This window comes from Chiloscyllium punctatum, chromosome 20 (assembly GCF_047496795.1).
Source record: "Chiloscyllium punctatum isolate Juve2018m chromosome 20, sChiPun1.3, whole genome shotgun sequence".
In the NCBI taxonomy this organism is placed as follows: Eukaryota; Metazoa; Chordata; class Chondrichthyes; order Orectolobiformes; family Hemiscylliidae; genus Chiloscyllium; species Chiloscyllium punctatum.
The window spans coordinates 33,595,605-33,652,094 of record NC_092758.1 but is presented as its reverse complement, the minus strand read 5'-3'; the positions used below and the strand labels follow the sequence as shown (position 1 = coordinate 33,652,094).

The window sequence follows — 56,490 nt, the reverse complement described above, 5'->3', positions numbered from 1 at the left end:
CATGTAAAATGTCCCATCTGTTTATGCTCCCAAATAATGTGCCTTAAATTACATACAGTAGCCCATGAATATAGGTGATCCAAGGGGTGGCATGGCAACATTGACGGGATCATGGTTTTTTTGCTATGATTGGACTTAAGCTTGTTATTGCTGAGAGGTGGGAAACCTTGAGACCTAATCTTTTACTTTCTTCACTGTTTTTGATGCAGGGCTCAAGGGAGATTACTGTCTCCATTCGTCAGACTATGCTGAAGTATTTTGCTGTTGCTGACCCCTCTGAATCAAAATATGTAAACCATTGCTCCTAAAGGATGAACTGTGTACAAAACAGAGGAGAAATGGTGCTCCTGGTGTTGACATTTACAAATGGTGTCACTGTGGAAAAGGGCTTACTTGTCGGTTTCTGAGATGTCCGAGAGTAACCAAGAAAACATGACTCATAGAGTAAATTTTCTTTGTAGTCTTCCTTCACAAAGCTCTGCTGTGCATGATTTTGGTTAGGTATTTAATCAATGTAACTATACTTACAACAAATAGCAAGTAGCTGAATTACTGTTTTCAAATCCGGGGTAAGTATGTGCACGTTTGTTAGCTGGATGTATGCAGATGGAAACTGCCCACTGAATAAGGGGGGGCAGATGGGGTGGTGGGTGGGGTTCATACAAATAATTAGGTGAGAGCTGGGATGGGTAGAGGAGGAAGAACTAGAGGGAAATGAAGTGAAACCAAGGGAGTGGAAGGTGCAAGGCAAAGAGGAGACATCAATGGAGGAGTGTACAGTTCAAATCACAAAGGATGTTGCATTTGCCTGTTACAGGGACTGACAACACCGAATCTGAAAGAACATCTAACGCAGACCTGAAATTTGCAAAGTGGGGTTATTCCAGGCTCCTGATTAGGCTTTTGATACAACATTCATGTTTGAATTTAAGCACTTTTCCATGTTTCATCAAATGTTACCTAGTAAAAAAATGGAAAATGTTCAACTTTGAAGATAAATATCAGTTTCAGAGCTGGTTTGTGGAATAAATGTGATCCTTCCTGAACATACACACTCCAATTGATCTGGAGTTTTATTGCTGGCATCCAAAGAGTTCTGGGAGAATATCACATTCTGACTGACTGAGACCATTTGTCTAAAACAATTTGTTCAAAGGTAGTGGAAAAAGACATCATATGTTATGGTTCTCTTTCATTTTTAATTCTTCTAAAAAATGAAAACAAAATATATAATGATACAAGGAAGGATTTTGATCAACAATAAATTAACTGTACCTTGTGGGTACAGCACAAGCTGTCTGTTCTTCCTTCTATACATCAACGCTCCCTTAACGTTTAAAGGGTGCCATCCCCTTGGGCTTTGTTGGATTATTTTCCTCAAATTATCTCAATTTCCTGTGTTGCCGTAAGATTTGTCAGCTCGCTGTGGCTTGTTGAGATATACTTTTCATTGACAATTCCTTTCAGCAAGGAATGGGTAAATTATATGTGGGTATATGAGATAGCCAGCAGTTAACAGGATTTGTATTAAATCTTATGAACAATTCCATAAGCAAACAATTAATTTTATAAAGATGGAGAGATGCCTAACAATTTTAATTGAATTAAACAAAAGAAAACAGCCAGGGCAACTCCAGAAATAGAAATGGATGACAAATAGACAGCATAAACAAGCAATTTTATTCTTAACGCCTTCTGGATGTGTGAATGTAGTAATTAACCATAAGACAATAAGATATTGGAGGAGAATTAGATTATTCGGCCTATTGAATCTCTTCCAAAAATCAATCGTGGCTGACATGTTTCTCAAACCCATTGTCCTACCTCTTCCCTGTAATCCTTGATCACCTTACTAATCAAGAATCTATCTATCTCTGTCTTAAAGAAACTCAATGACTTGGCCTACACAGACGTCCGCAGCAATGAATTGCACAGATTCACCAGCCTCTGGCTGAAACATTTCCTCCTCACCTCAGTCCCTTCACTGAGGCTCTGTCCTCGGATCCTACTGTCTCCTAATAATGGAAGCTTCTTCTCCACATCCACTATACTCAGACAGAGTCACAGAGATGTACAGCATGGAAACAAACCCTTCGATCCAACTCCTGTTTGTATATTTCTTCTTTCTTGGGATGAATTTCTGCTCTGCTTCCCGACTTACCCTAGTAACGCCTGCCTTCACTGCTCCATCATCTTTCCTGCAAGGTTCCCCTTTCTATCAACTCTGGTCAGCTCCGCCCTCATGTCTTTCTAGTTACCTTTACTCAATTGTAATACCATTACAGTCAAAAGGTGTGACGCTAGAAAAGCACAGCCAGTCAGGCAGCATCCGAGCAGGTGGGTTGACATTTCAAGCATAAGCTCTTCATCGGCTGTTCCTGATGAAGAACTTATGCTCGAAACGTTGACTCTCCCGCTCCTCGGATACTACCTGACTGGCTGTGCTTTTCCGTGCCACACCTTTTGACTCTGATCTCCAGCATCTATAGTCCTGACTTTCTCCTGCAACACATTTTCAGCTTTGATCTCCAGCATCTGCAGTCCTCACTTTCTCCTGTAATATCATTACATCTGATTCCAGCTTCTCCCTGTCAAACTGCAGGTTGAATTCTATCATTTTGTGGTCACTGTGGGGTGCCTACACCTTAAGCCCCCTAATCAAATCTGCCTCATTACAAATCATCAAATCCAGAATTGCCTGTTCCTTAGTAGGCGCTATGACAAGCTACTCCAAAATAAATCTTGTAAGCATTTCATGAATCCCTTTTCTTGGGATCCACTACCAACTGATTTTCCCAATCCCCTGCACATTGAAGCCCTAGGTGATATTGGAATAGTGTCTCTCTTACATGCATTTTCTATCTCCTGATTTATTTTCTGCCCACATCCTGATTATTGTTAGGGCACCTGTCCAGATGTCCCATCGAGGTATTCTTTCCTTTGCAGTTCTTCACCTCTACCCACACAGATTCTATGCTTGCTGATCCTTTATTGCTGAGTCATAGAGTTGTACAGCACTGAAGCATACCCTTTGGTCCAACACATCCATGCTGACCAGGATGTCCTAAATTAACCTAGTCCCATTTACCAGCATTTGACTCATATCCCCCCAAACATTTCCTGTTCATGTACCCCTGTAGATGCCTTTTAAATATCATTGTACCAGCCTTCACCACTTCCTCTGGCAACTCATTCCATACAGGCATCACTCTCTGTGTGAAAAGGTTGCTCCTTAGGTTCCTTTTATATCTTTCCCCTCTCACCTGAAACCTAGGCCTCTAGTTTTGGACTCCCTTACACTGGGAAAAAGATCTTGGCAATTTACTCTATCCATGCACCTCATGATTTTATAAACTTCCACAACATAATCCCTCAGCCTGCGAAGCTCCAGGGATAATAGCTCAAATCCTCCAGTCTTGGCAACAGCGTTGCAAACCTTTACTGCACCTTTTCAATTTTAACAACATCTTTCCTACAGCAGGGAGACCAGAACTGAAAACAGCTTTCTAAAAGTCGCCTAACCAATATCCTGTACAGTCACAACATGACATTCTAAATCCTATACTCAATGCACTGACCAATAAAGATAAGTGTACCAAACGCCTTCCTCACTACTCTGTCTACCCTACTCCACTTTCAAGGAATTATGAACCTGTACCCCAAAGTCTCTTTGTTTGGCAACACTCCCCAGAACTCTACCATTAAATGTATAATTCTTACCTTGAATTGCCTTATCAAAAGACAACAGCTCACATTTATCTAAATTAAACTCCATTTGCCACTCCATGGCTCATCAGTCCACCTGATTAAGGTCCCATTGTACTCTGAGTTAATCTTGTTCACTGTCCACAAAACCTCCAATTTTGGTGTCATCTGCAAATTTACTAACCAGTCCTGCTATACTTAAATTAAAATCATTTATTAAAATTATGAAAAGCATGGATTCTTGAAGCGCATCGTTGGTCACAGGCCTCCAGTCCAAAAAGCAACCCTCCACTACCACCCTTTGTCTCTTGCCTTCAAGCTAATTTTGTGTCTGTGTGGCTAGCTCTCCTTAGATTCCATGTGATCTAACCTTGCTAACCAGTCTAATATCTGGGACTTTATTTAAAGCCTTGCTGAAGTCCTTACTTGACAATTTCCACTACTCTGCCTTAACCAATCTTCTTTGTCACTTCATCAAAAAACTCAATTAAGTTAGTGAGACACAATTTGTCATGCACAAAGCCATGTTGCCTGTCCCTAATCAGTCCTTGCTTTCCAAATGCTATACGTGTGGTTCCTGTCCCTCAGAATCCCCTCCAGCAACTAATCCACTACTTGACATCAGGTTCACTGTTCTTTTGTTCCATGGGTTTTCCTTACCACCTTTCCTAAATAATGGTATTACGTTAGCCACCCTTCAGTCTCCCGGCACCTTACCCATCACTATTGATGATAAATATATCTCAGTAAGAGACCCAGCAATCACTTCCCTAGCTTCTGGGATACATCTGATCAGCTCCCAGGGATTTATCCACTTTTATGCATTTTAAGACGTCCAGCACCTCCTCCTCTGTATTATAAATACTTTTTAAGATATCACTGTTTATTTCTCCAAGTTCTCTAGCTTCCAAATCTCCATCGTAAACACTGACACAAAATACTCATTTAGTATCTCACACATCTCCTGTGGTTTCACACAAAGACAGTCAAATTGATCTTTAAGAGGCTCTATTATCTCACGAGTTACTCTTTTGCCCTTAATGTACTAACAAAGTCTCTTTGGATTCTCCTTAACCCTATTTGCAAAAGCTATCAAATGCTCCCTTTTTACCCTTCTGATTTCCCTCTTGACTATACAATTATTGCCCTTATAGTCCTCAATGGATTCAGTCGATTCCAGCCCTCTATAGATGCCGATATGCCTCCTTCTTTATCGTAACCAGAGCCTCAGTTTAGAACATAGAACATAGAAGAATACAGCGCAGTACAGGCCCTTCGGCCCTCGATGTTGCGCCGATCAAAGCCCACCTAACCTACACTAACCCACTATCCTCCATGCCCGCTTAAATACCCATAAAGAGGGAGAGTCCACCACTGCTACTGGCAGGGCATTCCATGAACTTACGACTCGCTGAGTGAAGAACCTACCCCTAACATCAGTCCTATATCTACCCCCCCTTAATTTAAAGCTATGCCCCCTTGTAATAGCTGACTCCATACGTGGAAAAAGGTTCTCACTGTCAACCCTATCTAACCCCCTAATCATCTTGTACACCTCTATCAAGTCACCCCTAAACCTTCTTTTCTCCAATGAAAACAACCCCAAGTGCCTCAGCCTTTCCTCATAGGATCTTCCTACCATACCAGGCAACATCCTGGTAAACCTCCTCTGCACCCGTTCCAGTGCCTCCACATCCTTCCTATAGTATAGCGACCAAAACTGCACACAATATTCCAGATGCGGCCGCACCAGAGTCTTATACAACTGCAGCATGACCTCAGGACTCCGGAACTCAATTCCTCTACCAATAAAAGCCAGTACGCCATATGCCTTCTTCACTGCACTATTTACCTGGGTGGCAACTTTCAGAGTTCTGTGTACATGGACACCAAGATCCCTCTGCTCTTCCACACTACCAAGTATCTGACCATTAGCCCAGTACCCCATCTTTTTGTTACTCTTACCAAAGTGAATCACCTCACACTTAGCTACATTGAACTCCATTTGCCACCTTTCTGCCCAGCTCTGCAGCTTCTCTATATCCCGCTGTAACCTGCCACATCCTTCCTCACTGTCTACAACTCCTCCGACTTTCGTATCATCCGCAAACTTGCTCACCCAACCTTCTAACCCTTCCTCCAGGTCATTTATAAAAATGACAAACAGCAATGGTCCCAAAACAGATCCTTGCGGAACACCGCTAGTGACGGCACTCCAAGATGAACCTTTGCCATCAACTACTGCTCTCTATCTTCTTCCAGCTAGCTAATTCCTAATCCAAACCTCCAACTCACCCTCAATGCCATATCTCTGTATTTTCTGCAGTAGCCTACCATGGGGGACCTTATCAAACGCCTTACTAAAATCCATATATACCACATCTACCGCTTTCCCCTCATCCACCTCCATAGTCACCTTCTCAAAGAATTCAATAAGGTTTGTGAGGCACGACCTGCCCTTCACAAAACCATGCTGACTATCCTTGATCACATTATTCTTATCCAGATGTGCATAAATCCTATCCCTTACAATTCTCTCTAAGACTTTGCCCACAACAGAAGTGAGACTCACTGGCCTATAGTTACTAGGATTATCCCTACTCCCCTTCTTGAACAAGGGAACCACGTTTGCTAGCCTCCAGTCCTCTGGCACTACTCCTGTAGACAAAGAGGACACAAAAATCAAGGCCAATGGCTCTGCAATCTCCTCCCTTGCTTCCCAGAGAATCCTAGGATAAATGCCATCAGGCCCAGGGGACTTATCTATTTTCACCCTTGCCAGAATTTCCAACACCTCTTCTCTACATATCTCAAAGCCATCCATTCTACTTATTCGTGCCTCAGTATTCATATCGACAACAATGTCCTGTTCCTGAGTGAATACTGACGAAAAGTATTCATTCAGTGCCTCCCCAATCTCTTCAGCCTCCACACGCAACTTCCCATTACTATCCTTGATTGGACCTATTCCTACCCTAGTCATTCTTTTATTCCTAACATACCTATAGAAAGCCTTAGGGTTTTCCCTAATCCTACCAACTAAGGACCTTTCATGTCCCCTCCTTCCTGCTCTTAGCTCTCTCTTCAGGTCCTTCCGGGCTACCTTATAACTCTCAATCGCCCCTATTGAACCTTCACGCCTCATCTTTACAAAGGCCGCCCTCTTCCATTTAACAAGGGATTCCAATTCCTTATTAAACCACGGCTCCCTCACACGACCCTTTCCTCCCTGCCTGATAGGTACGTACTTATCAAGGACACTCAATAGTTGCTCCTTGAACAAGTTCCACATATCAATTACGCTCTTGCCTTGGAATCTACTTTTCCAATCCACACATCCTAAGTCATGCCTCACCGCATCATAATTTCCCTGCCCCCAGCTATAACTCTTGCCCTGTAGTACACACTTATCCCTCTCCATCACTAGAGTAAAAATCACCGAATTGTGGTCACTGTCCCCAAAGTGCTCACCTACCTCTAGTTCTAATACCTGGCCTGGTTCGTTACCCAGAACCAAATCCAGTATGGCCTCACCTCTTGTTGGCTTATCTACATATTGTGTCAGGAAACTCTCCTGCACACATTGGACAAACACTGACCCATCTAACAAACTTGAGCTATAGCTTCCCCAATCAATATCAGGAAAGTTAAAGTCCCCCCATAACAACCACCCTATTACTGTCACTCTTCTCCTGAATCATCTTCGCAATCCTTTCTTCAACAATTCTAGGACTATTAGGAGGCCTGTAAAAGACTCCTAACAGGGTGACTTCACCTCTCCTATTCCTAACCTCAACCCAAACTACCTCAGATGGCAATTCTTCGTCCATCTTCCTTTCCACCGCTGTAATACTATCTTTGACAAGCAAAGCCACACCCCTCCCCCCTCTTTTATCCCCACCTCTGACCCTACTAAAACATTTAAACCCTGGAACCTGCAACAGCCAATCCTGTCCCTGATCTAGCCATGGCTCCGTAATAGCCACAACATCGAAGTCCCAGGTACCAACCCACGCTGCAAGTTCACCTACCTTATTTCGTATACTTCTGGCATTAAAGTATACACACTTCAAGCCACTCTTCTGTTTACAAGCACCCTCCTTTAAGATTGATGCCATATTCCTAACCTCCCTACACTCCAGGTCCTGCACCCTAAAGCTACAGTCTGGGTTCCCATGCCCCTGCAGAGTTAGTTTAAACCCCCCCCCCCAAGAGCACTAGCAAACCTCCCCCCAAGGATACTGGTGCCCCTCAGGTTCAGGTGCAGACCATCCTGTTTATAGAGGTCCCACCTTCCCCAGGAAGAACCCCAGTTATCCAAGTACCGAAATCCCTCCCTCCTGCACCATCCCTGTAGCCACGCATTTAACTGTTCTCTCTCCCTATTCCTCGACTCTCTATCACGTGGCATGGGTAACAAACCAGAGACAACAACTCTGTTCGTTCTAACTCTGAGCTTCCAACCTAGCTCCCTAAAAGCCTGTCTAACATCCACAGCCCTCCTCCTACCTATGTCATTGGTGCCAATATGGACCACGACTTCAGGCTGCTCCCCCTCCCCCTTAAGGACCTGGAAAACACGATCAGAGACATCACGTACCCTTGCACCTGGGAGGCAACATACCAAACGTGAGTCTCTCTTGTTCCCATAAAACCGCCTATCTGTGCCCCGACCTATCGAGTCCCCAATTATTATTGCTCTGCTCTTCTCTACCCTTCCCTTCTGAGTAGCGGGGACAGGCTCCGTGCCAGAGGCCTGAGCCCCGTCAATTACCCCTGGTAAGTCGTCCCCCCCACAAGTATCCAAAACGGTATACTTGTTCTTGAGGGGAACGGCCGCAGGGGGTCCCTGCACTGGCTGCTTCCTCCCAGTCCCCCTCACTGTCACCCATCTATCTGTCATCTTTGGAATTACTACTTCCCTATAGCTCCGATCTATGACCCCCTCTGCCTCCCGAATGATCCGAAGTTCATCCAACTCCAGCTCCAGTTCCCTAACACGGTCTTGGAGGAGCTGGAGATGGGTGCACTTCCTGCAAGTGTAATCAGCAGGGACGTCCATGGCATCCCTCACCTCATACATGTTGCAGGAGGAACATTGCACTGCCTTCACTGCCATCCCTCTAAAGCTAACCTTTATTTTAAAACAAAACTGGGTCTAAAGAATACAACAAGCAAAATTCAGCACTTACCTACTTACCACAACGGATCTTATTATTAGGTTAGAGGAGGAGGGCGGGTGGGAGGCACTACCTCCGTAGTGCCTCGGTTTCTCTAGTTGTCCAGCATTACCTACACCTACCAGCCTTACCTTTCATACTAATAGGAACATACTGCCTGTGGACACTCATTATCTCATTTTTGAAGGCCTCCCACTTTCCAACCATCCCTTTACCTGTGAGTAGCCTCTCCCAATCAACTTTTGAAAGTTCTTACCTGATACTGTCAAAATTAGCCTTACTCTAATTTAGAATTTTGACTTTTAGATCAGGCCTGGCCTTTTCCATAACTATTTTAAACTAATAGAATGATGATCACTGGCCTCAGAGTGCTCCCCCACTGACACCTCAGTCACTTGTCCTGCCTTATTTTCCAAGAGAAGGTCGAGGTTTGCTATTACATGATGAAAATGTACTGTCAATCCCTCTAAAAAGCCTACAAAAACCAAGGGCATAGTTGATAAAAAGCTTTTGTCCTTGTGCAGTGTCATCCCAAATTTGTATGAGTGAAATATGCTCTTTGCACAGTACCAATTGTTCGAGGTTATTGCACTGAGATACAGATCAGCTTCTAATGGCATTGTGTGTATAAAGCTTGCGGGCATAGTCTCTGCAACTCCTATCAATGGAATGGTCATAAGATTTAATAGCTTCTTGAATTGCAGGGTCAGTTCAGAGATTAAATATTTCATCTACTGAACTGGAAAATAATAAATTTAACTAATTGTACAAAGGAATTCACTTCTCAGTCACCAATAAAAAGCTTACACTTCAGTCCCGAACAGATTGTCTTTCCAATTGTTACTTCATCCATGCTGGCAACAGTTGTTTATAATACCATATCAGTTAATGTGCTACATTGTGTGATTATAATGTGATGAACATTTCTTCAGTCCCATTTTTTGGCCTCAATTAAGCATCTTGTAGGGAGCACAGAGTCTAACTGGCATGTCCAAAGCTTGTACAAAATTGATTGTTGTTATGACACATTTATGTTTGTAAAAGCAAATGCAATGGGTCCACTTTCTACTCCAGTGAGATCAATACTCATCAGTGGTGAAAATGGCAAAAACACCCTCTTCTGTGTCACTAATTGCATGGAAAGATGTCTGCATATCTTATAGAAATAATTGGATTAACATTTGACTGATACAAATGGGCTTTACCTGGGAGAAAAATTCAGTGAGGATTTCCATTTTTGAACTCAGTGATTCCTTCAACTCCACTGAAAGGTGACCATGAGCAGACAACAGAAAAGAAAATTAACAGTTTTGAAGTGTTGCTCTTGCAAACAGTTTGATTGATATTCACTTAGATCACACTTGAAGACTGATAATTTGAGCAACAGGCAGAAAAGTTATATTGTCCATAAATACCATAAGACCATAAGAAATAGGAGTGGAAGTAAGGCCATTTGGCCCATCAGGTCCACTGTGCCATTCAATCATGGTGATGGGCATTTCAACTCCACTTACCCGCACTCTTCACGTATCCCTTAATTCTTTGCGAGATTAAGAATTTATCAATCTCTGCCTTGAAGATTTCTAGTTTAAAATAGTTATGGAAAAAGACAGGCCTGATCTAAAAGTTAAAGTTCTAAATTGTCTAGAAAACCACACCCTGGCATTAATTATTACGTTCAATAAAGTCACCATAGTCCCAGCGGATCCGCAGGACTGCTCTTTTATTACAGAGAGATAAATAGAGTAAAATTGGACTCAACAGGACATTCACTGATAAAAAAAATACAATTCAAAGGTTCTTAACTGATAATGGAAATTGACTACAATAATTTATTGCTTTTTCTCTTTTATTATATTTCTTGTTAAGTCTGAAGTTGGGTATATTAAACTAACTGGATCAACTATAAGCAGTTTTGTAGAATCACAGAAACTTAAACGTACAAAGACATCATTCAACCCATTGGGTTTCAGCTTGGGAACCCTGCAGCCTGCAGGACACAATATCGAGTTCAATAAGCAGAACACCTTATTCCATGTCCTTCACACACCACCGCACCCCAGGTCCTGTCATGACAGGCTGCTTTCAGCATAGCCAACCCACTTTCATGGGTTATGGTCCCCATTATCAGCTTTTGTTTTTCCCAGGCAGACTTTCATCCATCCCTTTGTCTGCCTAACTCTTGGTCGCTCTCTCTCTCTCTCTCTCAGCTCCATCTCCTCCGGTCACTCCTTCCCTCCACCATCTGTCTTCAGTATATATACTACCTTAACCTAGCTGCTATCAGTTTCAAAGAAGGGTCACTAGACTCGAAACATTAACTCTGCTTTCTCTCCACAGATCTTGCCAGACCTGCTGAGTTTCTCCAGCAATTTCTGTTTTTGTTTCTGATTTCCAGTTGCTGCATTCAACTTATTGTGTCTGTTCAATTCTGTTAACTCTTTCAGATCAACAGTTTAATACATGATCAGTAAAAATACATTTCATTTTATAGGTTTCCATTCAGGTTTTAAAAAAGGAAGAGTGCAAGCAGAAATATATGTTTTGGAATTGACTGAAAATCACATTCTGTTTGTGGAACAGAGATGAAGACCCAAAATCTTTAGTGCAAGATCCATCAAGTTTGCACTACTGTATACAATAAAGTAAGATAGAGGTATAAGCCATCAATGTTAAATAACAACCAATAGTATGAAAGATATCAGCAATAATCCTGGTGTGTATTACTATTACCAGTCAGTCTGCTATGGATCCCCTTGTGGTTAGATTTGAATCTTGCAAACAGATTGAGCTGTTAATATCAGCTATTTGTTTTTGTTGACATTTATATTAATAAATAAGGAGAATATTATTTAAAGGCATTTACTTAAGCAGTTGAAGATTGATGGATTTGTTCAACAGTATATGTCAAAATATGTCAGTTTCTCTTGTCCTATTCTGCTCTAACTATGAAGAAGTGGGAATCCCATTTGCCAACCTCTAGCTCCTCTAGCTCCATGCCTATCCATTCAACTTTTGTAACATTTGCAATAGTTACACCTGCCATTTACGATTGCACTGGGATGCTAACCTGTGGGTTGGTTGTGGTGGTGGAAGTTTTATTTTATATGACTGGAAACTCTTGGCAGATGTTAACATGACAAAGAACCGGAATGTCTGCTCCCACTCCAGATTCATCTCTGCCTATTGAATTGTGTTTTCATGCAATTTTCATGCAAGAAAATGCAAGGTTCCAGGATAGCTGTCAGATGTTCCAACTATTAAAATTATATCAGTTTTTACCCATCAGTACTATATACATGTAAGTATATTCTAAGTGGTTTGTGTGAAAAGTATTTTGAAAACAATCATAAGTGAACCTTTTGTTTGACCCTGTACTTCTACGTCTTAATTACTTAGTTTGAACAATTTTCTGAATGAAACTTTTTAACTGATGAGTTTCAGTTGTGTCCTTTCAAAGCCAAACCATTTCTCCAACCTTCCTTCTCTGTTGCCTTTTTAACTCTTCCCAAAACTAAGTTCCTCCCTTGTGCCTCAGTGACCAATGTTAGGCATAGCAAGCAAAGTGTTGTTTGACCATTCTACAACCAGACTCCTCTGACTTCTACTTTCCTGTTTTACCTATACAGCTCAGATTCCATTTGTTTCTTTATATGTTCTGTTGTTTTGTAAAGGAATTTGAATTTGATACTAAACACTGTTTGCAAATGAAACAGTTTTTTGTGTCCAATTAAGTCTTGCCTCATCCAAAGGACTGAATTTTAAATTTGTAGTGTATTGGTGTCTCTGGTGGCAGTGGAAATCCTTGAAATATGTTTGTGAGAAACATTTTAAACAAGCCACTGCAGCACCATATAATTTCTGGTTCCCCTACTTATTATTTATTGATTCATGGGATGTGAGTGACCCTGTGACAAAGCTACCATTTGTTGCCCATCCCTAATTGACATTGAGGATATGGTGGTTTGCTGCCTTCTTGAGGTCTTGAAGTTCGTGTAGTGTATGTACTCCCAACAGTGCTGTTTGGGACAGAATTCCAGAATTTTGATCTGGTGACAATGAAAGTACAGCAATATTGTTTCAAGTCAAAATGGTGTATGACTTGGAGAGAAAAGTGCAACTAGACCAGTTAGATTTCTGGTTAACTACTGCTTCTATACTTCTGCCTTTTAGTCCTATCTCCCTAAAAAATGACAATTTTGCTTACCTATTACTTCTGGTGATATGTGAATATGTACTCCTGGATTTCTTTGCTATTGTACCCCATTTAGACTCTTATTATATGAGGACACTTAACTATATTGAAATTAATTTGGCAATTGTACACCCAACTGCAAGCTTATTAATGCCCTCTCATATATTCGATATTTTATTGTTTTATTCATTTATGGGATATGGTGTCACTGGCTGAGCCAATATTTATTGCCCATCTCAAATCTTTTTTAACGACTCCATCCAAATTGGTGCAATCTGCATGATATCTAGATGATCTTTCCAAAGTAAGCAATAACTTGCAGAAGGATATATTTGAAGAGGGATTTTGTTATATAACACTTGAAGCAAGATGATCGGATATCTGCTACCTGAACTCATGCCTTCTTACCTGCAAATTGTATTGATCTGTGTCGATCAGATCTTCCAGGCAGAATGCTAAAGTCATTAAGTCATAAACAAAATCACAATAATGTATCATATTGGCCGAGATTATGTTCTGAATAAGAGTCATTAGACCTGAAAAATTAACTCTGCTTTCTCTCCACAGATGCTGCCAGACTTGCTGATTTTCTTCGGCGTTTTCTGTTTTTGTGTTGACAGAAGATGCCTGGCAGAACACTAAAAATATTAAGCCACAAACAAAATCAAGATTGAAAACTGTTGGAGCTGTTAATGTGACAAGAACCGTGCAAGTATCAGTTTGGGTTTGGAGCTGAAGATCTGCAGACTGTCCAAATACATAGATCCCTCAAAGTTACCACCCAGGTTGATAGGGCTGTTAAGAAGGCATACAGTGTGTTAGCTTTTATTAGTCGAGGAATTGAGTTTCGGAATCATGAGGTCATACTGCAGCTGTACAAAATTCTGGTGTGACTGCACTTGGAGTATTGCGTACGGCTCTGGTCACCACATTCTAGGAAGGATGTGGAAGCTTTGGAAAGGGTTCAGAGGAGATTTATAAAGATGTTGCCTGGTATGGAGGGAAGGTCTTGTGAGGAAAGACTGAGGGACTTGAGGCTGTTTTTGTTAGAGAGGAGGAGGTTGAGAGGTGACTTAATTGAGACATATAAGATAATTAGAGGGTTAGATCAGGTGGACAGTGAAAGCCTTTTTCCGAGGATGGTGATGGGCTAGCACGAGGAGACATAGCTTTAAATTGAGGGGTCATAGATATAGGACAGATGTCAGAGGTAGTTTCTTTACTCAGAATAGTAGGGATATGGAAAGCATTGCCTGAAACAGTGGACAATCCGCCAACTTTAAGGGCATTTAAATGGTCATTGGATAGACATATGGACGAAAATGGAATAGAATAATTTAATGGGCTTCAGATTGGTTTCACAGGTCGGTGCAACATCGAGGGCCAAAGGGCCTGTACTGCGCTGTAATGTTCTATATTCTACTGACACAGGAGATGATTGAAGCCTCAGACCGACATCGCCGATGGACTAACTACTTGGGAGTTGTAGTAAGTATACATTCTAGCAACAAGAAAGGACAACTACTTCGAAACAGAGGCTCACAAAAAGATTTTATAGGTGACTGTGAGTTTTGAATCAATGTTTAATAAATACTACTGTGAGTTAACTAGAGCAAGTATGTTGAGAAGTTCCTTGTTTTGCTCTCATAGATATGACTATAATTGTAAGCTCATGGATGTGGGACAGTGAGAACAGAAAAACCACCTGATGAAGGAGCGGCACACTGAAAGCTACTGTGCTTCCAATTAAACCTGTTGGACTATAACCTGGTGTTGTGTGATTTTTAACTCAGAAAAATAAAGGCAGTAAATCTCCCAACACATTTCAAGTCAGGCTACTACTTAGGAATAATTTACTTTAGATTCTACAAATGGCAAAATGATATTGAGCAAGGTTAATAGTATTCTTCAAGTTTATATTGTCCTACACCACGTAGCAATAACCTTCTATCTTGAGCATAAGGTCTGCACACGATTATTTAGCAATAAGTAAATTAAACTGTTTAGAGAAATGCAACTGTAATCTTAATGTACTATCTATCTTTCCTAACTGTAAACTAATGAGACAGCATAATAGAAAGGTGTTAAAGGGGTGGGGAGTTATATTACTGATTAAAGAGAATGTCATAGTTGCAGTAAGAGAGGATATCTTGGAAGGCTCATCCAGCAAGGCCAAATGTAGAACAAAGCAATAAGAAAGGTGCAGTCACTATGATGGGGTTATATTATAGGCCTCCCGATAGTTAGCAGAAGACATGAGGAATAGACATGTAAGAGATCATAGAAAGATGTAAAAACAACAGGGATATTATCATGGGTGATTTTAATTTCCTCGATATTGACTGGAAATCCCTCAATGCTAGAGACTTAGATGTGGCAGAATTTATAAGGTGCATCCAGGAGGGCTTCTTGAAACAATATATAGATAACCGAGTTGGGGAAGGTACCGTGTCAGACATTGTATTGGAGAATATGCATGGCCAGGTGATCAAAGTTTCAGAAGGGGAGCATTTTAGGAACAGTGGTTATAATTCAGTAAACTGTAAGATAGTTATGGATAAGGATAAGACTGGTCCCAGGGTCTGATGGGACCTAACCCAGGATATTGATGGAGGCAAGGGACTTTAAACAGATCTTTGTATTCTCTTTAGCCACAGGTGAGTTTCCAGAAGACTGAAGAATAACCAATGTTCTTCCTTTGATTAAAAAGGGCAACATGGATAATCCATGAATTTATATGCCAACTACATCAATGGTAGGGAAATTATTTTTGGAGATGATTCTTCGGAACAGGATTTACTCACATTTGGAAAATGAAATTGACTTCTTCGGGATAACCAGCACGGCTTTGTGCAGGGAAGGTCCTGTCTCGCAAATTTGATTGAATTTTTAGAGGAAATAATGAAGATGATGATAGTGGCAGGGCAGTGGATGTTGTCTATGTGGACTTTGCTAAGGTATTTGACAAGATAGGCTTGCCTGGATAATTACGTTTTATGGGATCTGTGATGATTTGGCAAGTTGGATACGAAATTGGCCTGGTCATGGAAGAGAAAGGGTAGTTGAGGAGGGGTGTTCTTCTGACTAACAGTGGTGTTCCACAGGATCAGTGGTAGGACCTTTGCTGTTTGCAAATATACAAACGAATTGGATGAAAATATAGGTGGTCTGATTAGTAAGTCGGCAGACAACATGAAAATTGGTGGAGTTTGGATAGTGAAGAAGGCTGTCAAGGGATACAGGAGGATATGGATTAGTTGGAAAGTTGGGTGGAGAAATGGGCGATACAGTTTAATCCTGAAAAACATGTGGTGATGCATTTTGATGCAAGAGGCATACAGTAAATAGCAGGACCATTAAGAATATTGATATCTGGAGAGATTTTGGGCGTAAGTCCACAGCTCTCTGAAAGTGGCAATGCAGGTGGATAAAGTGGTAAAGAAGGCATATGGCATGTTTGTCCTCATCAGTCAGGGAATGGAGTAAAGAAGTTGACAAGTCATGTTGCAGCTTTATAAAACTTTAGTTCGGCCCCATTTGGAGTGTTGTGTGTAGTTATGGTTACCAGATCATAGGAAGAAAGTGGAGACTTCGGACAAAGTGCAAAAGAGGTTTGCTAGGATGTTGTCTGGGTTGGAATGTATTAGCTATAAGGAGAGGTTGGACAAACTTGGATTATTTTCACTAGAGCATCTGAGGCTGAGGGGCAACCAGATAGAAGTATATAAAATTATGAGAGGCATAGGTAAAGTGGATAGGCAGAGTCTTTTTCCCAGGGTGGAAATGTCAAACACAAGGTGAGGTTTCAGGTGAGGGGAGGAAAGTTTAAAGGAGATACATGAGACGGGGTTTTGTGCACAAAGTTGTAGGTGCCTAGAATAAGATGCCTGGGGAGGTGATAGTAGAAGATACAATAGCAATATTTAATAGGCATTTGAACAGACTCATGAACAGGCAGGGAGTAAAGGGATATGGATCATATGCAGGCAGATGGGTTTAGTTCAGAATGCCATTATGATTTGCATAGACATGTTGGACCAAAGGGTCTGTTCCTGTGCTGAACTGTTCTATTTTCTAAATCCTAACACTAAATGTCCCAGAAGAGATTTGATCAGTGTTTTGCAGACCAGAAAGCCAAAAACTTTGAACAGATCCTAAAAACAAGCACAAATGTGTTTTTTACATGTGTTGGATGTCTTCCCAATGAATATTATCTCAAAGTAGATGAGGGTGGGGACCAACCCAGCAGCTGCCATGATGAGTTCCAACTTGAAAAACAAGATAGACTAGTATAGGAGACAACAATCAAGAAAGTGACAACTCAGACAGATTGGATGAGTAATACGATAAAATTGAAAAAGGATCTCAGTAAAGCCTTGACGTGATTCACTACACTATGCCAGCCAAAGAAACATTGCTACAACTTATCAAGACAAAAACACTCACCACTTTTGATACTAATGTTGGTTACGAACAAGTGAAGCTGGGTGAAAACAAGTTTTCTAATCATACTCTGGATACCATTTGGGAGATACATTTATTTGCATATGCTATTAGGCATTTCCATTGCCCTAAAAGAGTATCAATGATAATGGCATGAAATTACCAGTGGCCTTCCTGAAGTGCAAGTGATATTTGGTGATATTGTGGAAACAGAACGGAAGAAGGAATCGTAGATCATGATCAATATCTGGTGTAATTGCTAGTGTGCTCACCAGATGTACCTGAAGCTGATGCAGAAGATGCAATTGAAGATGCCTGAATTCAAGTACTGTACTGACAGTAAATGCACTTTGCCTGGATCCTGACAAAGTGAGAGCTGCTTGGGAAAGGCAAGCTGACAGTGGAGTCTGACTGCAAGAGCTCTTCCTCAAACTACTTCTATTTGCCACAAAGAATGTCACTTAGTTTGCAAAGATATAACGTAGATGTAAAATATAAGCAAAAGAAACTGATACACTGCCAATGTGATGTTGAGAGCAGCACTGTCAATGAAGAAACTTGAGGATGCTAATACAGAGTTGTGAAATCTTCCAGCTTCAATATGGAGCAACTGTTTGAGTAATCCTCAACCCAGAAGAGGCAATGAATCTGAACCACAAGGGTCTTATTCAAACCAGGTGAACTATACACTAGATGCAACTCTCCAAGTGCTGCAGGAAGCAACGATGAAAAGATGACCTGGAACCATCAAGGTACAGATGTAGCTCTAAGAATATTGGGTACACAGAGACAAAAAAAGGGCATCTGGTATGAAGGAAATACAGTCACTATCCTTCAGGAAGTAAGAAGAAATATGTCAAAGCACATCCATGAAAAATCTAGTCTGAGAAAGGCAAGAGAAGTGTCCCCCTGACCAAATATGAGCAATAAGATTATGAACCAAAACCAGCACAGTGTTTGCTTTCAATACCAAGGTCAGAAAGTTAAGGAGACAATAAACACACATGACATCCCAGACAGACTATGGGTGAAGCCTGAAGTAGACCTTTTCACTGTCACTGTGACTGATTAACTTGTTATCATTGATTACTATTCTGACTACTGGAAGTTTGACTAGCTGGTGTTGATGGCAATCAATGTGATTGCTGAATGCCTGAACGGACTTCAGTCTTTAGAGCATTCAAGATATTGCCATGAGTGGCAATGATCCTCAGTTCACAAATGAAGAATTCAATTGTTTCATAAAGAATTGGAAAATTCAAAATCATCCATTTTCACACTATCCTGAGTCATATAGAAAAATTGAATCTGCAGTTCAAAGCGCCAAAGGGATCATAAAGAAACTGAGAAAATTCAGTACATCATTGTACAAGGCAATGCTTCAATGAAGAAATACACCGACTGAAGGTACGAAAGGTCACCCAATCCAAAGACTATCATTATGCACAAAGAAAAGGTGAAATGGCAGAAAACCAAATTTGACCACACCAGTTAAAACTGCCGAGCCACGGCCAGAGCTGAGCATTGGAGAACAGGTCAGAATGCAAACATTCCGTGCTTTCAAAACAAATCAGCTTAAGCAGTAAGTTGGGATCTGCGTAGAGCAGTTATCACCTCAAATTGTACGCGGTGACATGAATGACTAGATGTTGCAGCCACATATATGTACAACTAAGACATTGTGCGTTCATTGGAGGCAGTACATCAGGAAGAATCGATTTCACTACCTATAGAGTACAGAATGATCATCAGTCCTTGAAAGCCACTGTTACCCAGTAACAGAAAGGGATTCTCAACAAGAGGGACAAAGGCAACAGCATCACCACAGGAATGGAACTCCCTGGAAAAGAAGCACCAACATCGGAACGAGCAGATATCACAGGAACAGCCAGAAATATACACACATAATAATAAAACCAGCAAAATTTAATGAGTGTGCATTGCATATATAGAGGCCGAACGAAGTGACTAGACTGATTAGTTTATTTCTCACTACGTTTATTGCGTAACTTTAACTGCAATGACAATGCAATTTTTGTTTGTAAAAAGGGCATGTTTGGAGAAATGCAATTGTAACCTGAGTGTACCGGCTAGCTTGCCATTCTGTCAGTGTCTGTGTGCGGAGTCTGTGGGAAACATTAAACATACCCTACTTGAAACAAAAAAAATCCAATAAATTTATCCCCCATTTGCTCACTGCTTTAGCACTGTCTGACTACTCTGCTGACGGTCCACACAAGCATCATCTCAACCCATTTACGAATATTTCATCAAGATCAGGAACTTCACACTGTGCCATTCCAAAACCAACAAACGATTTATTCGCAAGCCCATGTATCTCGGGGCTGGGTATAGAAACAGGCCGGTTGAAAACGTTCTACTTCATTCATTCATTCATTCCTCAGATCCGCACCCCCACCTCCTTCCACAGCCGCCCCTCACTGCGCACGCGCCACTCTCCCTCTCTCTCCCCCCACCCTCACGAACCGGGTCGTCCCGCGCATGTGCAGTAGCCCTTTCGCTCTCTCGGTCACTGGCTGCTCCTGTGTCGTTCGGTTGGAAATTGGGAAGCCTCCCTCCCTCCCGGTCGGTGTGTGTGTGTGTGTGAGAGAGCGCGCTCTTCAGAGGTACGTCTGGGCCTATCACACTGGAGAGAAGTGGAAACATCAGGTAGCCTGTGTTCGGGAAGGGTGAGGGTTGTGAAAACTCTGGAGGTTGCTCGAAGGGGTTTTGTTTGTTTTAAATGTAAAGGCCGGGGCCAGGAGTGGGCGGATGGCATCATTTTTTGCCTGTTGTTCTCCAGGGGTTACGGTCCATAATCTTTCCGCCTGCCACGAGGTTGGGTCCTTGGAGAGGCAGGGCTAGTTAAAGGCGTTAGCTCTGTATTTCTGGAATAGGATCCATGCTTTCGGCTCGGTGGAGCCTGTTGGATGGCGGGTAGAGTGTGACCTTTAACAGCATACAAGGTTGGAGCACTGACAGCTATTGCATATCCTTTGGGCAAAGACTTTTTAAAACTATTTTTAAACAATGCCGCATTTGCAAGCGGTCTCCTTTCTGGTTTGTAATAAAAAGTCTGCCATGTCAGGTTTAACACGTATTTTACTTTTGTTTGGAACTGTACTTAAAACTATCCGTTTACACCCAATGTACTGAATGGATTTTGCTAAAGAAAAGTCATTCCAATTTGGAATGGGCAGTAGCTCCCCACAGGTGCCAGGGCTAGGATGACACATGAAAATGTCCATGTCTGAATCTTAGATTGAAACTTTGAGGTGAAGATATTGTGCGAATGGTGTCAAAATTCTCTTTATAGAGAACACTTGCCTTAGATGTCAGATATTTTCACAACTTCATTAATTCTAACACCACTGATGAAACCTCAGATAGATAAGTACAGATAATAAACTTTTTATTTAATGTGTTTAGGTCATTGCAGGAATACCAGGAATAAAGACTGTACCACATCTTTTCTGTATCATTGAACATGACCTTCGTGGATTGTGCAATGGGGAGAGGATTACTCCCTAAATGTTTGCTTTGTAATTTCAAAAGCACAATGAGAATGAAAGGAAACAAATATCAAGCATCAAAATTAATATGCATGGTCTTTCAAACTTGTTTAACATATTTGTGGGTTTTTAATGTTGAAAAGTGAGTCTACAATGGTTATCTGTACTGTTGGGATTCTTTGCCTTTAAAAGTTGAGAAGCATTGCTTCAGCTGGGAAGTGACACATGGTCTTGAATCAATAAAAATTATACAATCTTTATCCATCCATCCATTCATATATTTGAGAGTTTTCTGTGCTTGACCTCCCTTGTCACCTTCCTGAAATAAAACTGCATGAAGACATGATAGTGCTACTTTAAAATTTCAGAATGTTGCGTGAGGTACTTCTTAGACTTTCCATCGAAATTTAATTTTTGTGCAAAATGGGGTGTTAACTATCACTGAGCAATTATTTTGTAAGCCAGAGCTAAATTATTGAATGATAACTTCTAAGAATTGTGTGGATATCATGTTGTAACTAACTAAATTGCAACAGCAGATTATTTTTTATTTTCTGGTGTGGGTGTCATTAAGTAGGCTAGAAGTATTTCCTTTTTCAATTGTTGGGAAATGTGGTGATAGGCTTTTATTTTGTAATGCTGCATAGTGTTTGAGTCAACTATGACTCGCAAAGCCACTTGTTGGAAAGTTCAGAGTCACTCACATTGGTATGGAAATGGATCTACCAACATAAATCAGAAGAGGCAAGAACAGAAAACCTTTCCTAAAAGATGTTACTGAAGCATTTGGGTTTTTTCTTTCAAAATGATGGTGATACAATTACTGATACCAGCTTTTTAGTTCCATGCTTTTTGTATAAACTGAAAGTATATTCTTAAAAGTGCTGGCATGGAGTTTAAAGAAATGGTCTCTGCATGATTAGTCCAGAACAATTGACTTAGTTTAATAACATAATCTATGCTATCGTGTGCACCAATGATATGTTACTGCACTACAAATGCACCATAAGTTTTTTAGAAAGTAACATAATACATATGAAATTCAACTTGTTATATGAGCATAGTACTTTTGTACTTCTGCATTTTATCTGTTTAAATGTGTTTTCTTTCTACTGCATGCCAACCAGACGTTCATACTGATGACTTGCATTGAAGTTCATGTCAGTATAATAGTATAAATGTGTAACCTATTGCAAGGTGTGCATTAAAGTAGCATGAGATCTTTCCATCCACTTCAGAGGGCAGATAAGTCTCAATTTAACCTCAAGCAGTTCCACACACCCTCTGTACCACACTGAAATGTCAGCTTAGATAATATAAGTAAAATAGGATAAGAGAAATTGGAGTAGAAATAGGCTATTTGACAGCTTAAGCCTGCTTTAATATACAGTAAGATCATGGCTGATTTGGCAGTAACTTTAACTCTTTCTCCCTTGCCCCCATAATCTTCGGTCCTTTGTAAATCAAAAATCTTTAGTTCAGTTCCAAATACAGTTTTATTGATTTAACCTCCATTTTTTGCACGGGTGGAAAACTCAATTATGGCAACTCTCATGAAAGGAGACACTCTTCCTCATCTTCATTTTAAATGGGAGACTTCTTATTTTTAAATTTTGCCACCTTGTTCTAGATTCCCAGAGGGGATTTCTGCATCTATTGTGTTAAACCTCTTCAGAATTTAACATGGTTCAATTAGATTACCCCTCATTCTTCCAAACTCAATGAGCAAGAGGCCAACATGCTCATCTTCACTTCCATAAACTAAACCCTTTATCCAAGATTCAGCCTTGTAAGCCTGCCTTGAACTAATTCCACTGCAACTATGTTCCTCCTTGAGTAAGGTGCAGAATTGTACACAATACAAGGAGTAATTTCACTACTGCCCTGTACAGTTGTATCAAAGCTATGCTTTTATACACCATTTTTCTCTTGCAGTAAAGACCAGATTCCATTTGCCTTCCTAATTATTTGCTGTACCTTTATAGTGGCATTTTGCGACTTATGTACAAGAATATTTAAATCTCTCTACACTGCAGCATTCTACAGTCTCTCTGCATTTCAAAAACAATATGCTTTCATTGTTTATTCCCTTAGTGGATAAACACTCATTTTCCCACATTATAGTCAAACTGCTAAATTTCTGTCCGCTGACTTAACTTGTGTATATCCCTTTGCAGAATCTTTCTGTCTTCACAACTTGTTTTCCTGTTTATCTTCAAATTGAAAGCAACTTATATTACAATGCAGTCAGATACAATTTAGGTTTGTCTCTGTAACCAGTCTGCTGACTCAGGACAAATAGCTCCTACTATGTTAAGACTGGCAGTGTTAGCTGTGGAATAACACAGATACAATGGCATTATTCTGTAGTTCAAAGAAAATTAAAGCTTGATACTTGTGCTGGAACGTTTGTATTTATTAGACACATTTGATTGGCAGAGTATTTATGAAATATGGTGTTGCTGGGATATGGAGGACTTGCATCTTGTCAGTTTAAGCACATGGGTAGTACAACAAACTGACAAAGTAAATAAGACAATCATAGTCCAGCCAATAATTTAAACTAAACAGGTGATAGATGCATTCATTCGAGGCATCATCACAAAGTAAGTATAGGTATATTATAATTGTTTCCTTTAATCTTAGGTTTTTCTTTCCACATATTGACCTTTTTTACTTGACAGGAAATGTAATGGTTTCTTGAAACTTTGGGAAACATCACATAATTTGTCTGATTGTGTGTAGCGATACAGTCGGTTCTGCTATAATGTGCATTTCTTCAGTGCAAATTGGCTGTAATGTGATTTGAATAATTTAGACCATTATTTGTAGAACGCAAATTTCCCTGACCTGTATTGGCTATACTTCAATTCTGGTCCCATTGGTTTAAATGATGCGGATATTGTGCAATTTTCTTCTTATGCAGAATCACAAGGGAATGGAACTATTGTATTATATCAGAACAGATTGCATTGAAAAAGATTAGGGAAAGGAAAGTTCAGTGCTAGATCAACTGAAACTATTATGTTGATTAGGAAATGTCTCTTAGGTCTTTCAGACTACTGCATGTATAGGACATGAGATTGTATAATGTTGCAAGTGAAGCGGGAACACGTAATGATTGACCTAATATTGACTTTGGTAGGATGCAAAGTTGAAGATGGTCATTGTGGCTGGAAATGGTAAAACTAGAATTTAATAATAAGTAATGGCGAATAATAAGACGTTTGTTACCCAGCCCACTAATCAAAACTGTGCAACTGACATAATTTCACGTAGTATGTTTTATTTTGTCATTTATGTTCCTATGGTATTGATTAAACATCCACTTAAGAACAAAAGTAACGAACTTTAAATAAAATGTCAATGTCCATTATTGACTCAGCAGGATCCCACATTATGCTAGATAATGGAGTTTACATTAATAATATCTTTAATTTGCTAATCCTTAATGTTTTTGTATCAGTACCTTTCAGATGCTGGATAATACTGACAGTTCTTCTATAACGCAATTGTTGCATTCTTGAACAACCCCGCATTATAGTAAACAGCGCTTATAAGTGTTGTCCATGTAATCGTGTTACAGTGAATTCATGCTTTTTAAAAGTTTTAAAAGTTCGCGCTTAAGAAACAGTATCTGTGATTTGTCAATTGTTACAGCGAATTTGCATTAAAGAATGCAGGTCATTCTGCTGTAACACAATGTAATTTAATTCATATAAGGATTGTTGCATATGAGTAAAATACTTCACAATTTTCATTCTTTAACAACTTTCATTCCTTGAGACTGCATCCTTTCAAGAGCAGTAATATTCATTAGTCCAGCCTGGGACACTCATGGCTTTTGTTAATTATGCTTCCAAACTGTTGTTATACTAATCCTACAGGCTCTTAATAACAGTTGGTTTGTCTCAAAGCAATTTATAGAGCAGCTAGCAAGCTTGAGGGCAAGAAAATTTAGAGTATATAAATTGCTGAGCAATGTAGCTTGTGGGAGACTTTGCAGATGATAATTAGTGAAGGACTAAAGAGAGAGCCACTGATCAAAGTTTCAGGGATTAAGAAGATAAGAATGAGTCTCTTCAGAAATGAACTGTTGGATGGAGCAAATTCATGGGTGGAATTGAAGACACAAAATGAAACATCATCATTGTTATTTTGTCATTGGGCGTGGTTATCATTCTGGTTATGCCAACATTTATTGCTCATCCTTAGTTACTCTGAAGCTGAGTGGCTTTCTAGGGCTATCCAGAGGGCATTTAAGCGCCGTCCACATTGCTGTCGATCTGAAGTCACATGTAAGTCAGGCTAGGTAAGGATGGATATTTCCTTCCATAAAGGGCATTGTCACATCTGGTTAACTAAAGGTGGTTAAAAACAATAACTGCAGATGCTGGAAAGTGCTTGGTTAACTAAAGATCTATTGAAGCTTGGTAAAGACAGGAAAGATGGTGCAACTTTCATTGTGGATGAAATATGAACAGACATGTCGGCTAAACTGGCATTTTTGGAGGAAAGAAATGGAGAAGTTAATTGTGCCATAAATTAGGTATAAACAATGTTTTTTTTTCCCCCAGAGTGGAGAAAGATTCTGATAGGCACAGATTCTGATAACACAAGCAAACAAAATGGTATTGTTCTATCATATAAGGAAAAGGAAGATGAGTTTGGGGTTAAGAGCATACCAAGCTTCAGCATTTCTAACTAAAATGCTTTTGGCAACTTTCCCAGCGTTAGGACAAGCTGTAAAACATTCTTTTTTTAATACTATGATAGGCGTTACACAGAGGATAGTCCTTGTTAGAGGATGCCAAAACATAACAGTCTAGAAGTTATAATTGTTCAGAAGGAGGTCATTGAGTTCTTCCTCCTAAACTTGGAGCTAATTTCCTTTATCTTTAGAACCATTTTGAGTCTCCTCTCCACCCTCAAGGAATTTCATTTCTAAAGTTTGGAAACACTACTGGACAAAATCTTTGATGTCTAATTGAGGCTATGTAATGGTGTGGCATAACTTCACTTTTTCTACTCATTACATTTATTTACAAATCCCAAGATACCCCATACACTTTTTGTACAGTATTCTCAGAATGTGTGCTATTACCTTTAAAAATCTATGCATGTGACCTTCTAAGTTTCTGTTCCCTCATACTTTCGAACTGCACTTCATTCTTGGAATCTGCAGATATACGTTTCATTCACATTACATAAATTGCGGTATAGATCAATTACATTCAGTGCAATCTGAGTTGTTTCACTCCACATTGAAGGTTATATTTACAATGTACGATTACATTTCAAGTCAAACATTCCAATGAGTTTTGCATTGTTTCTCAGTACACTAAGGCAGGAGGACTTTGGAAAATGATCTATTCAACTGTGCCTTTACGCCTATGATATCTCTGTATCTTTTCTGGCAAATAGCATCATTTCTCAGGATCAAGGATAACATTCTTCCACACTGGGGTTTAGGTCCTGAAGTGCCTAAATAGTTCAATTCTAGCTCTGAAAATGCAAGCAGAAATTGCTGGAAAAATTCAGCAAGTCTGGCAGCATCTGTGATGGCAAGAACTAACGTTTTTTGGTTTAGTTCAATAAACTGCCACAGATAGTAAACACCGCCTGGCCTGAAGCAGATGGGTGGAGTTCCTGAGTTTTTGCACACTCCTTCCACCTGTGCTTGATCTCCATCTGGATCTGTCAGAGGCACTCAAAATGGCATGTTCATGGAAGCCTGACCAATCTTGAGCTAGAGATTTTAGGTAGCTTTTGAGGATATATTTGGATCACATCCTATGCCTTCTTGGTATCTTCTTGCCATGACTCTGGGTAGAGAACTTACTTTGGAAGTTCTGTGTCAAGCGTGGCCACCATTCAGCCCACTCCATGCCGTTGATTGATCATAACTCGTGCCTTGAAATTGGAGATGCTGATCTGAGAGAGAACACTGATATTGGAGCATCTTTCCTGCCAGTGGTTTTGCAGATTCATCATTGATGGATGTTTCTCAAGCAATTTGAGGTCCGTTTAGTTTTCCATGTCTCTGCATGCAGGAGTGCTGATACCACTGCCACTCTGTAGATGATTAACTTCCTATCATGTTTGAGGTGTTTGTTCCTTGGGTGGCTAAAAGCTGTCCTGGCATTCCGGAGGTATCGAATTTTGTTGATACCTGCAAGTGCTGAGAAAAAAACTCCCTTGGATAAGGGAATTGATCCAATTGTCCAGTGTACTTTGATAGCCAGTGAGTATTGTGGTGTAGTGGAAACATGCTGGTAGAGTATCTTTGTCTTCCAGCTGTTTCCCTCATTCGTCTCTCTGAATGTGGTGGTGATATTAGAACCCTCATTGATTTTTCATTATTTTTGTTTTCTTTTCTCAATTTTAAGTTGATCTGGTGACGGCTTGTTTAAAAGGGAGACAGATTAAATGAGCGTTGTTTGTTTGTAAGGCTAATTGAAGGCTGAGCTTGATTAAAAAGGTTACAACAGATACAGTGACCAATTGGGAAGAGGATTGTGTTTAAACAGATACCTGAAGGTGGCGATTAACTAGGTCACACCTGGGAATTGGTTCCATCAAGTCTGAAAGAGACGTTATGCTCAAGTAGATAGCACTTGTTGAATGGTGTTTAAGCCTTGGGTGGAGTTGACCAGTGTATCAGGGTGGAATCAGAATTGAAGTTTTTGCTTTAATGTTTGTACAACATGAAAACATGCTTTTTTACACTACTGCCAAACAGCTTATTTTTCGCCAGCACCCATCTTGCATTCATGTAGATGTAGGACGCAGGGGAAAAAATGGACACAGACCCTTTGGGCCCAACCAGTCCATGCTGACCATGTTTGAACTGTTTTTTTTGGGCTGTTGTGGAAATAGCATGAGGATTTGAAAATTCCCTGAATAATCTGATACATCAGCTGCTGGAAACCCAAAGAGTAGAAACCTGAGTTAGAAGCATTGCAGCCTTTGCCTGGGTCACCCAAGAAGGTGATCCCAATAACCGTTTCACAAGTGTTTTGTCTGTCTTGTGTGAATGGGAGCTGAAAATAAATGTTTTAAAGCACAGGCATTAATTAGCTTACTGTATTTATTTTTTCTGTTATAGTTGTGCATCTAATAAAAATAAGTTACAAATTTTTGTTTGAGAAATTAAATTTGTCTGGAAACTAAGTATTCATAGTCTGGGATTTGTTATTCAAAAATCAAGTAAGGAAGCATTGGAATGACTGTTTGGGGATCTTCTGGTAAATTTTACTGAATTGTGGATACAGAGATAGAAAGACTATTTTAGTTCAGCTATCTGTATCTCTGTCATAACAGCAATAGTTTTGGTGCAAATATCTGTTTGTAATGTTGGTGGCAGCTGGTCTTGATTCTTCTGGACTGAGTAGTTTCATTTATCTCATTGGTGCAATGATGTCGCCTTGCTTGACTAACGCTGGCACACCTGTTGGGTCTGTGGTGAGGATCATGGCTTGCCTGCTGTCATGCACCAGGTGGAGGATTGGAATATAGCAGGACCAAGAGAGTAATACAGAGCAGGGAAGAGGCTAATCCTCATCAGGAACACAGCAGTGCTTAGAGAGCAAGAACACAGCAGGAGAACAGCAGGAACTGCAACTGTCACCAGGTACCACCTCTCAGGGAAGCAGGCAGGTGATTGCCTGTGGAGAGGGGAAGAAAAAGAGTCACAGTCAGAGCCAGTCACTCCCCTTTAATCGTGACATCAAACTTCAGAAGTGCAACCTGGAACTCTTTCTGACAGAATACTATTTTTCAAGGTAATAAGGGATAGGCAATAAATGCTGGCAATGATGTCCACATCTTGTGAATGAATGAGGAAGACGCAGATTTGACTTGATCAGTGTGACTGTGACCTACTCTCAACATTAATGTAGTGAACTAGCCTGAGAATACAAGTTACAAGGATAGTATGGAAGTTATATAGAAATCATCTATAAATGTGAAGCTACAGCATTGTTATTTCTTTATCTTGATCTAAAGCAAACAGTCCCAGAGTTTGTTTGTTTTTAGCCTTTTCATCTAAAGCTATGTTGAAATGCAGATGTCTGTGGATTAAAAGTGCTTTTCTAGTTTATTTCTGCATGGGATATGTGGAATTTCATCTAATTTGCTGAAGAATGTTCTTTTAAATGCTTCAATTACTAAAACAGCAAAAACTTGCTTGATTGCTAGTGTTTACAGAGAACTGGATAATGGTCTGCGTTCCATTTTGAATTCATTAATGCAGAGGCTGTTCCTAAAAATGAAATTCTACTTTTTTGTTGGTGGAGGGTGTGCTACTACTTTGAAGCAGCCAGTCTAGCCCTTCAAGTATGGAATAATGGTTAGCAGTTCTGGGTAGTGAATAAATAGTCTTTTTAGCAACAGAATATTTAATTAATTCTGATAGATTTTCTAGTTTGGATGGTTTAACTATCTCAGATTTACACTGTGTTTATGGTGTTGCCATCCGGATTGTAAAACTACAATGAAACTGTCAGTGTTCATGAATTGCAATGGGGATGCAAGGTTTTTACTTAGAATCATAAAATATTGTTGCGCTGCATGCTTTTGTTTAATACTTATACTCCAGAAGCCTATGTAGTTTTTGACAAATGTACTTTGTCCAATGCTGTGATACAAATGAGAGCAATGCTCAGTGTGGTACTGGACATTTAATAAGATCAAGGAAGATTCTATGTGTAGTTGGCTTAGAGTAACAGTAGAAAGCTTTGGTTCATCTTGAAACCTCTGGACCAATAGAGGAAAAATAAACTAGGCTGCCCTTTGTGATCATTACTGCTGAAAACGCATATTTATTGTTAGGGAAGGGCAAGATTTGGTTCAGCTGTGATGCTGGTTTGTGGTTGACAAAATAGGTGGGGAAACAAGTAGTGAGGATGACTGACTCTCCAGAGGGATAAAGACATGTTAAGTTAGTGGGCAAAAACTTAGTAAATGGAACGTAATATTACAAAAGATTAAGCAGTAGGTAGGCGGGATAAGGGCAGTCTTGTGGCTCAGTGCTACTGTCCCTACCCCTGGACTATGGGGCTGCAAAGGTATGCAAAAACTTCTCTGAACAGGTTGGTTTGAAAAGTAGAGGAGCTGACTTATTTAGATGAGGGGAAGGAACCACAAAACTACAGCAAGGAATGTTTTAGGAGTCCTTAAGCATGAATTGCAAAATGGTAATAAGTGTTCAGTTAGAGAATATGGACTATTGGCCTTAATTTCAAAGGTGGTGGAGTATGAAAATAGGGAGGTCCTGCTAAAACTATGCAAGGAAATAGTCAAATCACACCTGGAATGCTGTCAACTGTTTTTGTCCCGTTGCTCAAGAAGAGAGATACAGGTATTGGAGATAGTTCAGTAAAGATCCATTGGGTTAATTCTGCAGAGGGCTGCTAAACAGTGTACCCTCTAATTTTCTTATCAGCTGTGTGAGCCTTCAAGGCCTGTGCTGCAATGATTTCCTGAACAAGAAATCAATGCTGCGATCAACGTGCTGATACCAATTGTCATGCACGGCCGTGGAGTTTAAAGGGAGCAGTGCTGTTGAAGCTGGACTGCGGTTGAGATAGACAAGTTTTTAATCAGTAAGGGAATTGAGGATTATGGGGATAATGCAAGAAAGTAAAGTTGAAGGTTATCAAATCAACCAAGATCTCATTGGTGGAACAGACTTGATTGGACAAATGGCCAACAACTTCTATGTCTTACGATCTTATAGAAAGCTAATGGGAAGAAGGAAGTAAATAGGGACAGCTCTTGCAAAAGAGTCAGAGATGTACAGCATGGAAACAGACCCTTTGGTCCAACCTGTCCATACCGACCAGATATCCCAACCCAACCTAGTCCCACCTGCCAGCTCTCAGCCCATATCCCTCCAAACCCTTCCTTTTCATATGCCCATCCAAATGCCTCTTAAATGCTGCAATTGTACCAGCCTCCACCACATCCTCTGGCAGCTCATTCCATACATGCACCACCCTCTGCGTGAAACGGTTGACCCTGAGGTCTCTCTTATATCTTTCCCCTCTCACCCTAAACCTATGCCCTCTATTTCTGGACTCACCAACCCCAAGGAAAAGACTGTCTATTTATGCTATCCATGCCCCTCATAATTTTGTAAACCTCTATAAGGTTACCCCTCAGCCTCCGATGCTCCAGGGAAAACAGCCCCAGCCTGTTCAGCCTCTCCATGTAGCTCATATCCTCCAACCCTGGCAACATCCTTGTAAACATTTTCTGAACCCTTTCAAGTTTCACAACATCTTTCCAATAGGAAGGAGACCAGAATTGCACGCGATATTCCAACAGTGGCCTAACCAATGTCCTGTACAGCCGCAACATGACCTCCCAACTCCTGTACTCAATACTCTGACCAGTAAAGGAAAGCATACCGAATGTTGTCTTCACTATCCTAGCTACCTGTGACTCTACTTTCAAGGAGCTATGCATCTGCACTTCAAGGTCTCTTTGTTCAGCAACACTCGCTAGGACCTTACCATTAAGTGTACAAGTCCTGCTAAGATTGGCTTTCCTAAAATGCAGCACCTCGCATTTATCTGAATTAAACTCCATCTGCCACTTCTCAGACCATTGGCCCATCTGGTCAGGATCCTGTTGTAATCTGAGGTAACCCTCTTTGCTATCCACTACACCTCCAATTTTGGTGTCATCTGCAAACTTACTGTACCTCTTATGCTCGCTTCCAAATCATTTATGTAAATGACAAAAAGTAGTGGGCCCAGCACCTATCCTTGTGGCACTCCACTGGTCACTGGCCTCCAGTCTGAAAAACAACCCTCCACCACCACCCTATGTCTTCTACCTTTGAGCCAGTTCTGTATCCAAATGGCTAGTTCTCCCTGTATTCCATGAGATCTAACCTTGCTTATCAGTCTCTCATGGGGAACCTTGTCGAACGCCTTACTGAAATCCATATCGATCACATCTACTGCACTGCCCTCATCGACCTTCTTTGTTACTTCTTCAAAAAACTCAATCGAGTTTGTGAGACATGATTTCCCACGCGCAAGGCCCTGTTGACTATCCCGAATCAGTCCTTGCCTTTCCAAATACATGTACATCCTGTCCCTCAGGATTCCCTCCAACAACTTGCCCACCACCGACGTCAGGCTCACTGGTCTATAGTTCCCCTGGCTTGTCTTTACTGCCCTTTTTAAACAGAGGCACTACGTTTGCCAACCTCCAGTCTTCCGGCACCTCACCTGTGACCAAAGAAAAACCAAAGGAATTTTGATTCCCTCAGTTAACTAATAGTAATTTATTGAAATTGCATTTCTAGCTAATTGTGGCAGAGATTTCCTTGTTAACCAACAGTGCTACAATTGCTCTACATCTACATGTGCATAATACCCTAAAACTTGTAATCTGATCACCCTGAATTCTCTTGAACCTGTATAGGGCACAGTCAGGTTTCCCAATTGATGTTACTTTTAACAGGTCAGTTGCCCAACTAGCTCCTTCGACTCTGCTTTGAACACCACAGCTGTGTGAGGGTAGCACTTCTGACCTGGATACTTGGTCAGTGCTACTAAATCTATGAAGTCTCAAACCAGTTCCATTCCTCAGTTTCCACCCTACCTAATTCTCCCCTGTCTGCAAAAGCTCCCATGTCCCAAAGCCCTATTTCCCCAGTTTTCCTGTTTCCCATTACTCTGTCCTTACTTACCATCCCCCAGTTTCCCTGTGCCCCCGTTCTGTTCCTCACTTGTTGCCCAGTCCACTGTCATTGCCCCTTGAACCTTGATCTAGTGCTGCATCTCTCCCCACTGCCTCTATGGCTCACACAGCAAGTTCCATTACTAGCTGCCTAAGGTAAGGGATTGCTCTCGGTGCAGTGTTGTGATTTGATTAGGGCTTCACTGTGGTGACAGCCAGTGGTTTTGTGGAATGGGGAAGACTGTTCTTGCAGTGGAATATTTTAAATGCAAAGTTCTCTTTGACTGTTGCAGCAATTCCTAGGAGATTCGTTATCTATTCCTGATAATTCCCCACAAATTATAGCTGGTAGCAGTTTGCTCCTTCACCTCTATCCTCTTAATTTCTACCTGAACCCCACTGATTAGGTATCTTATGTTCAACAAGTGGTTTACGCTGTATATACAATATCATAATGTTGATATAAACTTGCTATCAATATAAAGAACCTTTTGCCGATTTACTTTTGAAGTGTTATTTTATTGTGATGTTGATTTACTATTGTGCATGGGATTTATGTAAAATTAATACTTGTTTATGAATCACTTCCTATTACCTTGGAAATGATTGACTGGAAGTTTTGTTCCAGAAGTAATGGGGAAGTAGTAATATATGTAAAATAACATCGTAGCTGACAATGGGGCCTTGACAAAATTGTACACTCAGTGGCAAATCAAAATGTGTTGTATTTTGGGGAATGTTGAGTAGAACCTTGGGGTAGCCACCAATTTTTAATAGTTGATTTAATGGAATTTGTCCTGCCCGATTTGATAGAAGGGCCTGTGATCTATTATTTAAGATGGTGCCTCGTCATCATCAAAGGCAGGCAAATTTCAAACAGCAGTTATTCGTAGATAGTGAACAGCAAGTTTGGATTGTGATTATGAGAATACGTCCAAGCATGTTGTAGCTAACAAATGTATGGTTAAGCATGTTAGGTCTTGGAGGTAAGCAATATAACTTTGTGTTGTTTGCAGATAAAATGGAAATTCCACCAACTTATGCAGATCTTGGAAAAGCAGCCAGAGATGTTTTTACCAAAGGTTATGGTAAGGCATTCAATATTTAAAAGAATGGTGCTGTTTTGGCTAGAAATAATCTGTAACCGACTGTTTGTTTTTAAAGTTTGTGAGTACATCTTGACACCATGAAAAGCAGAATATTGACCTACTTTGCTGGATGCCAATTCAGTTGCATAATGAGACTCTGTCCTGTAATTAATTTTTGGCATCACTTCTGAAATTTATTCTGAAGAGGGAACTAGTCAGAGGGTCATTTTCATTGTGAAACCGCTTTGTGCTCTGAAATGCAGTTTCCATGGTTAAAACAACGAGGTAAAAATTAAGTCAGTAGCTGTTAATGCACTTGTCCAAATTCTGATGCGGCTGTATGTAAATTGATAACCAAGAATATTCTGTAATGAACTATTGTTTAAATATCATGTGATTTATTAAGCAAAGATTTTAAGCTGTAATTTATTGAAGGTTAAATATTTGCCATGTAATATAGCTATACAAAAATAAGTTTAATTAGTGAAAACTGAGTATCTTAAATTATCTTTGATCTCTTGATAGGATTTGGTCTAATAAAACTTGACTTGAAAACAAAGTCAGAAAATGGACTGGTAAGTAGCACAAGACAAATATTGGTAATCTTATTCTATTTCGTCCGATTGTGTTAAATCTTGTTGCTTCGTAATATCATGCTGATAACTGTTAACCCAGTGTTTCTCAGACATTTTTTCTCTCTTTATCTATTCTGATGTTGGAAAATTCTTATGATCCAGAGTGACATCTGAGAGCGAATACACTGTTGTTGGAACTTTAGGCAGAGGTCGACATAAGCCGTTGCTGTCTCAGGACCTTAACTTCAAGATGTCAGCTCGCAACCCCACTTAGATATCCTGAGCCCTACTTTAGAAAGCCCTGCGTTAATTGGTCAGCCTTGTATGTCAGTAGAATAGCATTGCCATTTGATTCAGATAACAATGTACCTGGTTGTTTGACTCATTGATTTAGGGAAAGTGAGGACTGCAGATGCTGGAGGTCAGAGTTGAAAAGTGTGGTGCTGGAAAAGCACAGCAGGTCAGACAATATCTGAGGAGCAGGAGAGTCGACGTTTTGGGCATATGCCCTTCAAGAATGTGGGACTTAGGAGGACAAGTGGAAAAATTTCCCAGTGGATTCACCTATGAACGATTTATACTTTTGTTGAATTGTGACTAATGGCCAGTTGCAAAGAGGTGGACGTTATGCTAATCTTGTATGAAGTTCTGGTCAGGTTACATCTCTGAAGCTGTCTTTTTTGTTCAGTAAACTCTATAGTTTAGGAAGGAGGGGGAGCAGTTCAGATTCGGCAGAATAGGATTGAATGCTAAGAGCACAATTCTGAGTTTGTATAGTCCAGGCATAGATTTCAAGATTTACTTATTGTGCATATCTTCAAGATCTATCAGTTGACCATGTACCAGACACAGTTTTTAATTCTACTCTAGTGTTGCAAGAATATACAAATAATAGTGCAAAAGCAATGCAGAAAAGTAGCAGTCTGATACAACTGCGTGGCTTACTTGTTTTAGTGTCAATCATATGTGTATATGTGTAGACCAGACCTGGTAAAGACAGTAGGTTTCCTTCCCTAAAAGATGTTGGTGAACCAGTTTTTTTTTAACGACAATGACGTGAGTTTTGCGGTCCCAAAAGACTAAATTTTAATTCCAAATTTATTAATTGAACTTGCATTCCATGATTTGCTGTGGTAGGATTTGCATCCATATCATTCATTTGGATTCCGAAATATTAACCTAGCCTCTGGATTATTAGTTACGTGACTTAACCACTATATCACTACCTTCATCTTGATAGGAATAAGTTAATAAGGATGGTCAACACTGTTTTGTGAAGGGTAGGTCGTGTCTCACAAACCTGAGTTCTTTGATGTGACCAAGCAGGTGGATGAGGGTAAAGCCGCTGATGTGTATATGAATTTCGCCAAGGCATTTGATAAGGTTCCCCATGGTAGACTACTGCACAAAATAAGGAGACGTGAGATTGAGGGTGATTTACTGATTTGGATCAGAAATTGGCTAGCTGAAAGAAGACAGGGTGGTGGTTAATTTAAAATGTTCATCCTGGAGTTCAGTTACTTGTGGTGTACTGCAAGGCTCTGTTTTGGGGCAACTGCTGTTTGTCATTTTTATAAGTGGACCTGGATGAGGGAGTAGAAGGATGGGTTAGTAAATTTGCAGACGACTCTAAGGTTTGTACGGTTGTGGATAGTGCTGAAGGATGTTGTAGGTTACAGAGGGACATAGATAATCTGCAGAGTTGGGCTGAGAGGTGGCAAATGGAGTTTAATGCTGAAAAGTGCAAGGTGATTCACTTTGCAAGGTGTAACAGGAATGAGAGTACTGGGTTAATGGTAAGATTCTTGGTAACTTAGATGAGCAGAGAGATCTCATTGTCCATTTACATAGATCCCTGAAAGTTGCCACCCAGGTTTAAAGGGCTGTTAAGAAGGCATACGGTGTGTTAGCTTTTATTAGTAGAGGGATCGAGTTTTGGACCAATGAGGCCATGCTGCAGCTATACAAAACTTTGGTGTGACCGCACTTGGAGTATTGTGTACGGTTCTGGTCATGACATTATAGGAAGGATGTGGAAGCTTTGGAAAGAGTTCAGAGGAGATTTATAAAGATGTTTCCTGGTATCGAGGGAATGTCTTCTGAGGAAAGGCTGAGGGATTTGAGGCTGTTTTCATTAGAGGGGAGGAGGTTGAGAGGTGACTTAATTGAGACATATAAGATAATCAGAGGGTTAGATCAGGTGGACAGTGAGAGCCTTTTTCCGAGAATGGTGATGGGTTAGCACGAGGAGACATAGCTTTAAATTGAGGGGTGATAGATATAGGACAGATGTCAGAGGTAGTTTCTTTAGTCGGTAGTAGGGCATGGAAAACACTGCCAACAGCAGTTGTAGACTCGCCAACTTTATGGGCATTTGGGTGAGAATGGAATAGTGTAGGTTAGATGGGCTTCAAATTGATTTCACAGGCAGCGCAACATCAAGGGCCGAAGGGCCTGTACTACGCTATAATGTTCTATGTTCCCAGCACTTCCAAAGTCCAGACCTCTGTCACCTAAACTGTCAGGGCAGGAGATGTAATGAAACACCATCATCAAGTTCCCATGCAAGCTACATGCCATCTTGACTTGGGAATATATCTTTCTCTGCCTTCACTGTCACTGGATCAAAATCTTAGAATGCCTGAACAGCACTGTGGGTGTATCTGCATCGCTCTGATAAGTGGTTCAAGAGATATCTTGTCACTATATTCTCAATGTCACTTTGGGATAGGCAATAAATATTGGTCTAGAAAGTGATGTTTGCATCCTGTAAATGAAGACAATTTGTACTAGGTTTTTTATGATATCAAGCTTATGGAAAGAGAATGTGGGCGTGGAGCCAGGAGTATTTTGCAATAGGTAATGTCTGTGGCATGGATGATACTTTCAATGACAGAAAAGTTGAGGCAGGGTGAAGTTGATTTATGCTATTGTTATGAAGGTGTAACTGGTACTGTACCTTTGAGAGTCCAGCAGCTAGCAGTACCTGGGTGGCTATGAGAGAAAAAAAATTCAAATTCAGCCAATCAGTTTAAATTATGCCCCAAAATACTAAACTCCAATCAAATTCGAACTTAGCATTTTGACGATATTAAAACCAATGAAACGATCTGATGCTTTGGGATATAAAACCAAGAGAAAAATGAACAGTTGGAGGAGCACCGCCAAAAGACCAACAGATGTAAGCTGCTAGTAAGAACTCTTTGAAAGGTACCTGCCTGGCGAAGGAGTTTGCACAGGAAAAAAATCAGCACTGACCTGGAGAGCAAATCTACTGAGGAAGATACGAAGAAGATTCGACAGCTGGCTGGTTTTGAAATTTTGAATTTTTCTGTAAATCTTAATCGGGTGTTTTATCTGACCAGTATTGTGGGGGGGGGAAGGGGGAAGAGTGGGTAACAGGTTTAGGTAAATGAGTTGTAAATAGTTAATTATTCTCTGGTAGACTTTAAAAAATAAAGGTGATAATTATTACTTTCAATAGTGACTTTTGAGATAGTTCTTTGCCCCTCAAATTTTCACAAATTGCAGCGTGGAGTAAATCTTGTGTTACTGGTCTAAATTACCTGGGAGTGGGGTGGGGTGGAGTTTACCCTGTGTCATTACACTATGGAAATAAAATGACGATTCTTGTCATGCTATAGTTATGTGATTGACACCAGATTAAAACACACATTTTCAGCCTCATTTGTCAAAGAGCTATTTGTATCAATGCCTGGAGAAAGAGTTTGGAGTGGGAAATGAAGACATTAGCTTCCCAATATTAATTTAGTTAGAGGGAATTTTTGCGGATCCTGATGTTGACAAGTTGTCTGACAATTTTAGAAGCCACGTAGGGGGTGAGAGCAATGTTGGTGAGGTAGGGCGTGTATGTGGAAATGGAAGCATTTTCAGATGTCACAGGACAGCATGTCAATGAGAAATTGGAGAGTGCCAGTGAGAGACCCTTAGAGGACCCAGAAGTAATACTGCCAGACTGGGGAAAAGAAGCCTCTGCAGATGACTCTGAGCCTTTGATTAAATAGATGGGTGATACCAAGCAAGCATCATTCCGCCCCCCCCCCCCCCGCCTTGCTGAACAATGGTGGAGAAAGATGTGTTAAAGATGTGTTAAACCCGTGTCATAGGCTGCAGACAGTTTGCGAAGCATAAAGAAGGGTGTTTACCTTTGTCACATCAACACAGTATTTTTTGACTTTGATCAGAGCCATTTCAGAACTATGTCAGGATTGTAAATCTAGAGGGATTCAGACACTGAATATGAGAAATCGTAAGCGTGGATTTTGGAGATGACAGCATATTCAAGCACTTGAGAGAAAAAAAGGGATGTTAGGAATGGATGGTAGTTTGCAAGAATCAGAGGGGTCATGGATAAGCCTTTTGAAGTGAAGAGTGATGACAAAATTTGGAGGAGGGGAACGAGGCCTGAAGAGAGAGACCATTGATATCAGCTAACAACAGAGCCATGCTTAGAATTTGAGTGGTCATCGTTAAGTCAGAATATCATCAGAATAAGTGAGGTGTGTCATGGACAAGATGGGATCAGTGAGGGCATAAATAGAGAAACCACAGAGAGATACAAATTACGGGGTAGGGCATGTCTTATAGTAAATTTTCTCAATATTTTTATGGAAGGAAGGGAAGGGACAGAGAGCCATTTGGATTATCTCAATTTTACTGACAGAGGTCCATAGTGCTCACGCTTGTTTGTGAATGTGACGGAGCTCAAAAGGCTTTTAAGGCAGCATCAATCCATCTCAGTTCATGATGACAATCCATTTCACTCCGATAAGTTGCGGTTAGTGGTATCACGAATTAACGAGTTGTATGCTTAATCTGAGCCTTCTCATAGTTAAAGTTTCATTCCAATTATGATTGATTAAGTTGTCACTTCTGAGAAACCTTTTTTGATATTACATAATTCATGGATATGGAGGGTTTTGCTCTTCCCAAACTTGCCTTTAATAAACGTTAGTTGTCAGAACTAGGTGGCATTTGGGTTTGCAATGATGACAACTAGTAAAACCTTTGCTTTTTAAGTGAATTTTTTTCTTCCTCCAGATGCAGTACAAAGTAGTTCTTAAATGTGATGGTTGTGTTCTTCTGCAACCCATATTATAGAAAGGTTGTGCTTGATGTAATTGCGTTACAGCCAACATGCGTTTTAAATGTTTGCACTTTAGGAACAGTGTCCCCAATTCATCAATCGTGTTACAGCAAATGCGAGTTAACAAAACACGCATTGTAGCAGAATGACCTGTATTGTTAGTATCCAGTTGTAATTGACAGGGAACCATGTAAAATAAGGTTGCTTTCACAATTACTTAATAGTTTGTAACCATTAAAATTATTCACGTTTTTTAGAATAAATCAGTTTTTGATTAGTGTGTCTTTGTCAAACAATAAGTTTCTGATCTAAAAACTGAACATTCTGACTGAAGAAACTCCCTTTGTCCCTCCTTATTATGTTTGGACAGTGGTGACCAAATTGCATGTCTGTCTTCAATATATGTTAAAGCAAGTGGTTGTTCCATTTACCAGAAAGTTGAATCTTGATAAGGTACTGCCAGAAATTCCAAAGACCTTATTTAACTGCTCATAGCACCATCAATGTTGATGACAGGATGCAATATAAACAGCAACAGGTTCCAGGCAAATAGAAGGAAGACAGATTGCTCTTGCCTCTTTGATAAATAAATGATAAAAACAAAACAAAATTTCAGATCTGTGACTTTTAATCTGAACCATATTCTTGAGTTCTCGAGTCAGCTTCACTGTGATCTAAAGCAAATGTTTTTGGAAACCTATTCTGCTCACGAGAAATTTTAATCCAAAAATCACCCTGTGGCATCTTCATTGCCCGCCGCTTCCAATCACTGGTCCCAGCATCTCACCCATAATCTAAATTGTAATGGGAAAAGCTTGAACAACTAGCCATTATGAATATACTCATCGTTTAATCCATTTTCATGGACTTTTCAATTCATCTGAAGACTTTTACACATTTATAATGTTGACATTTTACTTGACAGATTATTTCATCTACCAGCTGGTCTATTGGTCGTTACAATTTCCAACCATAACATTATCATGATTCATCTTTTATTTGCATTTTGTGATGAGTTGTAATGAGGTAAAAGCATTTTCTTTATTTTTATACTCTTCCCACGATCAATCCACAATTCATTCTCCAATCAGCTCATACAAAAGTCTGGCCATCTCCTTTTAAAATTAAATTAAATTTTAAAAATGGTGGAATTTTAATGACTGTTGTCAGCTGTCCCTTGATTCAAGAATGATATCTATTTGGTGTTATAAGTTTCTGCCATGGATCTTCATATGACTGAGCAGGCTACTTCTTGACCCATAGATCTTTGGGCACATAGGACAGGGTACGGTATAGTAGCATCCAGAGTGCAGAATTTGCTTCATTTCTTTTCTTCACTGAATATCTCCTTCATCTTAAAGACATCATAATGCAAAGTGTGACACAACCTGTGGATGAGTTATGGTTATTTTGGACAATTAATAGCAAGCTTCTCCCCATCATTAGTCTCTTTGCTACTGTGCTTAGGGGAGAAGTTTAAAGTATCATTGTTGCATTTTGTTTGACTTTTCTTGCAGTGTTGGATAAATTTAAGAGTTGGAAAACTAGAATCTGGTAGTATAGATGACCACTCCATTGAAGTTGGTTTTGCAAGTATTTTACTTGAATGCATGCAATGTTGGCTTCAAAAAGGCCATTTAAATTTTGATCCTTCCAATACCTCTGCAGTATCTTCTGGTTTTATGGTTGGTGAAATTCTCTGAACATACTGTGTGTCACTGATGCACAAACAAGGCCTCACTGCAGTGGAGGAGCATGGTCACAACAGCTGGTCTGTATGTTAGGGTTTGTTGTCTTTGTTGCCAAACCATCATTGCTGTGATTGGTAGTAGACTGAGCTGGGACAGCAATGCTGTGGGTGAGTATGGAACTGAAACAAGGTAAAAACAATGACTGCAGATGCTGAAAACCAAATACTGGATTAGTGGTGCTGGAAGAGCACAGCAGTTCAGGCAGCATCCAACGAGCAGCGAAATCGACGTTTCGGGCAAAAGCCCTTCATCAGGAATAAAGGCAGTGAGCCTGAAGCGTGGAGAGAGAAGCTAGAGGAGGGTGGGGGTAGGGAGAGAGTAGCATAGAGTACAATGGGTGAGTGGGGGAGGAGATGAAGGTGATAGGTCAAGGAGGAGAGGGTGGAGTGGATAGGTGGAAAAGAAGATAGGCAGGTCGGACAAGTCAAGGAGACAGTTACTGAGCTGGAAGCTTGAAACTAGGATGAGGTGGGGGAAGGGGAAATGAGGAAGCTGTTGAAGTCCACATTGATGCCCTGGGGTTGAAGAGTTCTGAGGCGGAAGATGAGGCGTTCTTCCTCCAGGCGTCTGGTGGTGAGGGAGTGGCGGTGAAGGAGGCCCAGGACCTCCATGTCCTCAGCAGAGTGGGAGGGGGAGTTGAAATGTTGGGCCACGGGGCGGTTTGGTTGATTGGTACGGGTGTCTCGGAGATGTTCCCTAAAGCGCTCTGCTAGCAGGCGCCCAGTCTCCCCAATGTAGAGGAGACCACATCGGGAGCAACGGATACAATAAATGATATTGGTGGATGTGCAGGTGAAACTTTGATGGATGTGGAAGGCTCCTTTAGGGCCTTGGATAGAGGTGAGGGAGGAGGTGTGGGCACAGGTTTTGCAGTTCCTGCAGTGGCAGGGGAAAGTGCCAGAATGGGAGGGTGGGTCGTAGGGGGGTGTGGACCTGACCAGGTAGTCACGGAGAGAACGGTCTTTGCGGAAGGCGGAAAGGGGTGGGGAGGGAAATATATCCCTGGTGGTGGGGTCTTTTTGGAGGTGGCGGAAATGTCGGTGGATGATTTGGTTGATGCGAAGGTTTGTAGGGTGGAAGGTGAGCACCAGGGGCGTTCTTTCCTTGTTACAGTTGGAGGGGTGGGGTCTGAGGGCGGAGGTGCGGGATGTGGACGAGATGCGTTGGAGGGCATCTTTAACCACATGGGAAGGGAAATTGCGGTCTCTAAAGAAGGAGGCCATCTGGTGTGTCCTATGGTGGAACTGGTCCTCCTGGGAGCAGATACGGCGGAGGCGGAGAAATTGGGAATACGGGATGGCATTTTTGCAAGAGATAGGTATCCAGGGATATATTTCCCTCCCCACCTCTTTCCGCCTTCCGCAAAGACCGTTCTCTCCTTGACTACCTGGTCAGGTCCACACCCCCCTACGACCCACCCTCCCATTCTGGCCCAACATTTCAACTCCCCCTCCCACTCTGCCGAGGACATGGAGGTCCTGGGCCTCCTTCACCGCCACTCCCTCACCACCAGACGCCTGGAGGAAGAATGCCTCATCTTTCGCCTCGGAACACTTCAACCCCAGGGCATCAATGTGGACTTCAACAGCTTCCTCATTTCCCCTTCCCCCACCTCATCCTAGTTTCAAGCTTCCAGCTCAGTAACTGTCTCCTTGACTTGTCCGACCTGCCTATCTTCTTTTCCACCTATCCACTCCACCCTCTCCTCCTTGACCTATCTCCTCCCCCACTCACCCATTGTACTCTATGCTACTCTCTCCCCACCCCCACCCTCCTCTAGCTTATCTCTCCACGCTTCAGGCTCACTGCCTTTATTCCTGATGAAGGGCTTTTGCCCGAAACATTGATTTCGCTGCTCATTGGATGCTGCCTGATGGAACTGAAGCAGTCAACTCTGACGTTTTTTAGTTCCATTGTTTGAGATAGAGTTTTATTACTCTAGAAGCTTGCAATGAGCAGCTGGGCAGGAATTGTTCTCTGCCTTCCTTGTTTGACTCTGAGTGGGTTCTAGCAAGGCCACTCAGCCACTGACCTCATTGCAGCCTCTGTTAAAACGTGGGCAAACGAGTGGTGTTCCAAAGATTAGGTGAGAGTGACTGCCCTTGACATCAAGATCCCCTAGCAAACGTAGAGTTATTGGTAATTTGTAGGGGTAAGGAATCTGTCTGGTTACAGATCCGAAAGCCGTTCTGGTGTTGGCCATTTCAGAGGGGTGATATGCTAGGGTATAAGTGTGCTCAATATATTCTAGATTCAACATGTATGGAAGTTGGAATATTGACCTATTTAGGTTGGTAGTTTTTCTTTGGGGAGAACATTCAAGAACTAGACCATAAGGCATCACAGCAGAAATTAGGCCATTCAGCCCATTAAGTCTGCTTTGTCATTCAATCGTGGCTGATAAGTTTCTTAACCCTGTTCTCCCTCTTTCTCCCTGTAACCCTTGATCTCCTTGATACTCAAGTATCTATCTCAGTCTTAAATATATTCAATGACCTGGCCTCCTCAGCCTTCTGTTGCATTGAATTCCATAGATTTACCACTCTCTGACTGAAGAAGTTTCTCATCTCCATTCTAAAAGGTCTTCTCTTTACTTTAAGGTTGTGCCCTTGTGTCCTAGTTTCTCCTACCAAATGGAAACATCATCTTAGCTTCCACTCTGTCCAGGTCATTCAGTATTCTGAGAGATTGCGAATAGCTTGCAATTCACTGGTGCAGAGTAGGCCACAGTCCTACAGTCATTTGACATTATCATAACTATGGTTAAAGCACTTTTCATTTTGGTAACATTTAATACTCTCAACAAAGGAAACTTGATCTTTGAGGTGATTAGCCATCGTGGATTAGAAATGCTGTGGGGGTGTGGGCTATCATATTTGTGACTTGGCAGTTGAGTCTACATTTATGTTATACAAGTAGGTATGAGCCTGGTTTTTGCCTGCACAGTGTGTCATTTTGCATTAACTGAGGTGGAATTGCCAGCCACTCCACTTGGTGACCATTTATTTTGCACCCATTTGGTCCCATTTTGGGATTGCCACATCTGGCCCCTAATTTCCGAATATCTGTAGAGTATATGCTGAGCATGCATGAAGATGAGCAAAGGAAATTAGTGTGTGGACTGAGGGTAACAAAAGAGCATGCAAGAGAACATCTGTTTGGAGCCAATGGAAGTTTCCATTGTATGTTCCTCTAAAGTGTGTCTTGTAGCACAATTGGCAAGTTCTGTTTAAAGATATCGAAACACTGTAAAATGATCTCTGCCTTTTAACAAGAGCTTCCTGTTGCAGGAATTCACAAGCTCAGGTGCTGCCAACATGGATACAGGAAAAGTCACCGGGAGTCTGGAAACAAGGTTCAAGTGGGTGGATTATGGACTGACATTCACTGAAAAATGGAACACTGATAATACTTTGGGAACTGAAATTACCATTGAAGACCAGGTAACTTAGCAAAAATGGCAAACATTAATTTCACTTTGCCTTTTGGAGCCAAAATGCAAACAACGTTTCTTTTCTGTTTAGCTTGTGCAAGGCTTGAAGATTGGATTTGACTCTTCATTTTCACCAAATACTGGGTGAGTAAAATATCCAAAACCATAGACATTATTTTTTCTAAACTTGTAGCAATAACTTTATTACTTTTAAGGTAGAATTTTCATGAATGTAATGATTTCCGATCTTCAAAAATTTTATTCTTTTTCATAACCAAATATTGTCCCTCGATGAGAAGCTGATTACATAATATTCTTCCAACCTGTGCCCATGATATTCTGCTAGTAGCAAGTCAGAGGTACAAACACAATCCAAGTTATCTCTTCAATGCTTCTCTTCTGGGAGGATGTATCTTATTCTCAGGAAATACCGCAACAGCATGGCTAGAATGAGTACCCAGATACTGTCATTTTGTATTAGTGTCAATCATTTTGAATATTCTGTTCAGTATTTTTATGCAGTTAAAATTATTGGTTTGATAAAAATGTTAAAATCTTTAATCTTGAAGAAAATCTAGAATAATATGCAGAAACATTATTTATTTATTTTTGTGCTTCTGAAACATGAAAAACAATTGAAAAAGTAGCAGTTTGGAATGTAATAAGAGTAGGATCAGTTTTAATTGTTTTTTGCTATTTTATTCTTAACAGAAAGAAAAGTGGAAAAATCAGGACTGGTTACAAGAGGCAGCACATCAACCTGGGACTCGATGTTGACTTTGACATTGCTGGGCCTGCTATACGTGGAGCCTTTGTGTTTGGGTTTGATGGCTGGTTAGCAGGATATCAGATGACCTATGAAACTGCAAAATCTAGAGTCTCGCAAAGTAACTTTGCTGTTGGTTACAGGACAGAAGAATTCCAGCTCCACACAAATGTGTATGTACAAACTCAGTACATTCCCATAAATGAGAATATATGTTGGACTCCTGTTGTTATAAACTGTATTGGTAGGAAAAAAACCCATCTTTGCATAATAAGTTTCAAGTCCCATTACAAATCTAGTGATTTGTGCAGCTTTTGTTCAATTAAAACCTATGATACAATGTTGAGTTATAAATGGTAAGCCTGTTTTAGTATCCACCCCTGTAAACATAAATTCTAGTTCTGAATTTCAGGGGAACCAAGACTTTACTCACCTTTTTAAATCGTGTATTTTATAGTGTGTTTTATTCTGAATAATATTTATTAAAGAACATGTTTTCAGTCATCCCTGCTCTCCTCATAATGCCATGGGATTGGTTAGATCCAAAGAAACAGTGCCTTGATTCTGTTTTAGTAGGAATGTAGAGCTCGGATTGTGCACTGCTCCCTCAGTCCTTCATTTTGCTGTCATATACCTTGGGCTTGGGTCTCTGGAAGGAAAGACTTCACTTTTTTCTTGGGATGTGAACATTGTGATGCTCAAAAGGAACGATGTAATGTTAGTGGAATTATCCTTGATAGTGTATGGTGCACCCCTGAACTGAGATCTCCATGACTGTAGTCATTTGAGTGATTATTAATTGGCTACGTAAGGATATTAGTAGGCTTAAGTGCAGGCAGGCCAGTGGGAGATCTAGGTATTTTTAATCAGCCTGCTCAGACATATTATGAGACATGACTGGACCAGGTGGACTTTAACCTAGGCTATTTAGCTGAGGGGTATGGACACTACCACTGCACACAAGAGCCTTTAGTGGAAGTTCTAAAATTTGGGTTCTACCGGGGCTACTCAGCCTTTCCTTATTGTCATCTCAATTTAAACATGGACAAAACAGCTATGGTTAGATGACTGTGACTGCCCTTGACCTCAAGGTGGCATTTGACCAGGTGTGTCATTAAGGGGACCAAACAAACCTATACTCAAAGGGATTAGTAGAGATGTGGGGACAAGGAATCTCTCCCTTGGTTAGAGTCGCATCTAACAAACAGAATGTTCAATAACATTTGTGACTTCTCAAATACTAAAGTAATTCATGGTGAAATAGAATAAGACCTAGATAATAAGGTTTAGGCTTTGATGTGGCAAATAACATTTGCATCATGCAGTTATTAGGCAATGACCATCTCCCGCAAAAGGAAATCCAGTCACCACCCCTTGACATTCAGCGGAATTACTTTGCTGACTCCCCCCTATCTACATCTTAGGGATTACCATTGACCAGAAACTGGAGTGAATCCGCCATCTAAATACTATCTCTTCAAGAGCAAGTTAGAGGCTAGGAACCGTGCAGTGAGTAACATTCCTCCTGACTCCTCAGATTCTCTCCATTATTAACAAAGTGCAAGCCAGAGGTGTGATAGAATACTGGATTAGTGCAGCTCCAGCAACACTCAAATTTGTCACCATCTAGGATAAAGAAACCCATTTGATTGAGACCATATCCACAAACATTTATTTCCCCCAAACACGAATGCTCAGTAGCAGCAGTGTTTACTATCTACAGAATTCACTGGAGAAATTCACATGGCTCCTTAGACAACACCTTTCAACCTATGACCCCTACCACTTAGAACAAAGTAAATAGGAACCCTGTGTTCCCCTTCAAACCAATCACTGTTCTGACTTTCAAATATATTGCTGTTCCTTCAGTGATGATGTATCAAAATCCTGGAACACCCTCCCTTAAAAGCATCATGGGTCTACTGAAGCCAAATGGACTATAGTGATTCATAAAGGCAGCAAACCAACATCTCAGATAATTAGGGATGGGCAATAAATGCTGGCCCAGACAGTGACGCCACCATTCTGGCAATTAATTTAAAAATCCATCGTACAGCCCTGCTATATTACACAGTTGTGTGTGTGGGGGGGGGGGCGGTGTGTGAAGGCAGTATAATAGCTATCTACCATATGTCAAATTACTTCCTGTGGTGGACCGTGAAATGGAGTCCATTCTTCTTTTGATATGCCTGGTTTACCATACCCTGTTATGATAAACTAATGTGGGATTGTATCACATGACTTGAACTGATGTTGTTACTGTGAGGGATGCTATAATTTTCAGGTGAGAAATGTTTTGACAAAGTTACGTGTTTTGACTCAGCTTGTTTACTTAGAGAAAGTGAGGACTGCAGATGTTGGAGATCCTGATGAAAGGCTTATGCCCGAAACGTTAGTTCTCCTGATCCTTGAATGCTTGCTGTCTGACCTGCTGTGCTTTTCCAACATCACACTCTTGATTACTTAAAGATCAAACATAGGTTTAGTTTAATGAATAATCTAATGAGAAGATCTTGGAATTAGGGCAGGAGAACTGGAGAGTGGTAGGAGTAAAATAAGCCATGAAACGTAGCCATGATCAGTAGCTAATGACCACAGCTGAATTGCTTCAAAAATGTCAATGAGCTTGATAAATGGTGTTTGCTTAAGAATATTTTCAGCCCCTGATGTCCAGTATGTGTATACCAGTGAACTAATTGGAGTAGATTATTAAGTATTATTGGGCTTTCTTAAAGCATCCTTAGTTTGCGAAGAAACCAGATATCTGGCAATGTGGTATGTCTTTGTTGTTCCACTTAAAATAAGTCTGATAAGCCTAGATTATATTTTTCTCTGGAGTGAAGACTATATTTAGGGAGATAAAGGGAGCATGTAGGTCTCCAAGCTTTTCAATATCTTTTAGGGACTGTTGGTCAGTAAAGGCCAGTAATTAATAGTGGCTGTTGTAACAGCATATTGGAATGAATGAGTAATTGGAAAAGGAAATTTTAGTTTGCCTAGGTTACTAATCCTTTTGTTTAGTATTTCACTGAAAATGATGATGTTAGTAACTTACTCTGGAATAATGTGCATGTTCCCCACTGCAGGAATGATGGTACAGAATTTGGAGGCTCTATTTATCAAAAAGTCAGCGAAAATCTTGAAACTGGCATCAGTCTAGCTTGGACAGCTGGGAATAGCAACACTCGATTTGGTATTGCAGCAAAATACATGATTGATAATGATGCAACATGCTCGGTGAGTACGTAGTTAGTAACTTCATTCTTTTTGTGCACGGGATGAGTGGAAAGGAGCACAGTTTTGATGTATTTGCCTTCTAAAGTTTATCAAGAAGATAAAATAAAGGTGACGGTTGCTTTGATTTTTGAAGAACAGTTAAAAGTTTGTTCTTTTCATCAACAGATTAAAGTGAACAATTCGAGTCTCATTGGACTTGGATATTCTCAAATGCTGAAACCAGGTGAACCACATTTGATTTTAAATAAATGTAGTCTTATTCAATAATAACTTTTTTCAAGTATTCTAAACCAATACTGAAGTGTAGTCCAAATATTTTACACTTACTAGATGGCACTTCTATTTTGGGTTTTTTAAAAAGGATTTTCCCCTAATTCCCTGCTTCTCATGGGAGCTATTGCATTTGTAAGGTACACATTTCGGGAATGAAGAATTGGGAGCAATTGAACGATGCCCAGACTTGAGTTGCCTTAAAAATGCAATAGCTCCCATGAGAAGAACAAAATGTTTAACTTCTTATTTTCAAGAATGCATAGTTCTGGCATATAACTATAACATTACACATGGATACTTCGACCTAATGTGTAATGCTTCTTTTGTCACCTCCATGTTTGTTCTGAGCAAACAGTTAAAAATAAGTTTCACTTTGGAATAGGTGAAGATTGCTTGCTTCACATAATGTACATATGAATGTATAACTTGAAATATTAACCTGGAGTTTTTGATCGCCAGTTGGTTGCTTCTGCAGGGTAAAGGGAAGTTGTATGTCAGGTCACTCAGGAATTCCTTATGTAGCAAAGTCAGAAGAAATTGCCTGGGAATTGAAGTTTCCATTTGTGATTGCCCCGCGCCTAGAACCCTGTAGAAGTATCTTTATAAATCAGAGAATGTTTAACTGCAGTTAAACTAAAAGTTACTCAGGAAAAGTTAGATTTTAAAACTTAGTTTAATTCCTTGTTTAAGCATTAAACTGTCCCCCAATTTGTCATTGAAGCTCTCCAATTACATCTTCAGTTCACCCCTTAGATATCTTGCATTCCTAACCCTACACAGGAGCTTTCAATGCGGTTATCTGTGCTACTAGACATTTTGATCACAAGATAATAACAATTACTGCTATTAAAAAGGGGGTATTGTTTGACTTCATCCAATCCGCCTCCACAACAAGGGATGTGTTGGATTTCAAGTACTCTCCACATATCTGACAGCTGTCATTAGAATGTAGAAATGTGGAGTTCTGCCTTAAAGGAAAATGTAAGAACAGGGAGGCAATCTGACTGTAATTGCCTCTCCTTGGAAAATCCACTGTCTTAATTACAACAAGTTGTAAAGATATAACAATAGTAATGGACTTAAATCCATTAGTAATCTTGGCATTAAATAAAAAGTAATTTGTACAAGTAAGACCTACTATTAACTTGTTCTAATTTATGGTAATTGTATTGATGGTTTTGTGCATTTGCCCATTTGATCAAAAGTTCACTATTCACATTGCTTGTTTCATTGAGATATGCACCATTATTACATAGCTTATCATTTTCCTCTGCAGGCATTAAGTTAACCCTTTCAGCCCTGCTGGATGGCAAGAATATTAATGCTGGTGGACATAAACTTGGTCTTGGATTTGAGTTTGAAGCATAATCCTGGAAATGGGAGCAACCTACAATCAGTAAATCCCAAATATTTTCCACTGTAGTGACCCGAAGAATCTGCTGTTCACACATTTTTTTTTAGTTGAGCCAGGTGTCCAAACAATGTTGTAAAACTGAATTGTGTTCTCCAGACATTATCCTTTGAAGAACAGAATGCGTTACCAAAACATGTCATTATGACTATTTATTGTATCCCTTAGCTACTTGAAATTCACCTGTAAATGTCTTTTTTTTTTCCCCTGGTGAAGACTGGTTGTATGTGGCGTAAAAACAAATTACACACTTCATTGCTGTTGGTTGAAATTGTGGTTCCCTAATCCATGCACCAGCTGTAAAAGTTGATGCAGCAAAGCCATGTGGAGAGATATGTGTGTTTCCAGCTGGCATTTGTGATGGTTGGGCTTAATGGAAAGTTTAAAAAAAAACGCAAACACACAAAAGAAATTTAGTGTACAGTCTTTTTGAAAAATTGCCTGTTGTGCAGCTCTTTGCTTGAAATAATAAATACTGTCTTCCATGTTCTGGGCCTGAGCTTAAAGGAAATTATGTAATCTCATTTGACCAGTTTTATCAATCCTGAATAGAGACACATAAACATTACTTCTGGTCATCATACTGAAGTCTACAAAAAAAACACTACAACAGTTAATCTTCAGTGTGCAAAAGGACTCATTTACGCACATCAGCTATTTTAATTTAGCTTGAATATATCGTCTTAATTTTCTGGATTTCTTAAACACTGGCTCCAAAATTCCTTAGTCCTGCAGAAATGGACTGGGTAGCAGTGACTTCCATCACAATCTGCCCTTTGTATACAGTATCAGAGTAAAGTCAGTATGCCAATGTAGGTACTGCATTGGAACTTCCCAAGGTGAAATAGCCAAAGAAACAGAGAAGTCAGATACTGGCACATAAATTTATTGTTGTGTTAATCAGCTTTTACAAGAGCCTATATTAATTATACCTCTAGCTTGAGAGTGATATTTCCAACTAATCAATGGATCTGTGTCAAGCTATTTAGACACCAAGACTGAGGGAATTCCTGTTTGCACTCCTAAATACAGAGGTCATGGTGGAAGTTCTACCTGCTAGCAGCTTTTATAAATTTGATGCAAATTGTACTATATATAACTTGCATCATAAGATTATTATTCAAAAGATTTTGGTCCATGCACTACCATTGGTTCATTTTACTTCAAGAAAAACCACAGTTCAGGGCATTCTGGCGTTATCATTAAATTAATTTATCTGTTCCTTCATTTGGAGTTGAAATATTTACAAAAGTATAATCTGTATGCAAATATTTTTATAGACATGACAATGTGAAGAGTAGTAATGAATTCACATTCAAGTGCATCCACATTGCATTTTAGCAGAAGCAATTCTTTTAATTGGTACTTTTAAAACAAAATCTTACTTTTATTCCTCATGTCACTGATGCAACATGTGTTGATTGCTCATTTGTGCCCCATCAGGTGTACAATTGTATAACTTACTGAATTTTATTGTGACATCTCTCTGTACTTGAGTATTGATTATCTTTGAATTCACTACACTTTTTCTGAAAGAAAGTATTAGTTATGCAAAAGTGTTTTCAGTGGCTGACCTAAACAATTTAGTAACACTTGACTCGATTTGCAGGTTAAGATTGTATGTATAGTTCTTGAAGGGTTTTCTTTAAAATAGGCAACTACAATTCAAAACTTGCTTTGATATGTTAACTTACTTTCTTTTGCAGCACTGTTTGTAAAAACAAAGTCAATTTTCATAGTAAAACCATTTAAAAAGGCATGCAGTCTTTGTATCCAAACCATTTTAAGTTACCGCACCATTCCCATTGCAGTGCACAATATCGAGGCAAAGAATCAATTATTCTTGCCCGGAAGTCTTAAACTTGTTCATGTTCTTTTGGTAGAATTGTGATAATTTTTCAGGCTTTGAATTTCTGCAGTAGTATAAAACCAAAGGGATACTTGAGTTGAAGTAAAGTTTAAAATTGTTACGCAAGTACTTGGAAGTACAAATAATGTGATACTGAAAATTCTTTCTTCCCAGCAGGTAGTTATTCTTCCCAAGGTACGGGTGATAGATTTCAATTCATCTGCAGATTTAGCTTATTGAATTATTATTTTTCAATATGTAAATTATTGGCCAATAACTATATTTTAGTTTTATATTCATGATTGATCTATTAGTGACTTTTTCCACTCGAGTATTGTTAGTTCCAAATATTGTAAGAAAAGCATCTACAAGAAATCTGAAATAAATTAGAAAATGCTGCAAAATCTTAAATTACACTGCAGAAAAAATGGTCGTACGTTGGAACTACATGAGTATTCATCAGAACCAGTTCATGTGCTGCCTGAGCTATTAAGTATTTTCAACATTTTCTGCTTTTATTCAAAATGAAGTTAGCATAAGCCTAGTTAAAGCAACATGGGTATATACACTATAACTTCATAAATCAGGAACACTGAGTTTTGAACATATTTGATATCTTACAGAAGATTATGAAATGAACACTTTTACAATTAGGCCAAATTAGACTAAGGTCTGAGCAAATTAATTTTCCCAAAAGATGACCTGCTAAGCTTTTCCTCACAAATCCTTGGACGCTATTCAGATTCAAGAATTGGTATTTTCCTGTTGCTTTACTCCGTGATTGATGGTACCTGGTACATATGCCACCCCTTTCTGAAATTGCATTTTCAGTTTTTTGGCCACAGCTTTGAGTAGTTTGGTTTTTTTTAAACTTGTATTTCCCAATTAAACCCAAAGTTTTCTCACAAAATACATTGTTTATTTTTGCTTCTAATGGTGCAACTTGCTGATAGGTCATTTCATACTTTTTTTAACTAGAAGTTTAGTTTAAAAGAAAAACTGAAAATTAGATGCAAAATCTGTATTGAGCACCTCCTACACTACCTTTATTTCCTGTTTCTGCTTTCACAAATCCCTGTGACATTGTACTTTGATAAACTCTTTGTTACTTCTGTATTATTCTGTGCATTGTTAATTCTTGTACAAAGCCTATCTACTGAGTCAGTATATAGTCACACTTAAGTGTGATAAGCTTAAGCTTGTCTTGATCCACAAATGGGTGCAGTTCTCTAGTTTACTGGTTACAGATTTGCTTTGCTTTATTTCATATTAGTTTTGCAAAGAAAAATTTGTGCTATGAATTATATATATTAGTGTTATTAGCCAACACAGCAATGTGTGTACTTATTGTGGGAGTTCTGCAGTGTTTGTCTACAGTACCTCTGGGAGGATGCTACACAAATATTGGCTCCTCTGTTAATACTGATTGTAGACTACTGAAATATCTCATCTTGTACAATTTTTTTTGTAAAAACATGGGCTATAGACAACAAGGTATGGCTGAATCATCGGCTTCTACATAATATCTACATCATCCTGATGTTCTGGCAATTGTATTTGTGGAAAGGTTTCAATTCTAATGCAAAGGTACAACTAAAAGTTGTAACGGGAATGTTATCTTTGTTAAAAATTTCTGATGCACTACTACTAACATGGAAAATACAATAAATTTTCTTTTGTGTGCTGTAAACTGCTTCCTTTCCCCCAAAACATTTTTTCTTCTTCTACCTCTCTCAAATCCATTGCTTTGCTTATGTATTTGTGTCAACCTAGAGAATAAGCTTCAACAAGCTACTTGGCAGTTAATCTCTTGCATTTACTCTCAAGGGATCTAGGTGATTGGGGGCATGAAATTAAGACTTATTTTCTCTTCACTAGCCCGGATAGTCCTGCCCCTACAGCCGTCCAGGTGAGAACAATTGATCCTAATATTAAGTAAATCCAAAGTTGTATTTATTCTCTGGAGCAATTTTTTTTTGAATGACAAGTCCTATTTGTTATCTTCATTGCTAGTTTTCAAATCTTGTGACAAACTCTAACCACCTATAACTTCCCAAAATCTTCTAGCTTCTCCATTTGTGGTATGTTGCACAGCCTTGATTTTCATTGCTGTACTAATAACTTCCTTGCTTTCTAGTGCCCAATTCTGAAGCTGTGAAATTCCCTAGCTAACTTCTCTCACCTTTTTTAAATGCTTACTCAAAGCTACATTTTTGAAGATTTTGTTCAACTGAACCATGATGTACCACAGTGTCAAATCCTAACTCTCCAATGAAGTGCCTTTTTGGACATTTGGAAGTTGTTTGGTCACAACTTCTAATAGAAGAACGATGAGCTGAGTTATATTGTAAATGGTATTGAACTATATTTATACCTCATTTGCAATTGATGTCAATTGTGATACAGCTCCTAATATCAATGCATTAAAAAGTAATTGGCTAATTTCACATTACATCAGTTAAAAATTTTAGAAATGGGCATCTATGATTAATGCTAAGTATTGATAAAATAATGGAAAGCAAAGTAAATATACTATCAATCATGAAAGAAACTCAAGTAGAGGCCTCGCGTCACCAAGGTCTATGGGTCTAAAACTAGTAAATGAAATCGAATGATTTTTGAGAATTTGTTTTTTATTTTGATAGAGGTACTGTGCCGAACAAAATGTAGTGTTTTGCAGTTTAATTTTCTCTCCCCTTAAGTGTTAATTCCTTGTTGAGATGCAGTTCCATGATGGAAATTGCTCTCCAGCATCTTGCCAAGTTACTGCTATGTATTTGCAAGCTGATTGTGCTCACTGTCAGTAGGCCTTTATAATGCTAGAGTCACTGAATAATGATTCAAGGAATACTTATGTCCTGCAGTGGATCTTCTGCCACCAATGAGCAGGAATTTCTGTGCATGTCTGCTGTGCTCTAACTGTATTTTGTTTTATGTTACTTCCAATAGTAACATTATGGAAATATGCAATTAATAGAGATGGGGGTATCCGTGAGAAGTATATTCATTGGAGCTTTAAAGAATGAAGGGAGAAATCTCCTAGAAATCTGTAGAGTTCTAACAGAACCAGGCAGGATAAACACAAGAGAGATTTTCCTGATGACCAGAGTGTGCAAAACCAGGGGTCGGAGTGAGGATAAGCCGTAGGCTTTAGGCCTGGGATGAGTATTTTCTTCACCAAGAGGGCCTGTGGGATACTCTGCCACAGTATGTAGTTGAGGTCAAAACATTGAATGTTTTCCAGAAGGAGTTGGATATTGTTTTGGGGGCTTAAAGGGATGAAAAGGAATGGGGGACAAAGCAGGAACAGTGTACGAAGTTGGATGATCGGCCCTGGTCATGCTGAGTAGTGGAGGAGACTCAGAGCTGAATGGCCTACTCCTAATTTCTACCTTTTGCAATATAGTAACTGTCTTCCATTATGATAGTTAACTATTTATGACAATTGATTTGGGAGCTAATGTTACAGTTTTGGGAACCAAATACTTTGCCTGAAAGTTGTAAAAGGTCAATTGTTTGGCAAAGTAAATTTATTTTGGTTCTAGTCCAGCCTGACCAGAGTGATATTTGAGTTTCCATTTGGCATTTAAAACGTATAAATTAATTGCTGAGCTGGTGTCTTTAGAAACTTTTGTCTGTTCTTGGAATGTTTTCAATTACATTTGGAATTGTTCTCCGACATTACATCTGAATTGTAAGTATGGAAAAGTCTTAACATTCATTTTATAAAACATTCATGGTCAAGATCCTAAAAAAACCTCAGCACCTGTCGCTAGAAGATTCTTGAGTGCTCTTGGCTTCTTTCACAAATGGGGACCCAAACAGTTCCCATCTACCATCACTATCCACTTTCAGGTTGATCTTTTTCTTACATGTAATAATTCCTTTAACTCTACTCACTTCCTCCAAGTAAAAGGTGTTATAGAAACATAGAAGAGAGGAGGAGGAAGAGGCTATTTGAGCCTGCTCCACCATTCATTACAATCATGGCTGCTCGTCCAACTGAATAGCCTCATCCTGCGTACTCCCCATAACCTTTGATTCCATTCGCCCCAAGTGCTATATCTAGCTGCTTCTTGAATCCATTCAATGTTTCAGCATCACCTGCTTTATGATAATGAATTCCACAAACTCGCCACTCTTGGTAGATAAATGTCTCCTCTTCCGTGCCCTAAATTGTCTGCCCTGAATCCTCAGACTCTGACCCTCTGTTTCTGGACGCACCCAGCGTTGGGAACATCCTCCCTGCATCTACACTGTCTAGTCCT

General features: G+C 39.9%; 1 protein-coding gene across 2 annotated transcripts; it reads left to right on the top strand.

Annotated features, from left to right (window-relative positions):
- The first annotated feature begins 19,983 nt into the window (after positions 1-19,983).
- On the top strand, positions 19,984-53,912 carry vdac1 (voltage-dependent anion channel 1). Of its 2 annotated transcripts, none has more exons than XM_072590620.1 (9): positions 19,984-20,150; positions 33,749-33,820; positions 34,346-34,395; positions 44,544-44,696; positions 44,778-44,830; positions 45,398-45,625; positions 48,539-48,689; positions 48,855-48,912; positions 50,239-53,912. In XM_072590620.1, the coding sequence occupies exons 2-9, from the start codon at positions 33,754-33,756 to the stop codon at positions 50,328-50,330; spliced, it is 852 nt and encodes a 283-aa protein (XP_072446721.1). In that variant the 5' UTR covers positions 19,984-20,150; positions 33,749-33,753; the 3' UTR covers positions 50,331-53,912. The 2 variants fall into 2 exon arrangements, with proteins under 2 accessions (XP_072446721.1, XP_072446722.1); XM_072590621.1 differs by having other exon boundaries at positions 20,048-20,193.
- The last annotated feature ends 2,578 nt before the right edge of the window (positions 53,913-56,490 follow it).

Coding starts and splice junctions, on each gene's coding strand:
- vdac1 (XM_072590620.1), top strand. CDS start 33,754: ATGGAAATTCCACCAACTTATGCAGATCTTGGAAAAGCAGCCAGAGAT. Junction 45,626..48,538: donor TTCCAGCTCCACACAAATGT/GTATGTACAAAC, acceptor TCCCCACTGCAG/GAATGATGGTACAGAATTTG. Junction 48,690..48,854: donor ATAATGATGCAACATGCTCG/GTGAGTACGTAG, acceptor TTTCATCAACAG/ATTAAAGTGAACAATTCGAG.